Here is a 72,089-nt window from a genome sequence, read left to right as displayed (position 1 = left end):
GATAATCTGCAGCAGATAGATACTGGGCTGAGGTTCAGAAACGCTTGCTATTGATAGTGTTCATTTTTATTTTAGAGGATCAATGTATTTCATAAAAATGCTTTCTTGTGATATGTAATAACATAGTTCATAACTTTCTTCTAAATATTCAAAGGAATGCTCGCAGAGACCTGTACTTCACCCTTCAATAAGTTGTTTATAAATATTAACCAAAAAGTATCTGTGTTATCCCTAGGATGAAATCCTTAGCTTTTTCACACAAAGACCATTCTCAACTATTGATTTACCTTCATTTAAAACTCAAACATTTTTAAAATGATTACACAGTCTGTCATATAATATAATACCTCAAAAATTATTCCTAATCTAAAAACTCATTTTGGGGTGCCTTTAGGCAGTAGCAATCAAACATTTTATCACTTGGTAATAACATTAATCAAATTATCCACTCCTGATTCTACCTTCTCATGATGAAATGATGTATCAGCAATAAGCTGTATCAGAGAAACTAGAAGGTAAATAAGATTTACTGAACTGGGTACTGTTCATATTGCTATTCTGACCCTCCCTTTCTCTTTCAGGTTCCAAAAGAATGTTTCAAGTTGGCAGAAATTCTTTCTTACTGAATTTTAAAAATCACTTGACTGATAAGGCATTAAGTTCTCCATTCTCTCATACTTGTTTAAACAAAATAAGGAATAAAATCATCAGAGATTCAAAAACAATGATTCAAAGATTTGAAAAAGGTAACTAAATATTCTGATGAAACAGAATTTTAATGTTATTTTTGTCAACTTCTAAAAATAAAGAACACTATCCAAAACACATGATTAATTATACTTTCCACTAATCTGTAACTACTTTAAGATGTAAAAGAACCATTATTTTTTACTAGATCAGCTGTTCTTCATTTTTTCTTAAAAGTAGACCTAAGACTTGCAAAGTTTGCCATATCTCTAAAGAAGCTATGATTTATATAGTTATATATTTACATAGTTCTTTATATCTCTAAAGAAGCTATGATTTATATATGATTTCATATTTATTTTGTCAGTTGAATAGTAAGCATAGTTGAGTGAATAATCAATACTAGATATTTATGTAAGTATATGTCTGCATTAATTACCACACATTCTGATTTTTTTCCTCCTTTACAACTCCATTTGTTGCTGAAAAATTGTAAGATATTTTCACATCCTCTTTCCTTTCCTGCTTCCTATGAATCTTTTTCTTTTGCCTCTGAAATTTCTGGGTCTTACACAGTCAGGATGCAAGGCAAGAGAAGAACTGAAAGGATTTTGGGCCAGTTGAATTGCTTATAATGGAGATGACAAAGAGCTGCAAAGGGAAGTTATGGAAAAGAAAAAATTAAGGAGGGCAAACAAGGTAATGATCAATCCAGGCTGGCTTTAGGGATGTTTGAGACATTGGGGATGAGAGGTTAGGGTGATCTGCTCTACCATGTGTGGCAGAACTCTAGAATGATAGGTGAAAAAGAGGATTTAAAGAATTTTTGTTGAGAGTTCCTGATAAGGCACAACGGGTTAATGCTCCAGCTTGTCTCTGTGGAGGCGCCAGTTTGATCCCGGGCACAGTGAGTTAAAGATCCAGTGTTGCCATAGCTGTGGCATAGGTCACAGCTGCAGCTCAGACCATATGCTGCACCACAGAGTCAGAAAAGGAAGAGGAAAAGAAAAAAGATTAAGTCATTTTCTAAATTTTTCGAAGTGTTGTATTATGTTTTTTATTTGTTTGTTTTCCAGTTACATGCCATGTTCAAGTTGATTTCAGAGTGAGCGTAATAAGGTTCAGCTTTACATGGATGATAATTTAGGGCATGGGTTATTGTTCCACAAGATGGTAGATATTTAGTCTGTAATTTCAAAGAAAATTAGTCCTATTTTTCAATTTCTTCTAAGTTTTGTCATAAGCTATAATGCAATGATCCCAATGATTAAGAAGCTGATATATTTGGTAGCTTCTATTTGGTTACAAGTGCTGAATAGTTTACACAAGTTAAAACAGATTGTGGCATTATAAGACCACGATAAGGCATAACTAACATTTATTGAATGCTTATTCTGTGCTTGACTTTATTCTAAGCATCTAACCTGCATTAATTAATTTGATATGCTCACTACAACTCCATGATGTAGAACAAGTTTTTTTCTTATTTCTACAAAGAGGAAACTGAGGCAGGAGAAAGATAAATAGCATGCTCAAGGTCACACAATACCAGCTAGTGGACGGTGGTACTAGATTCGAAACCACATAGTCAGGTTCCAGAGCCTGCTCTCTTAACTTCTAGATTATACCATCTCTTTAATCAAGGCTTATTTTTAATCTGTAAACTATAAACATTATATTTCTGGTAACTGCCCAAATAGAAAACACATAACGGCATTTCATAATTAATAACAAAGCATAAATAAGGAAATCAATTTTCACAGTATGAATTTCAATACAGTCCTATTCTCAATAATATAAATAATATCTTTGTACTGTATTTTTTTTTTTTATGTTCTACCCAGTCTATCTACTTCTCTTGCTTTCTGGCTAGAACTGTCGTTATTGTAACTACTGATTAATGTGTGTGACTTCTTTGAGAAAAACAATAGAAAAGTCACTTTTTTCTACTTTTTTTCTCAAGTGAGGAAAAATACAGTGTGTCAATGTGTTTCAGACCTTTAAAGGGAAAATTTGACTAAGAACACCTAGTTTCTGCTCACATATGTTACAGAAGAATAGGGGCTATCTGCAGAGACTAATGATAGATTGAAAGATAATTATATACTACACATTGTAATTTATTCAATATATACCATATATTTGGCAAAACTAACAGATGTAAATCGTACTGTTGAATCTGGGTTGCTTCCTGAGGAGGTTATATCAGATTTCTCCATTGTCAGTGTAGGGGCATAATAGGGCTGATGGGTGTGAACCCTGGAGCCACAGATATATCAGTTAAAATTCATGGCCATCTTAAAAGGAATGCAGGTAACAGAAATGTAGAAATGGCCCCAGTAAAGCACTAAAAGCTCAATCTATGAGCATATATATCCAATGATCACCACGGAAGCAATTCCCGATGGGACAGATATGGAGCAATGTTACCTTCATCATGTAATAGGTAATTCCCCTGAGGATGACCTGTACTGAGCCTTTAACAGGATCATCTCTCTAGGTTGTTGAAATAAAATTGCCACTTCCATAGGAAATTGCCTAGAAAATGACTTTCTCATAGAACAACAATCTAAGTCACTTCAAAATATAGTACTTAAGTGGCAGTTTTGACAATGGCGAGAGCATCTCTAGCCTTCTAAGAGAGTGTTCCCAGAATCACCTAGACTAGGCTGATTTCCAAACCATCCTATTGTGTTGTTCCAAAGGACTCCTTCAATGTGGAATTTAAAACCTAACAACTATTCACTGTGCAAGGGAGTTCATCCACAAAGTTATTTAGTTGACTCTTAAAATATTTTGTAATTTTGTGTGCATGTATGATCTTTTTAGTGCAAAGAGATGAATGTTTATGGAAGACCCTTAGAAAAATCTCATGTGGGGAGCTTGAAATATCTGCCACCACCATCTAATGACTTTTTTTTTACCTCTGCATGGAAAGTAAGAGAGATCAAAGGACCATGGTTTTTGACTGTTGTTTTTACTCAAAGAAGTATCAAGATTAACAGCCCTTCCCTAAAAAAATAGACTGCTCTCTCTGCTGAGAAAGAGAATGTCTTGCAGTGTGTAAATCCTCAACTTATAGCAGTTTGGTTTATGTATCAGTCTTGTATTTTCTGTTGCTATGAAGGATAAGGATAACTTGCCCTCAATGCCCTAAATGAAGTCTGAGGACTAAGAGTGGGTCTAACCATGGGCCTGCAATTTCTTTTTCTTCTTCTTTTTTGTTTTTAAGACATGGGCCTACAATTTCTTCCCTGAGGAAGGTAATAAAAGAGGTTGGAACACATTTACCCTTTTGACACTAACCTAGTCCTACTGGTAGAAGCTATAGGTGTTCAACAAGTCCTTTGTCATTCACTCCATGTCTGGAGCTCTGTACCATCTGGAAAATTAAAGAATCCCACTTCAAGCAGAGGGCAGGAACAGTACAGGTGATATCTGGATATTGCTTGTCATTGTGGTTGTGATAGACTGAGGGACAATGAAATTTTTCATCAGAGGTTTATGTATTGAGGATTTATTATTTTCCTCTTCATGATATAACACTTTCAACAAGCAGACTAACCTCACATGGAAAATATCTCTATTTTTGACAAGCCCTAGAACTATACAGAAACCACCCAACTTTTGATTAAAATTTCCCAGTATTGATCCCATGTAAGTGCAGATCTGAAACAATGTGATAAACAAATAAAATTTTTTAAATTTTAAAAACAAATATAGAGGATGAAGGGGAAAAGTGCTGACCTAATAACATTGGAAGTATGAGGAGTTTGTAAGACTAAAGGCAGTAAAAAAAAAAAAACTGTACATAAGCACTTTACTCTAGTTGATAACTTTTTTTATCCACAGTGGTATAGGTTAACAATTCAAATACTGCTATTCATGTTATGTTGGAATTGAAAAATTAAGAAAATAGATGGTAGGCACCTCACTGGTGCAGTGAGAGTTTACAGATAAACAAGTAAAAGGCACTAGAATGACCCACATGGTAGTGGATTAAAGTTGGAGGCATCAGTATGGACTTATGTTTAGCTTCATATAGATACAGATGGTTACATATAGAAATATTTACAGCTATGGGTATGTTCACAGATCAGTATACACATAGGTATTTTCTTACTCTGTGATCTGAAAAGGCCTGGAAGCAGTGACACCTCAAAAATAAAGAGCACGGGAGTTCCCTGGTGGTGCAGTGGTTTAAAGATCACAACATTGTTACTTCTGTGGCCTGGGAACTTCCATATGCTGCAAGTGTGAAGTGTGGCCAAAAAAAAAAAGGTAAGAAGAACACAACCAGCTCTCAGATCTGGTTTATAAGAGCATTCTCCAGTAAAAATAACAAGAGATCACTGGATAAATGTCCAATTGTAGGATTGCTTAGGCAAAATACAACATAAACTGGATAATATTATAGTGTCAGAGAGTAAGGAAGTGCTAAAAATAAAACAAAACCCTGCAATGATGGGGGAGTGTCAAAGGGACATAGAAACCAACTAAAAGAGTTCCCAGTGACCAAAACTGGCATAATTTGAGCAACAAAGTAAATACCATTGGATTTATAACCCAGAATAAAATAAATGTCTATGAGTCCATTATAATATAAATTAATGAATAAATAAATAAGCGGGGGAGAACAGACAAATCTCATACAGAATTCCAAATAATTTCTGTAGATCTTCTGCCCTCAAGGAGAAGACCATGACTGCTACTCAAGTGTGAGGTGTGGATAGTGACAGTCTTCCAAAAATTACTGTATGGAAAGAGAGAAAGAAAAGAGTAACTTTATAGTGGAGAAACCTAACAGACTCTAGCTCAGCCAGAGAATCAAGGTCAACATCAGTAGTTTAAGACATATTGATGATATGTACCCTTGATACAATGCAATGAAAAGAGCACTTTAACTCTGTAGTCTTCCTCTTCCTCTCAAAACCACAATGCCAGTCTAATAATGAGACAAATATCAAAAAGAACCATAATTGAGGGACGTTTTGCAAAGTATCTAAACAATACTCTTCAGAACTCTGGTGGGTTCAGTTCCTGCTGTGATGCAACTGGTTCAGTGAGGTCTCTGCAGTGCCAGGGAAAAGGTTCGATCCCCAGCCCAGCACAGTATGTTAAAGGATCTGGCATTGCCATAGTTGCCATATAGGTTGCAACTGTGGCTCAGATCTGATCTCTGGCCCAGAAGCTGCATATGCCTTGGGGAGGCCAAAAAAAAAATAACAAACAAACCAAACAAAGCTGTCAGGGTCATGAAAACAAGTCCGAGAAAATGTCACAGCCAAGAAGAGCTTAAGAAAATGAGACAACTAAATATAATGTGGTATCCTGAATGAGACTCTAGAACAATAAAAGGCCATTTGATAAAAACAAAGAAAATCTGAATGAAGACTTTGTGTATATATATGTAGACTTTGGTCAATAGTATTATATCAATATTTGTTCATTAATTGTTATAAATGTACCAAAATTATGTAAGGTGTTCATAATAGAGGAAACTAGGTGAAGAGTATATGGCAATTCTCTCTACTATATTTGCAATATTTTGTAATTCTAAAACTCTTCTAAAAAATAGTTTATTAACACAGCATTTCCACTTCTGAAGATATCTGAAAAAACCAAAAACTAATTTGAAAAAATACGTTCACCCTAGCGTTCATAGAAGCATTATTTACAATTGCTAAGATATGGAAGCAACCTAAGCGTCCATCAACAGATGAATGGATAAAGAAAATATTGTATATAGGAGTTCCCTGGTAGTTCAGAAGGTTAAGAATCAGGCATTGTTACTGCTGTGGCTCAGGTTGCAACTGTGGTTAAAGAGGCTGAGGAGAATAAAAATCAAATCAAATATTATTGCATATTAGACCCACTACCTATAAACATAGTCCGTTTGATCTCTGGCCTTGGAACTTCCCCATTGCCATGGGCTCAGCCAAAAAAACAAAGAAGACATTGTGTGTGTGTGTGTGTATACAATGGAATTCTACTCTGCCACAAAAAAGAATGAAATTTTGCCATTCGCAACAACATGGATGGAGAGTATCATGCCATGTGAAATGTCAGACTGAAAAAGACAAATATTGTAGGATATCACTTATATGTGGAATCTAAAATAAAATAAACTAGTGAATATAACAAAAAAAGTATGACTGGGTCACTTTGCTGTACAGCAGAAATGGCACATTGTAAATCAGCTATAGTTTAATCTGAAAAGAAAGGAAAGGAAGGAAAGGAAGGAAGGAAGGAAGGAAGGAAGGAAGGAAGGAAGGAAGGAAGGAAGAAAGAAAGAAAGAAAGAAAGAAAGAAAGAAAGAAAGAAAGAGAGAAAGAGAGAAAGAAAGAAAGAAAGAAAGAAAGAAAGAGAGAAAGAGAGAAAGAAAGAGAAAAAAAGAGAGAAAGAGAGAAAGAGAGAAAGAGAGAAAGAAAGAGAAGACGAGGCAAGAAAGAAAGAGAGAAAGAAAGAAAAAGAAAGAAAGAAAGAAAGAAAGAAAGAAAGAAAGAAAGAAAGAAAGAATAAAAGAAAGAAAGAAAGAAAGAAAGAAAAAGAGACATAAACACACTCGCAGATATAGAGACCAAACTAGTGAATACCAATAGGAAGAGGGAAGGGAAGAAGGGGCAAGATAAGGGTAAGGTATTCTTACCTCTCAGATACAAACTATTACATATAAAATAAATAAGCTACAAGGATGTATTGTACAATACAGGAAATATAATCAGTATTTTTTAGTAACTGATATAAATGGAATATCACTTTTAAAAATTATGAATCACTACATTATATATATACCTATAACTTATGTAATGTGCATCAACTGTACTTTAAATTTTTTAATGAAAAAATAAAGTTTATTAGAAAAAAGAATACATCTCACTGTGTGTGCGTCTTTTAGAATTTATGGTCTTTTTGCAAGCACTGGCAGCCATCTCTGATTTAACATAGTTTTAAGTGTTCTTACCAAAATAACATAAAACTTTCAACAATTTTTTTCTTTTTTTTTTTCTTTTTAGGGCCGCAATTATGGCACATGGAAATTCCCAGGCCAGGGATGGAATAGGAACCACAGCTGCTGACCTGCACCACAGCCACGGCAACCCAGCATCCAAGCTGCGTTTGTGACCTATGGCACAGCTCAGGGCAATGCTAGATCCCTGACCCACTGTGCAAAGCCAGGGATCGACCTACATCCTCATGGATACTAGTCAGATTCATTTCCACTGAGCCATGATGGGAACTCCCAAGCTTTAAAACAATTTTTAAATATAATATGTGATTCTTTAATGATGAAAGAATCACATGCTCATTGTGACTGGCAAAGGGACACAGAGATATATGTGGTTATTTACCACACTGTTTCTCTGTTCGGCACTAACAGTCAAGTGCATACCCTTTAGCCCATTCTTCATGTCGTAAAATTATATACATTCATATAGGATTTTTTAAACAAATCATATATATATATTTCTCTGGAATTTGAATTTATCACTTCATGTCACATCACACATGAACATTTTTCCACATAAATGTATGATGTCAACTATATAATTTCACAAAATTCCATGTTATGGGAATAATAGCATTTATTCAACTGTAACTTTATGGATCCTATTCAGGTTGTTTCCCGTTTTTACCCTCTATAATTTAATAAATATCTCTTAGGGATATCCTGCTACACTCATGCTTTTATTTCTATAGATTCCCTGTGGTGTATGGGTATTGATAATTTATTTATTTCTAAATGTGTCATTCTTTCTTAATATCATTTCCCAAAGAGAAATATCTTCAACTCTCTTTTGATGAAGATAATATTGATTCCAAAGGCAATAACATTTAAATACTTTTTACAGAGCTGTGAAATAAGAACCATCCCCAAAGATCCATAGTATATCCACAATATTTATTGGGTATTGCTAATTTAAATAAATTTTCCAATTTTACTTTCCAAAAAGTAGGGAGTTAGCATTCCAACTAAAAATATATGATAATAACTTTTTCCCTATGCCCTTACCAAGCTAGATGTCTCTCTTTTAGAGTTTTACCAATTTAATGAATGAAAAATTCCCTCTCACTGCTTTAATTTCCATTTCCTTGACTGATAGGGAGACTGAGTATCTTTTCATATATTTGTTTATCATTTGGATTTCCTTTTAGTAGTTTTCACATTCATTGTGTGCATTCTTCTTTTCTATTGGATTGTTTGTGGTTTTTTTGGAGATATTTTTATATTAGGAGTATTACCTCTATGGCATATATAGCATGGGGTTAATTACATGACCACTGAAGAGCATTATTGTGAGAATTAAATGACTAAATATTTGTAAAGCACTTAGAACAGTGCCTGGTTCATGGCAAATGCTAGTTAAATATTAGTTGCTCTTGTAATTATCACTATTTCTCACCCCACCCCCGCCCCGCAAACATACTTTATCTTTTAAACTTATTTGGATAGCATTTGTTATAAAATATGGTTTTAATTTTGAGTGGAAAAATATGTCTACTTTTCTTTGTGTCAGACTTAGAAAGATCCTCCTGGCCACTTTATATAAATTTGTCCTATAATTTTTGTCTAATATTTTTATCATCTTTCATGTAGATTTTTTTTCTTTTTTTTTTTTTTTCGCTTTTTAAAACTACACATGCAGCATATGGATGTTCCCAGGCTACAGGTCGAATCAGAGCTGTAGCTGCTGGCCTACACCACAGCCACAGCAATGCCAGATCCGAGCCTGACCCATACCTCAGCTCATGGCAACGCTGGACCCCCAACCCACTGATCAAGGCCAGGGATTGAACCTGCATCCTCATGGACACTAGTCGGGCTCATTACTGCTGAGCCACAACAGGAACTCCCAACATTTAGAGCTTTACTCAATCTTGAATTTAGTTTTATTTTTATACATAGGATGAGAGGGAGGTCCTTTTTCTTCAGATGTATATAAACCATTATATTAACATAATTTACCAAATAATCCTTTACCCAATTAATTGATATACAACTATTATTTTAATTTTCCATATATCCTGTTTCTATTTCTGAATGTTTTATCTGTTACATATTCTGGTCATATCATCTCAACCCAATATCTTACTGATTTGATTACAGTGGCTTTATAGTTAGGTTTAATATCTAGACAACTAATTTCTTCATCATTGTTCTTTTTCATATTTTAGTTTACTCCTGGTTACTTATTCTTCCACTGGAGTTTTAAATAAAACTAGTCTTTTCATACAGAGAATTGCAGGGGAAAGAATGGTGCTTTCTGCATGCCTTTTTGGAGACCATGGGATACTCGAGTCTTATCACTCACAGCAACCATAATCACACACCTTATTATCTATCGTCTGTTCTTCTTTCCCTGTCCTGATCTCAGTGCTGCCATACTCTTACCTTCTAGCAGGTAAATGCTTTGCCACTAAGACCTTTTCTTAGGCTCTACTTTTGGAGGAAATGAACTAAGATGCTTTTCCTTTTTAAAAATAAGAATTAAAATATTTCACAACTTTGGAGCTTCTGCTGTGAAATACCAGGTTAAAGATCCAACTGCAGTGGCTCAGGTTGCTGGGGAGGTGCAGGTTTGATCCCCAGCCAGGCATAGTGGTTTAAGGATCCAGTGTTGCTGCAGCCAGAGCTGTGGCTTAGGTTGCAACTGTGGCTCAGATCCAATCCCTGACCTGGGATCCATATGCCATGGGCAGCTGAAAAGGAAAAAAAAAAAAAAATGCACAACTTTATCCCATTAGAACAGCTTTAGCTGATCTCCATGGGGTTAGTATAAAGTATATTCTTTTTCAATAAGTTCTATATAATTGGTGATTGGTAATTTGGGTTCCTTTATTGTCAAATGGATATTTTGGAGAATTTCATTGATTTAAAGGTAACTAAGTTTTTTACAATTATGATTAGGGAGTATGGTCTATAAAAATCTCAACTTTTAGAATATATTTTGTCATTTTTGATGAAGTATATGATCAATTTTTACAAATTTTCCATGCTTGTAAGAAAAGAATGTGTATGGAGTTCCCGTCTTGGCGCAGTGGTTAACGAATCCGACTAGGAACCATGAGGTCGCGGGTTCGATCCCTGCCCTTGCTCAGTGGGTTAACAATCCGGCGTTGCCGTGAGCTGTGGTGTAGGTTGCAGACGCTGCTCGGATCCCGAGTTGCTGTGGCTCTGGCGTAGGCCGGTGGCTACAGCTCCCGATTCGACCCCTAGCCTGGGAACCTCCATATGCCGCGGGAGCGGCCCAAGAAATAGCAACAACAACAACAAAAGACCAAAAAAAAAAAAAAGAAAAGAAAAGAATGTGTAGTCCCTGTTGAGCCTACCTTCCTATGTATAAATTTATTGATGTGAGATTTTTACTTATATTATTTAGGTAGTCTATATCCACCTTGTTCTATAAAATAACTCCTAACTTTAAAAAAGTCAAATTCTTATTATTTCTAGATTTTACTCTTTAAATTTCATTGATAATACTATTTACTGCATGCATTTTTGTTTGCTTTATCTCAACTCCAAGTCTAGCATTTCTTCCTAACTATAGGGCCTGGTAACAAACATTCTTGGCCCGCCTGGAAGCAAACCTAAGAGACAGTACAGAGGTAGTAGTTTTCCAGGCCTCTTTTTGGGCTCCTGTTTATAGTCTGACTCTAGTGGCTGGACATGCTTGGTTTCTTAGATTTTTTTCCTCTCAAAATCCCAACTTGTTCCTCTACCTCAGTGCCCAAAGAAGAACTTGCTAGTGAATTTTTCTCTGATCCACCAGTCCTTCACTTCTAGAACCCCCTTGCAGCCCACTTCTGTAGCTTTTCCCACAATTATTTAGGTCTAACCCCTAGGACAAATCTCTTAACATTTATAGGCTATTGAGTCACAAGCCCTATTCATGTGCTAAGTGTTTCCAATCAGCTTTTTAGTCCCCTACTCTTTATTTTCCCTAACTAAGCATCTGGGGAAAGCCCCAATAGGAAAAGAAATGAACAATGCTCCCCCCCATAGCAAACAAAGAGAAAAACTTCCTCCTTCCGCCTCATAAAATTTCCTCAGAGAAAAGAGACAATACTATAGACACAAAACAAGACAGGATTCTATTATAAACAAATATTCAGACAACAAAATAGTTCTGAAAATTAGAAATATAATAGTAAAAATGAAAAATTCATCCGAAGAACTGAAATATAATATTGACCCTAGCACCAAAAAGCACACCAAAAAAAAAAAAAATGAAAAAGAGTGAAGATTTTTTCAAAAGCAAAAGACTAATCCAGGGGATCCTGAAAACACAGGAGTTCAAGAAAGTGAGAAACGAGGAAGCAGAAAGGGAAAAATTAACAATGAAACATTTCAAGAAAAGTCCCCAGAATTGAAGAGTTTTTAGAGTAAAAGGGATCATATAGCCTCCAGCAGAGTGGGTGAAAAGCAACCCACATCAAGCTACATTACTTGAAATTACACAATACTGAAGAAAACAGACAATCCCAGCAATTTCTGAAGAATTAAATCTGGTAGCAGACAAAGGACTAAAAGTAAGGATGGGTTTATTTAGACTTCTGAAAACTTCAGTAGTGGAGAATTGTCTTTAAATTTTGAAGGAAAATTCTTTCCCATATGCAAGCACTTCCCTTCTCTTGTGGGTAAGAGAGAGAAGAAAGTAGAAAAAACAAGAACAGTAAGAAAGGAAGTGCCTGAACTAAAACATATGAATCCTGATCCAATCTTTCCAGAGAAGATTGGACAAGTAACTTGGATAAACTCCACATGTAAGAAATTGGCCCTTATCTGTCTTTGGAAATTTAAAAGGAGACCCACCTCTCAGAACCAGAGGCAGAACCACTCCAAGTATACTTGGCAGCAACTCTGAATTCTTGCTGGGCGCTTGTCAAGGGTGGCTGCTGTGGTAAGGATGGGGGTTCTCACTGCTGGAGTTTGAAAAACAGAAAGAACACTCTGGCCAGGGTTTAGAAGTTTAGATGGCACTAAGGAGTTCCAGGGTAGGGCTAAGTTAATGCAGAGAAAACACCAGGTCTTCACCGAGCTGAGGATCAAGAAAGAACAAGCTCATGGCCATAATTTTCAGTAACAGATACAGCCCAGAAATAAAATAAACCAGCTAGTGTACTCCTAGGGACCAGGCAGAAGCCAAGGAGTTCCTGTTTCTCCCAATTCTCTCAACGTCCTGAGGTCCCTCTCCCAAAAGATGCCATCTTGGGAGAAACTCAGAAGGGAAGCAGAATCCCAAATGAACCTGAGTAATGTGAGGTAAACTGAGTTACCCGAAGGGGAAAATTAAATTATTAGATTCTACTGCTTCAAGCTAATTTAAGCTAAAATTGGTTTCCATGCATTTCCCCCCACTATTTAGAAGACTTAAAGCTAGGTTTTCTTTGCACATCTGAGTTGTAGTGGAGACAATCTGCCTCCTCTCCATAGAGAAGTTTAGTTACAGAGTGAAGATTTTATCTCTGAGAAGACTGAAGCACAAAGAACTTAAATGTCCTTGCCAAGGCTGATGAAAAGAAGGGCAAGGAGTTTCCTGGTGGCTCAGTGGATTAAGGATCTGGCAGGTTGTCATTGCTGTGGCTCAGGTTTGATCCCTGGCCTGAGAACTTCTGCATGCTGTGGCATGACCAAAAAAGAAGAACAATTTTAACTATACTTGACCTTAGGACAGAGCTGGCCTTCCTTGCCAAACATAAGAATCTAATTCCTCAGCAAAGACTCTCATCCCTACATCTGACTCTCTTGTCACCACCTTTGTTTTCCCACATCAGTTTCTAGTTAATGATGCAGTTCTTTATTCTTCTCAGGCTCATTGTCTCTGATGTTTACTATAGATACAGGTAGCTTAAAACACACACACACACACACATACACACACACAGTTACAGCTGCTTTAAAAAAAATCCCAAGTTATTTTACAGCAGAAAACAAGTCAAGGAGGAACACGATGTCGCCAATAGACTCTGAAGAGATGTCTTGGGCAAAAAGGGAATGTAGGAAGGAGAAAATTCCAAGCCATAATCTCACTTTGAGAATCTTAGTAATATTGGTACTGCTTTCTCAGTTTAGGGTTTATAATTACAGTAAAACTCTGGTGAAAATATAAATGAAGAATATTATCATCTGACAAAAGAAGATTTTTAACAAGAATCCCTCAGACTTTTGACAACAGCTTGAATGTCAGTGTATAAAGACTCTGGCCATAAGGCATTTACCCCACCCACCCCTTCACTTCCTTTCACAATTTGAGGTGCTTCTGGGTACCAAAACCTAATTATTTTAACCATTACTCTTCCTGTGTGTTTCAAAATAACTTGATTCCTACTCAGTGATAATTCTTGAACAAAACTGTGGGGTCTTGTTATAATACTTTGTAATATGTAACATTTTAGATACATTCTTTGCTGTCATTCTCATGAAAATCTGTGTGATAGATGATACGGATGAGATACTGTGGTTCAAAGAATTAAAGTGATTTCTCCAAGGTCATGCAACCGGAACATGAGGAGCAGGGATTCACAACCAAGTCTTCCAACTGAAAATCTCTTTCCGCATGTGTTCCTTCACAAATTTATCTAATTTACAACAGGGCAGTGACTCCCTAACCTTAACTCTGCCCTAGCAAATTATTCATACTGTTTCTTTATCATCAGAAAACAGTTTGTCAAAAATCACTGTCAAAAATTCTTAATCTAGTGAACTGTACTGCCCTCCTAAATTTAACTCTATACCAAATTATGCATAGACAGAGCCCTTGGCCTTCAGGCCTGAGATTCTGAAATTTTCTGTAGTGCCTGACAGACCTTTCGGATCCATCACATTTAGTCACATCAATCGTATCATCTTGAAAAACCCATAGTAAAGAAAATACTATATCGTGATTGACATGAACAGATGTGACATCGGAAAATTAAGTTTCAGTTTAAGGACCCAAGGAGAAAAACACCTGATGCTCTGCAAGGTTCACTAAACTAAGACTCCATTGCTAACAATATAAAGACAATTTATAGGCTTGATTTTTCCCAAGTGGGAGAGAGGAGAAATACAATATATGTAAATAATACAATGTGTGTTTATCCACCGTGTGTGGGCAGAAAATTTCCTCTGAGCATTGAAATCTAATATTTCCCATTGCATTCCAGAGCCAAGTCTAACTTAGCAATGCTAATCCACAGGGAAAAACATTATGTGTTTTAGGAAATAAATTATTTATTATTATTATTATACATATGGATGAGAGCATTTCAAAATAATTCAATATATTACTTTCAGAAAAATAAAGAATTTTAATAGATTTGAAATGTAAATGATATTTTATTGGAACTATTTTTACAGCATTTTAAATGGTAAATTCTTAAAACATATTTACATTGTTACCAAAGGTTGTGACCATTCTTTCAAGGCCATCTTTTTGTTGAGTTTTGTTTTACAACTTAAACCTATGTAAAACAAAGATCAAAATACACACATACACACACACACATCTATATATATATACATATATATATATATTTTAAATCTACCAAATGTTTTTCTTGGAGTTTTTTTTTTTTAATATGTATTGAGAGATATGATATTTGTATATTTAAGTATCTTGGGGGAGAGAATAATAATTTATAATCAATCCATTGCTTTTAAAGCATGTCTTTACTCTCCCTTTTTGTTTCTCTTTGCCATCTCTGTTATTCTTTCTATCTTGCCTTCCTTCCTCTTTTCTTATTTCTCAGCTCTTTCTTTAGAAAGTGAATGAACCCTCAGGATTCTTTGACTCTCAGATGAGTTTCTTGTGAAGCTTTTTCCACAGACAAAGCTGTTCCTACAGAGGGCTCCATGTCCAGGTAATTCTGTGACCTTGGCCACATGACTGAATTCCCTCACCTGAGGCTTCTTATTTTTAGACTTGAGATCATTGCAGTTAGTATATATCTCATGGAGTAATTTGTGAGAATTAAATCAGTCAATTCTAAAGTGTTTACCTCTTTGGTAGTAGTAGTAATTAATAGTTGTACATAGTCCATGGGTTAGTTTCTTTTCTTCATTAAAGGACTGATAGTTTAACCTTTTGGTCGAAGCTACAATTTTATCTCCCTATTTTGAGTCTTATTTCTCTTCATTAATGCCCAGGAAAGGAGATGAAGATGACAGCTGCATGCTTCTTCTTCCTTTGTCCCTTCTCTAATTTAAATATATATTACAAAGCACTCAGTATGGTGCCATATCCTATGAGAACTAAGGAAGAACAAAGTAACTTCTAGGGAGGTGACAACTGAGGGAAGGAATGGAGAGGCATTTTAGGGGACAAAACATTGTGTATGGCCTCCCAGACTCTTCATAGCAACCTCATCCAAACTGTCAAGCCCCTTGCCTCTCTCCTTGAGAGACACCTACTTCAGCCACATGGGAAACTTTCCATGCCCTAAACTTCCCAATCTCTGTGCTGTTACTCATTCTATTAAAACCAAATCCTCTCTACTCATTCACAATTCTACTCACTCTTGGAGTTCCCATCGTGGCTCAGTGGTTAACGAATCCAACTAGGAACCATGAGGTTGCGGGTTTGATCCCTAGCCTTGCGAGTAGGTTAAGGATCCAGCGTTGCCGTGAGCTGTGGTGTAGGTTGCAGACGCGGCTCGGATCCTGTGTTGCTGTGGCTCTGGGGTAGGATGGTGGCTACAGCTCTGATTAGACCCCTGGCCTGGGAACCTCCATATGCCACAGAAGCGGCCCTAGAAAAGCCCCCCCCCAAAAAAAGACAAAATTCTACTCACTCTTCAGATATTACCTCCTCTGGGAACCTTTCCCTGGTTCTGCCAGGTGAGATTAATTACCATTTCTCTCTGGCTCCACAGCTTGCTTATAACACCAGGATAGCCCCAGTGTTTAATTGACAATCTCCCCTACAAAACTTCCTAAAGATGGGATCTTTTATTATTTATCCCTAGCAAGAAAATTCAGTTAATTTTTAAAGAAGATTAAAAATAAGGATCTATGTAGTAATCACCCTACAGTCACATTGTTCTTAACATTTATTTAAATACTATCTTATGGATGTTGAGTGCTTAAGGTATTTCTTCCAGCTTGCCTGCATAGCAGCCAATGTATAAGATTCCCTCACATAATCACAGTTACTAACAAGAAGCAGAGTGGTTCAGAGAAGGCACTAAAATGGGAGAATGGAAACCCAATTTTGCTCCAGCTTTGCTACTCACTAAATGTATCATCCTGAGAAAGTCATGTCTTTGGGCCACAATAAACTCATTTGTAAAATAAAAGCTAGATGATTTCTAAAGTTCTTTCCAGCTATAATATTCTACTCATTCTGCAAATAGCAATCCTCAGCCCTTACCCTTATATTGCTTTCACCCAAGGATTTAAACTGATAATACTGAGTTTAAATAAAAGTTTAAAATGAGATGAGTGGTGAATTCAAAACAACTGGGAAAGAATTATCTGTGATTGAGGTGCTGTGCCATTCTTTTCTGAGAAGTTTGGGATAGACACCAATGTTGACATGTGGTCTTGGCAGCTCTGAGTGCACCATCAATGATTGCCTTAGATAAGGTTCCCTAGAAGAAGAGTCAGAGATGGAGATTTCTGTTTAAATGATTTGTTGGAAGAAGGTTCTCAGGAGAAGGTTGGGGGAGGGGTAAAGGAAGAGGAATAGGCAGAGAAAATGAAGCTCAGAAGGGATGTAGTCTCAGTTGAAAAAGAGCTTTAGTTTGATCCCATGGAAAAGCTCTCAAATAGGAATTACACCATGGATTTGTCTTTCTCAACCAGTCATTGACCAAGCTTACAGAGGAATAGCCTCTAAGGTAGATAAAGTGGCTCCTGGCTGACTCTTGACCAAGGGTAGTTCTCTGTAAAGAGAAAGGGGAAGATTTGATTTGTTAGTAGTTAGCACCCAGAGCCCCTGTGGGATGCATGCTTCAGATGAAAAAAGGCGTCTAGGCAAGTACCAACACCATCCTCTGATTAAAATTCCTTTACTTCCCAGCACAGAAGCAAGTACTCAAAAAAGAAATGTTTCCGTGTTTGGGAAAAAAAAGTTAATACTAGAATATTCCAAGTTCTGAGTGTAGCCATGCATTTACTCATCCATTTCTGCATATAATCAAGTAATAAACTTCTCCTTTAGTCTAGAAATCTTGGAGTCATTCTTTGAGGTCATTCTCTTCAAGAGAATCCTGCTTATGGTGACCCATTCCAGTAAACAATGCAACTATATTCAAATTGGATGCCCTTGAATATGACAGGCTAATGGTTTTAACAAAAGAGTTCATTACTGGATGGGAAGGATTTTTATACTATCCTTTTTGCAAAGAGCCTCTGGAGAACTGAATGGATAGCTTAGCCTGAGCTGTGTATACTAGAGGATGGATCTGAGCCCACCAGGAGCACCAGCTAATGAGCTGCTGCTGTCAATACTCAAGACCCACATCTATTGCTCTTGGCAGTATAAGAGACTCTATATGGCATTACAGAACATGTGGAGTTTGAATTCATGTGCCCTGTAAGTTGTACAATATATATTTTTTCTTAATTAAACATCTTTTAGGTTATTTGTGGCCAGTATGCTAGCAAGTAAGGTCACTGCTGCCAGCCTGCTGGGATATGCAGAATGTTGACTGCATATTCTCAATGTAAGCTAGGTCTTGTGGGTCTGTCTTTAACAAATAAGGAAGCATATTTAATCACTTACTTCCTGAAGAGGGTGATGGCAAAGAATGACTGCAAGATTTCAAGCATAAGGGAGAAGAGTACTAGCAAGTGGGACAGAAAATATTGGAAGAGAAAGCTTGCAAGACAAGCATCTGAATTGGCACAAAAAGCTTAGCCCTATCCCATCCATGTGGGTATCTCTAAAGAGTTCTCCCCTTGTGGAAAGCTTTGCTTTTTGAGCATGACACTTCCTTCTTGCCTAACATCAAACACTTGGATTCAGTTCTTACTCTTTTCTCCCCAAATGCAAAGTTTCAAGCTGTTTCTTGCTTCCCTCACCACTTTATCTGATGTTTTGACATATGTTGTCCTTTACCCATACTGCATTTATGGACTGGGACTAACCTCATTTCTTCATACATGTCCTTGAATTGAGGAACCTCAGATCAAGAAGAGCCTCACAGATTCCCTGGTCACCAGTCCCCAGTCCCCAGGCCTCAAGTCTTCAGGAGATTTTGGATCTCTAAGACAGTGGTTCTCAATCAGGGACAGTTTTGTCCCCTGGGGACATTTGGCAATGTCTACAGACATTTTTGATTGTCACAGTTGGGAGGAGAGTGCTGCTGGGGTCTAGTAGATAGAGGCCAGAGATGCTGCTAAACATCGCAAAATGCACAGGAGAGCCCCCAGGAATAAAGAATCATCTGGTCTAAAATGTCAGTAGTGCTGAAGATCAAATCTAGGATACTTAGCATGTTAGCGTCCCTCACCTCAAGACTCCACAACTTGGCTCTTGTCTTTACTGGGGGCGCAAAATCATCTCCTCCAGATAAAAAGAAGACATCAGTTTTTATTAATAAAGGGCTCCCAAGTTTCACGCTCAGGCTACTTCCTGCTGTCAATGCATGAAGTGGCCAAGGAGTTGCTTAGTGGACTTGCTGCCGCTCTCCATGGTCTGATCCCTCCCTCTAGTGGTAAGCATTGCAAATGTAGCCAGAAAGACAGAATTCCCCATTCACTGGCCTCAATACATCAAAGTGTTATTGCAATTGGAGTACAGTGTTTATCAGACTATCCCTCAACTTCCAAGAACAAGCATATTTTTAAAAATAATAGAACTTTTAAAAAATACATGAAATCATCTTAAAAGAAATTTTATTTATTCAGTTACAATGTTAAAACTATGCATGTTATGAGATAAAAATGAAAACCTACTGCTATCAAGTATAATTCTTCTGTGTCCCTTTGGCACTTTAGAAAACACCTCTGGGATTCAGAGCATGAATTTGAATTTGAGCTCAGATATTTACGAACTGTGTGATCTTGGTCAAGTAACTTTTCAAAGCTTCAATTCCTTTATTTATTTATTTATTTTTTTAAGTGCTTTCTTCTGTATAATAGTACCTGCCCTACAGCATTTAATGAGGAGTAAGTGGACTGTTGTGGGTGAATCACTGAGAAGGGTGTTTGGGATTCAATAAATGTCAGATATATGAGCATCAAGTTATCCAGACGCTAAGCTCTGCATTTAGACAAGCAGCATTTGTCAGTGTCTCGCTTTGCAATGGGTGAGGAAAGTGCGCAGGGCCTCTCCTTTGGTCTGTTCAAAAGCTAGCCCAGGCCATTGCAGCACAAAGTGACCAGCTTGTGACAGTCTACAGCATGTTGTCCCACCGTTACTATTTCAACCTGGAAACCTCTGCCTACCTCTTCCTTGTGCAAGTTGCCACAGCGGTTTCCTTGGGGATTCCGATACACTGCCTTCCCAAATAATGTCCTCATGATTTAAGTTTCAGGGTGTAGCAGTGATAAACTCCTGCCAGAAGACCCTTTGGTCAGAAGACTTTGTTACCTTTTACTTAATCTAGCAGATGGAATGACAATTATTCACAAATAAATGTGTAGAGAATAAATTAACTCAGAATATATTTAATGTTTATATAATGCATTTAATGTTAAGAATACATTTGAAGACAAATAACAGGATAGAGTAATTCCAAAATTTTTCAGAAAAACCATTTACATAATAAATGATTTTTATGATGGCAATTGAATGCTACTATATATAAGCATAACCTCTTCACTCACAATGGCTTTTACATAATTGCTGACATTCATGTAGCTCTTCACTTACTTAAAGCAAAGAATAATTAACATATTCTAGTCACTGCAAAAACCTGTTCACTGACCTATGATAATGTAAAAGTTTCCCTACCTTTCCAATAGTGGGAAATTTCTTTAGGTTTTGTTTTGTTTTGTTTTTTAAAGGCTGTACCTGTGGCTTATGGAAGGCTAGAGTTTGAATCAAATCAGAGCTGCAGCTACCAGCCTATGCCACAGCCACAGCCACAGTCACACCAGATCTGAGCCTCATCTGTGACCTACACAGCAGCTCACGGCAATGCTAGATCCTTAACCCCTGAGGAAGGCCTGGGATCAAACCTACATCCTATGGATACTAGTTGGGGTTGTAACCTACTGAGCCAAAGAGGGAACTCCTGTAGTTATTTTTTTAATCTTCCAACAGTTCATAGGCCGTTGGATGAATGAACAAATGAATCACTTTGTCAATCAACAGATTTTATTTATGGCTCCTATAAAAGAACCATACTCTCATGGAGCAAATAGAGCTGACAACTGATTTCATAAGAGGCACACTGAATGGGACAGTGTACCTGAAAGCAGCTTAGAATGGTGTTTAGAACCTCATAAGGATTTAAGTAAAGCTATTAGAATTTCAATGTAAATGTAACAGCACCTCTCAGTTGCTTATTGTAACATATGTAAAAATATGGAAATTATAGACACAATAGTATTCAGAATAAAAATTCATGAAATAAAATAAGCATTTCAAAAGTATTAGTTTTATGAATAAGTGAATTCTGACAGTCCTTAGAGCTAATTATTATTTTAGTAGATTTTTCCTAAGTTTTTTTTCTGCACAGTTTTTACAGAGGTGATGTCATACCCTATATATTATCTTATAGTCTCTGTTGTGGCTATTATAAAATGTCCTTTCTTATAAGGACTAAAAACCATTTGAAAATATAATTTTAATGGCTCACCAAAACATTTTATACTCCTTAATTTACAACTCCCTTGTTGTAGGGCAATAGGGTTGTTTAAGTTTTTTTGTTTTCTGTTTTTAGCATTATAATTAAAGCTGTAATCAACACTGATGTAAATCTGCATCTATTATTTCTTAACAGTGATGCACAGGAATGTTATTAAAAGGTGAAACTGTGTAGTAAATATCTATCGATTTTTCCTGACTGGCCTTCATTTCCCCTTCTTTTGGTGGCAGCACCTCACTTTGAATCACCCTGTATCCCAGGAGACTCCATCCCTCCTCACTGCAGGACTGAATGGGAGACCTAACACAGGCACCAAGACTCAGTCCCCATTTTTCTAAGAACTACTATGGAAGAGTCATTCCCTTTCATTAGGGATTGCTAACCCGGTCTGATATAAGCCCAATTTTCTAGTGACCACCAGAGAGAGCCTGCCTTGGTATGAAGATAACTCAGAGGAAAGACAGTAGTTAGAGGTGAAAAGGAGCAGATTCCTAAAAATGTAATTTCATAGCAGATTCTATCCTGAAACTCAGATATAATAATTTCTTTTTTGACTTAAGTAGGTGTAAAGTGGGAGTTTCAACAACTTGGCAATCCTCAGAGACCAGACTAATTAAAAGAGTGTAGCATATTTAAGGTGGATGCCTTATTGCTACCTTCAAGAAATTGTAATTTAGGAGTTCCCGTCGTGGCTCAGTGGTTAACGAATCTGACTAGGAACCATGAGGTTGCAGGTTCGATCCCTGGCCTTGCTCAGTGGGTTAACAATCCGGCGTTGCCGTGAGCTGTGTGTGGTGTGGGTTGCAGACGCGGCTCGGATCCCATGTTGCTGTGGCTCTGGCGTAGGCCAGTGGCTACAGCTCCGATTCGACCCCTAGCTTGGGAACCTCCATGTGCCGTGGGAGCGGCCCAAGAAATGGCAAAAAAAAAAAGAAAGAAATTGTAATTTATATACACCATATCATTTAATGAGGGTATTATCATAGCCTATCAGGGTGTAATTGCTATTTTTCTTTTTATTTATTTTTAATTTTTATTTTTTGTGGCCACACCCATAGCATGCCGAAGTACCTGGCCAGGAATCAAATCCGTGCCACAGCAGTGACAACACTGGATCCTTAACCCATTGAGCCACCAGGGAATTCTTCATATTGCTATTTTTAAATCTTTACTAATTTTATAGGGAAAATGCTATTTTATTTTAATCTATATTTCTTAAACTAGTGATGGTTGTTTTTTAAATGTGTTAACCATTTTGATTTGTTTGTTAATATGCTGTAGCCATGTATCCATTATAGTTATTGATGATGTTTTATACAACATGAATTATTTTCATACATGGTTTTCATTTTCCATATGTGTTCAATTTTTATTTATTTATTTATTTATTTGGACCACACCTTCAGCATATGAAGTTCCCAGGCTAGGGGTCAGATTGGAGCTGTAGCTGCAAGCCTACGCCACAGCCACAGCAGGGTGGGATCGGAGCCGTGTCTGCGACGTACACCATAGCTCATGGCAACTCTGGATCTCCAACCCACTGAGCAAGGCCAGGGATCGAACCCATGTCTCCATGGATACTATTCGGGTTTGTTACTGCTGTGCCACTATGGGAACTCCATGTGTTAAAAGTTTTGACTTTTACATATTGAGATCTATTTTTTTTCCACTGGGAAATTTCTCCAATTCAAACTTGAGGCACAGAGAGCTGATAAGAAAAACAGGCACGTTCAAGTTATATTCTTATGTAACATACTTAGTAGAAAATATGTTTTAGTTTATAGAACAATAGCATGGCATCTCTTGCCTGGCTCTTTAATAATAGTCTGAGTGCTATTTTTAATAAACATTGATATTGTTTATATTTAAAATCATCTAAACATTTTCCATTCTCCTTCCCAATTCCCTTTTATAAAGGAATACTTATAACATTGTCTTTAAGATTACAGCAACAAGAGCTCCTGCTGTGGTGCAGTGTGTTAATAATCCAGTTGCAGTGGCTCAGGTCCCTGCAGAGCTGCGGGTTTGATCCCCAGCCCAGTGCAACAGTTTAAAGGATCCAGCATTGCTGCAGCTGTGGCTCAGATTCAACCCTTAGCCCAGGAACTTCCATATGGCATGGGTGTGGTGGCAGTAAAAACAAAAAAATACAACAACAAAGATTATAAAATCTCCTCTAAACGTCAAAGGCAGTGAGTGCCATCACTTAACTGAACTCTCTTAGCTTATTTTATCAAAACTATAGCAACAGGTTCTTCAAATACACAAACTTGTCTAGTATGTATATGCCACACTGCTCAAGAAGAGAGATAAAACCATCTAATAGAAATTATTATGGTCTTTGTAGAAGTGAGTGAAGTGACTTTTTACCAAATTTTTGTGCCCTTCTCATAAAAGCAGCAGCTTGGTGATTGACTATTATTATCTTTTGGCATAAAATTTGATACAAATTCTATGATGCCAATATGACACTGCAAACTATTGAAAAGAGCCATTATTTCTCTTCCTTGCTGAGTGCTTGAGTGTGAACAGTACACTTCATGTTTCATTAGGGAAGAACAAGATCCCAGAGGTGCCTCACAGAATTGTCAATTTATTTTCTTGGTGAAATGATTGTATTTCAAAGTGAAAACCACAAGAATATTGAGTTGGTTTTCGGTCTTTATCTTCCTCTGGGATCTAAGCCTTTGTGGTCAGAAATTCCATAGTACTCAACACTGTACCTTCACTGCACTTCAGTGCCTGGGTCCCAGCAGGCCTCAGTGATTACTTATTATAATAAATGGATAAAGGAATGAGCAAATGAATAAGGACAGCTCTTTCTTGGTTTTGCAGGGGAAATAGCATGTTTATTATAATGAAGTATATAGTTCTGTGTCATGTTTATATCAGTACTAATTGATAATAAAATTATAATAAATCAACTTTTACTGAGTTCTTACTTATGTGCCAGGCACTACATTGAACACTTTATCTGCATGATTTTATTTCTTACAATTCCAATGTGGATACTATTATCATCCTCATTTTACTGTGTTTGCAGTTCAGTTTTACAGTTTTACATGACTACAACATGTTACTGATTGAAGGGATTTACAAGGCTCCATAGATCCTACAGCATCTGCAGGCTCTGAATCTGCAGAATTAACCAATTGTGTATGGAAAATATTTGGAAAAGAAAAAATTTCAGAAAGTTCCAAATAGCAAAACTTGAATTTGCCTTGCACTGGCAACTACTTACATAGCATTTACATTGTATTAGGTATTATTAATAATCTACAGATGATTTAAAGTATCTGGGAGGGGAGTTCTCTTATGGTACAGCAGGGTAAGGACCCAGTGTTGTCACTGGAGCATTTCAGATTCACTCCCTGGCCTGAGAATTTCCACATGCCACAGGCATAGACCTAAAAAAAAAAAAGAAAAAAGCCTATGGGAGGATATATATAGATTATGTGCAAATACTATATCATTTGACATAAGTTTCTTGAGTATCAGTGAATTGTGGTATCTGCTTGAAGTCCTGGAACCAGTTCCCCAGGGATACTGAGGGACGTCTGTACTTAGGTAATACTTTTATTAAAGACAAAGAATATGATATAGCAAAATAAAAAGAGTGAAAAGAAAAAGCACTAAAGGTGTGTGAAACCTCAGTCACAGCTCCCGAGAGTCTGTCGTGTTCACAAAATGAATATATATCTCATCTTAGAACTGAATTGCCAAGATTTCTCTGATAAGTCTTGGTTTTAGGAGAGCTGCCCAAAAGTTTCCAATGGGCTCTTTTATGCTCTTCTGGGTAGAAAAGCCAAGCCCAAAAGTTTAACTGGTAATGCCAGGTGCGATTCATCAACAAAGAAGCCAGCTGCCTCCAGGGAAGTTTTGAACTTAAAACAGAATATTATAAATCATTAGTTAGCTGACTGACCTTTTCTTGGCTAAGATAAGGTGCGGGACTTCCAGATGTCCCTGGAGATAAACACAGAGCGGTTCTTGTCCAGCTCTAAAATAATTTTATCCTACACAAATTCCAATAATATAATTGCTTGCTAAAACAAAAATAAATAAATAAAAAATGTCAAGGAAAAATAATAGAATTCAAAATCTCAACAACTTAACATTTATAATTCCTAAGGTATAATTAAGTTACCTGACATGGAAGACCAGATAAATGGAACACACTGCCAATAGAAAAGAATTCAATTCAGAGCACTGCTAAGATGATACAAGGACACAAGTGTCAGTACTAGAAGTTCGAAGTTTTAAAGTAGCCATTTTAACTTACCTCAATGAAGTAAAACTAAGTATGTTCACAACTGGATAATATAGGAAATTTCAGCAGAAAATGAAAATGGTAAAAGAAAAACCAAATGGAAATTCTAGAACCAAAATATATGTTAAAAAAATATAATCAGTAGATGGACTTAGCAGAATGGAGATGACAGAAGAAAAAGCAAATGACTTTGAAGATAGATCTAAAGAAATTATCCAATATGAAGAGAAAAAATAACAGAGAGCCTTAGAGAACTGTTAGATGGTAGAAAATGGTTCTATATGCATAACGGTTTAGAAAGGATATGAGAATAAGACTGTAAAAGAAAAAAATTAATTAAAGCTATAAAGGACAAAATTTCTCAAATTTGATGACAGACAGAAATTTTCAGTTATAATAGCCACACTGGTGAAAACCAAAGACAATGAATCTTGAGAGGAGCAAGATAAAGTTGACATTTTACATTTAAGAGAATAATAATCCAGTTAAACAGCTCACTTCTTGGAAATTATAAGGACAGAAAAGAGTAGAACATTATGCATGAAAATGCTTAAAGAAAAAAAATCACCCCCAAATTCTATAACCAGTAAAAAAATATCCTTGAAAGGCAAAATAAAGAATAAAAATCTATAGAATAAAACTAATGGCACCTCAATCAAAGTCTTAAGAGTTTTTTTGTTTGTTTTGTTTGTTTGTTTGTTTGTTTTCCTTTTTAGGGCCACACCTGTGGCATAAGGAGGTTCCCAGGCTAGGGGTCTAATTGGAGCTGTAGCTGCCAGCCGACGCCAGAGCCACAGCAACACCAGATCCAAGCCACGTCTGTGACCTACACCACAGCTTACGGCAATGCCAGGTCCTTAACCCACTGAGCGAGGCCAGGGATCGAACCCGCCACCTCGTGGTTCCTAGTCAGATTTGTTTCCTCTGTGCAATGACGGGAACTCCAAGAGTTTTTTTTATTCTTGTTTATCTTTTACTTTGCATGTTTGTGAAAACTGAGAAGATGATTTTAAAAGCCATATGGAAATGTAGAGCCACGTAAAGCTAACATATCCTTAAAGAAGACTAAAACTGGGGTACTTATCCATACATTAAGACCTATCATAAAAGTATAGTAATTAAGAGAATATGTTATTGGTACAAAGATAAACTGACCAATGGAACAAAATATAGAGTTCAGAAATAGACCCAGATATATATGGTCACGTGATTTACAACCATGATAATAACTGAAGTTCAATGGGAAAAGGATGGTCTTTTTAATAAATGATATAAAATAAACTAAATGTCTAAATCAATAAAAATGTATTTGACTTCTAATTTATACCACACACAAAATCAAGCTCACAGGTATTGCACAGCTAAATGTGAAAGATAAAACAGTAAAATCTTTAAAAGGAAACATGAGAGAATATTGTCAGTATTTTTGTAAGAGTAGGCAAAGATTTCTCTAAAAGATTCTAAAGTTGTTAATTATAAAGAAAAATTAATAATTTAAACTATATTACATCTACAAATTTCTCTTTATCAAAAGAAACCATTAACCAAGTAAAAAGGAAACTCAGAGGGAAAAAAGCTATTCACAATATACTTACCTGACAAAGAACTCATAGAATAAATAAAGAACTCCTACAAAATGACAGACAACTCTAAAGATCTGTATTAGAATGTTCAGAAGATTTGTATTTGTAAAATCCCCAAAGTGGAAATTACCCAAAAGCCCATTAGTATTAGAAAAGATAGATAAATTGTGATATATTCACTCAAGGGGATATTATACATCAATAATAATGATCTATGACTGACTGCAACAATATGGATGAAAGCGAAAGAAGCCAGACACACAAGAAAGTACATTCTTTAAGATTCAATTAAAAAGAGGAGAAAAACAGGAAACACTGGATAGTGGTTACCCTTGTAGGGGAAGTGGTAATGTAAGGAAAGAGCTTCAAGGAAAGCTATGGGGGTGCTGTTGATGTAATTTTCAATTTCTTGATATGATTGGTTGATATGATGGGTTGGTTGCACAGGGTACTTGATTTGCAAAAATTTTTCAAACTACACATTTAAGATATTTTCCCTTTTTTTTTAAGGTTGTTATACATCAAAAGTTGGTATAAAAGAAAAGAGAGACAGAGGGAGTTATCCAAAGTGAAAATGACTAGCAAGTCAGTTACAAAGGAGGTATTTCAACTTCTAGCCTAGAGTCCAGTCCTTTCACTCAAAGGCTGGGGACAGAGGGACTAGACAAAATGGCAGTTGTCAGAAAGACCATTTGGCCTGTGCCTCCTATTCAGGAAGAGTCTCAAATGTGGAGTTTTGATATCATTTCCAAATACACATAGTTAGGAGATAAACTGACAGTTTGAAAAGAAGAGTATGTTCATCAAAAACTTTTAAGCATTATCAGCTCATTCTACCTAATAAACTATTAGGCAATTTTATATTAATAGATCCTTTAATATATGACATGGATAGCAAAAGCTATATATCTTTGTGGGAGTGTATATTAACATTGTTAACTGGCTCATTTAAATATTAAAGTATACGAAGTGTATTATAATCCAGCTTTGGCATGTCTTTAAGGATATTGGAAGCCCCTCCAAATGAATCTGACTTAGAATTATCTGTACATGAAACCACAAAGATACTAAAGAAATAATAGGTTTTCCATAACTGCTTCTTGAACTTGAATCAAAAATTGCATTGCCTATTAAGGTCTAAAATAAAGATTGATCTTATGTTGTATCTGGTTTAGTAGTCAATTCACTGAAAATGTCTGTTAAAGATGGCTATATTTTAGAATTTAGTCTAAACACACAATATACTGTCTTTTTATGGATGGGTATAATCAAAAGGTTTGATTCACAACTCTGTAATCTTTTCCCCCAATGAGTAAATTGTTTCATAAAAAGCTAAGAAAGTTACTGAAACTTTTTAAATTGACGTATAGTTGAGTTACAATGTTTCAGTTAACTGAATCACTTTGCTGTACTCCTAAAACATTGTAAATATATGTAAAAGAAATATATATATGTATATACACACATGCTTTTTCAGATTCTTTTCCATATAGGTTATTGCAAATGTTTTTTTTTTGGGGGGGGGTGGAGGGGAGCATACCTGCAGCATATGGAAGTTCCCAGGCTTTGGGAACTATCGGAGCTACAGATGCCAGCCTACACCACAGCCACAGCAACTGGGGATCCGAGCCATGTCTACAAACTACACCGCAGCTCATGGCAATGCGAGATCCTTAACCCACCAAGCAGGGTCAGGGATCAAACCTGCATCCTCATGGCTACTAGTTGGGTTTGTTTCTGCTGAACTGCAACAGGAACTCTGGTTATTACAAGATATTGAATACAGTTCCCTGTGCTATATATTCCCTATCCTAGTTTATATGTAGTGGTGTGGATCCATTAATCCCAAATTCTCAATTTATTCCTCCCTTTCTCCTTTGGCAACCATAAATTTGTGCTCTATGTCTAGGAGTCTGTTTCTGTTTTGTAAATAAATTCATCTGCATCATTTTTTAGATTCTATATGTAAGTGAGATCATATGATATTTTTCTCTGTCTGATTTACCTCACTTATTATGAGGTTCATCCATGTTGCTGCAAATGGTATTATTTAATCCTTTTTTATGCCTGCATAATTTTCCATTATATATCCACTTGTCAAGAGTATATAAGTTTGATTTGCATTCATGTTAATTTATGTCAGTAGCAGGCCTGAAACATGCCATTTTTAGGGGTAAATACATAACTTCTTAATTCAAATGTAAAATTTTTAAAATATCTCTCTAGGTTTTCAAAGTGCTCCAGTTCTTGTGGTATCTCCTTTCAACTTATGGCTTTTGCTTCCATCCCTTAACACCAGGAATCCAGGAACTAATTCCATTTCCCAGTGTATTAAATCACACTACATATGAATTCCATAGTTTCTCTTTTTTATGATGTCTATAATTTACTTTTAAAAGCTTCAGCAAAGATGCAGTGCTATAAATCTGTGTGTTGGTTAGCTGAAGTTAGAAGTAAAGTCTGGATACTTAAGAATTCATGGTTTGCCATGGGTGGCAAACATATTTCAAAAAGACTACCTCAGGAGTTCCTGTTGTGGCTCAGCGGATTGAGAACCTTACTAGTATCCATGAGAATGTGAGTTTGACCCCTGGTCTTGCTCAGTGGGTTAAGGAACTGGATGAGGCTCTGATCTGACCCCTAGCCTGGGAACTGTCCCATATACTGCAGGTGTGGCCCTGAAAAAAAAAAAAAAAAAAAAAAGGTTACTCAGAGAGATGTACAAGTCTACAAGTGCTTCTGTATCTTTATCTTTGAAACATACCAGATATTTGCTAATTAGCATCCTGAATGTTAAATATGGATTTTTACTGATGAAATTAATGATTTGTTAATGAGCATAATAAATGGTAGAAATAGGCTCTCCTTAGTGAAATGAGTGGTATTCAATTTATGTAGAATGGCTATAATTTAGAGACTTTTGTGTGAAAAGAATTTAAGAAACTAGTTACTTGACCCCCAAATGGTCCTGTATCCAGTCATTTGTTGAAAGGATATCTGAGAGTGTCTATTACAATTAAGTACTGTTTCTGAAAAATTGTCACTTATGCTTTAAAAGAAATTTTCATGCAAGGTGATGGTCTCGGCATCTGAAAAGAACAGAGTTGGGACTTCATAGAAAATATAAAGTAAGTTGTATGAAATGTTTAGGGCCTGCTTACTGATAAGTGTTTATTAAATATGCATCTAAATGCAAAACCAGATTTGGTCTTTAGTTTGAGATAGTACTAGTATGTATCATGGCATTGGGGGCTGAGGTTGAGGGGGAAGTAGCTTTAATACACTCAGTCTTTTGTGATGGCCACTAATATGTGCCAAAAAGAGTTAAAGGTCAGTTAGCTCAAATTTAGGTCAGTTTTGCTTATTCCCATAAGAATCTATATCCTGTCTTTTAAAACCCTCTTGGTAAGTCACAATGGTACAGTAATTTTGGTTAATTTTTCTTTTACCCTTTCCAAGGATATAGTTTCATCTCCATTTCCACATTCTTAAAAACTCGAGTGTCTTAATCCAAAGGTGAAACTTAATGACAGAAAATGTAGCCTCCATAGGGAATGAGTGAATCAGTTGGTTTTGGTCTAAAAGAGTACTGGATGTCCTTAAGCTATACTTCACTGGAAGATAATATTCTGACTTTATATTGAGCTAAACTTGGCCTCTAGTGTTTTGTTGTAGGCGATGATGTGATTCTCCAAGAATTTAAAAAGTCACCTAAATCTTCCAAACATATTGTCTACTATGACAGTTTTGGACTTTGTTTACATATCAGTAACCACCTGACACTCACGTACTACTCATCTCCAGTAGCAAATAATTAATTATTAAAAAAAACTGGGGGCCCTTTTAAGGATCAACTGGTGTTTTTTCCTTTTAGGGCCATACCTGAGGCATAAGGAAGTTCCTAGGCTAGGGGTCAAATCAAAGCTGCTGCTGCCGGCCTACACCACAGCCACAGCAACTCGGAGCCAAGCTGCGTCTGCGACCTACACCACAGTTCATGGCAATGCAAGATCCTTAACCCTCTGAGGGAGACCAGGGATTCAACCAGCATCCTAATGGATACTAGTCAGGTTTGTAGCTGCTGAGCTACAAAGGGAACTGGGGTTTTTTAATTGCATCATATTTAGAACTATGCGGGCTATACTATTTTAATATAAAATGTTATAGTTACTATGATGTGTGACTTATTAGAGATAATTGTGTTGTTTTATGCTGTCCTAAATGAACATACTATTAAATTTGGTGATACCCACCATAAAGGAGAGATATTGTACAAAGCTGTCCATAGGTACCTTTTCCTGTGCACCAAGCAGACTTAGACATACAACAGAAAGGCATTTTAACGACTTTGGTAAGTGGTGCTATAACCAAGCATATAAATATTTCATTTGGGAATTTTTATCTCAGCTTCTGAAGCAATGCTATGTCTTCTTTTTCTTTGGCATTAATTTAACGAATATGTATGTTCATACATTTTATTATAACTATACGTTGGTTCATGTTCTTAATTGTTTGCAAACTTTTTGCACATGAAGAAATCACCTGCACTTATAAAATGTTTCTATATTCTCCAAATTTCCAGTGCATCTACTACAATGCCAAACAATGGTGAATGGTTATGCTGATGAGATAACTGCTTTACTGAATTATTTTTAACTAATTTTTATTTTATTGTCCTAAAATATTGTTTATTTTATTCATCCCAAAATATAATATTTTCTTATTTATTAGATGATATTCAGCTGACTTAAATTGTTAAAGCAAACAGCCGATTGTCAATTCATGCAAATGCTGTATTGTTTGTCCTTATATAATTGAAACTAATATATGCACAAAATCAAGACTTTCAGATCCAAAATCTCCAAGCTTTGCTTCTGGTATTTTTTTTAAAGTGGCACACCCATTAATTGGTTGCTTAAAAATAGCAAAGAAGGAGCTCCCGTTGTGGCTCGGTGGTTAACGAATCCCACTGGGAACTATGAGGTTGTAGGTTCGATCCCTGGCCTTGCTCAGTGGGTTAAGGATCCAGCATTGCTGTGAGCTGTGGTGTAAGTCACAGATGCAGCTTTGATCCAGCGTTGCTGTGGCCCTGGCATAGGCTGCCAGCTACAGCTCTGATTAGACCCCTAGCCTGGGAAGCTCCATATGCCACAGGTGTGATCCCAGAAAAGGACAAAAAGACAATAAATAAATAAATACATAAATAAATAAATACATAAATAAAGCAAAGAAAACTCAAAGCCTAATGCTGAATAAAGTTTAACCCAATACTGTTTTTTTGTCTTTGCTTTATAACTAAAAAATCCTTGCTAGCATAGTTCCTGAGACAAAATATTTAATGAATGAATGAATGTAAACATTCACAAATGATCATAATAATTAACCTTGCTCACTAAAAAGGTGAAAAAAAATTTAAAATGAAAGTATTAAATTTATCTGTTACTTCCTCTGATGCTGATTTTCACTCTGTACAGAAGGTGGAGCCAAAGACATATTTATCTACTGGCTGCGATTCTTTCCTATTAAACAAAAGAAAACAACAACAACACAATTCTTCCTTCGACGAATACTTTGTGTGTAGCCTCACAGTAAGATTCACTTGGAAATAGGTGTAGGCTAGAGAATAAGTTCAAATTTTTAAACAGGTTGAAACAACCTTTTATCCTGAAACGTCTCTCAAAGATGATAGAATGATAAACACATGGCTAACCTGTTTCAGTTAAGTGAATATTCTAGAGTTCTGAAGTAAATTGTTAAGACTCCAGAAATATATTGAAAAAGGATTCTAGCACAAGTTGGTTATATCTTGGGAACTCTGCACTGTTCCAAAGGAAACATGGCTGACCAACAGTCACTTTAGGAAGACATTTTCTGGCTGGTTTTACCAAATCGGGTAGAGTATTTATGAATTTGCATACTCTTGAGGTGCAAATTAACTTTTCCTCCTTCCTCATGGTCCAATAAATATTAGATAAAATGGAAATTTGGTGCCTGGAAAGAATTATTCTGATTTTAATGAAAGGAAATCCATAGCACAATGCTATCTTATTCCCATACGAAATCATCCTCGACCTTCCAGTCTTTGACCATTCTTTTATTCTTCTACAGCTGCTTTTGGATTCCTGACAAGGTCTTGCAAACTTCAACTCTGACCGACTTGTTCTAATCTGAGTATTTGCTGATAACCTCATCTACTTTATTTGAGAAGTTACCTTCAAACTCTAGCTTTCTAGAGCACATACCCTTGGAGTTCCCACTGTGGCTCAATGGGATAGGAGGCATCTTGAGAGCACTGGGACGCAGGTTTGATCCTGGGCCTGGCACAGTGGGTTAAGGATCCAGCGTTGCCGCAGCTGTAGTTTAGGTCACAACTGTGGCTCAGATTTGATCCTTGGCCTGGGGACTCCATAAACCACAGGACAGCCTAAATAAATAAATAAAATAATGAACATGTTCCTTTAAACAAACAAACAAATTAAAAAAGCACATACTTTCCACTTTAAAACTTTTTTTTCTTTGTGGTCTTCATTAACTCTTGTTTTAAAGGAGTAACTGCTCTTTTTTTTTCCAAGTTAAGACTCCCTCAAGTACAATGATATTTTCCTTACAAATAAACCCATTTCTCTTTTGCAGATTCTACTTTGCTCCTTTTTCATTCTTTTTCTTCACCTGTATTAAATTAGGAAATCCACTGAGGCTATGTATGGGCTGTCTTTTTGGCACACTGACTACATCCTATCTCTTAGTTATCTCATCAGTACCTGTGGTTTCAAATATCAGTACTATGAGTATAATCCCAAATCTTACAACAGTTTTCCACTGAACTCCACAGCTCATGTTCTGCCAGTCAGATATCTTTATCAAGATGTTTCAGTTCTTCATACCAAATATTCCAAATTGAAATAATTAAATCTCCTTTAGCAAATCAGTTCCTCCTCTGGACTTCCTTTTTTGTAACATTTTTCCAATCAAAACTCCAGAATCAGTCTCCACACTCCTCGCCCTTGTCCTCCCCATTCAAGCTGTCATCAAGTTCTGGTAATTCTACCTTCTTGTCCTTTCTTACTCCTAGTACCCTAGTTCAGACCCTTATAACTCACTCCTCTGTCTTTACAATATTCTCCTTTTTAATCTTCAGTCTACAGCCATCAACTATTTTTTAATGTTTTGTGTAAGATAAAGAAAGTCCTTAAAAATTAATCCATGTATCTATTAAAATTTCCAAAAATGCTATTTTGAAACAAAGGTGAAAAAGTTTAAATGCAGTTGGTTTTCATATTAAGAAATACTTCTCACTATTCTGAAAAATATCCTCTTCTTCTCTGTGCCAATAATGTGTGTTTCTCAGTGCACAGAGCAACATGGATAAAACAGAGTCTAAAGCCTGGCTCACGGTGGCATCTAACGAAACTGCAGATAACAGAACCCTCAGTGACTGTCCCTTATCCCTCAAAGAGTGGTGTTGCCTAGCACATCAGGCCACATCCATTTCTTCTGCATGGATGAGGCCTGGCAATCAGAGAAGGTACAGTTCTGAAAAGCCAGTGTTTATATTCATGAAATGGCATCGGCATTTTTGAGACTATGAGAAAAACACATTTAAAAAGTCTGTCCCACAAGTTTTGCAAAACATCCCAATGAAAATAAGCTTCAGATAAATAGGATACCTTATTTTAAAAAATACTAAAAATATGTTATTGGTCAAAACGTAACTTACCAGCACTGCTAGAGTATGAAGTAAAAGAGTTGCTGGTAGACATTTGGAGAAGTTACAAGGTGTCCTTGAATAATAACTGTTGTCAATGTTCCAGCAGGGAAGCCATTCACAGTGACCCAGCTCCTCTTGAGCACTATTACTCATAGTGCCATTATTGCCAATCTTGGTGCCATTATTCCAAAAGAAGAGAAGATCACAAAGAATATCTTCATCTTTTATGAATGATTTTGAGGAAATCATTTTAGAAATAAAAGATATGGTACATTCCATATGTTAAGAGAACTTGTTATTTAATTATTGGCTAACATTATGAATAATCCCTTTGGCCTAGAAAATAAATCAAGTGATTTCCATGAATAACTTAATTTGGTATCAAGAAGTTCCTTAGTCTCTTTCAAATTGGTCACATAGGCAACAGACTAAAAAGAAAAGATGCCAGAATGCTGAGATAACAACATCCTTCTATACACCTAACAGAACAGAATTGGAAATTTAACACGATTTTTTCATTTAAAAAAATCCTGTTATAGAATAGCCAGTTGCAACTTTTCTTTAATGCAACTAATTCTGAATTAGCATTTTAGAAAATTTTTTAAATAAAATGGATGATTTCAGTAATAATTGTGCTTGATAAATAATTATACAAAAATAAAATATTTATGTAATTTTATTTATTTATTTATTTTTTTACTTTTTAGGGTCGCACCCCTGGCATATGGAGGTTCCAAGCCTCATCTGTGATCTACACTGCAGCTAACAGGCAATGCCAGATCCCCGACCCGCTAAGCGAGGCCAGGGATGGAACCTGCACCTACATCCTTGTGGATACTAGTCAGATTTGTTCCTGCTGAGCCACAATGGGAACTCCCAAATAATTATGCAAATTGAATGAAGCGCAGACTTTTTTTAAAAAAAAATAGGGAGAAAAGGAAAGCAGGTGTTCTTAAAAAGAATAAATCATATTTTCATGAATGTGTTCTGAATCAAAGGAAGTAATTTTTACTTAGGACAAAACCATAGACTCATTTGAAGGAAAGGACACTATAAATACAAGAGCAAAAGAGTATTTATGGATTGCTGAGCTTGAAGACTTGAAAGTTAGAGTACAACTTCTATTTCTTTTTTCCTCTTCCTTAACATAAAGAAAAATGTACCCTAAGAAATAGAATAGCCAGCAAATGAAAGAGCAAAATTGTGTCTTAAAACTACAACCTTTCAAAAAGTGCCTTATTAGTCATTTCAATGAAATGAAATTTAGGCAAAGGTATCTATCAGAAAATACTTCCTATCCTACTTGTTTTTTTTTTTTTTCTCCTAGTATTTGTATTAGTAAGGAGTATCACCGCTGGATGAGTTTGCTTTATTTCCAGAGAATAATGCCCAAGAGAGTTCCCTGCCCAACCCCAGGAGCATCACTGAAGCCAGTTTATGAGGAACTCTCCTACCACAGCCCTCTAGTGTAGCCTCTGAACAGACCTCAAAGGACCCCGCCACTCTGAGACTGAGGACACATGACTCAGGCTGTTATAAACCCCAGTGCAGACTGTTGAAGAGGGAGGGCCCTGGAAGTGGTGGAAAAGCACATAAAAACTATACCCAGATCTCTGTGGTCAGCAGCAGAAAACTCTCCAGTGGGTTTTAAGGAGAGAGATGGTCTCAAGGAAAGCTGAGAGTTTTGGGCCTTAACATTTGAGTTTTCCATAAAAAATATCCTGACATTTCACTACAAAAGAGAGTTCATTTTTGGCATGAATGGGGCTAGGATATTATAAATTTTCAGCTCCGCAGAGATTTGGTAGAGGTCAGATAGGAAGATTTAACAGTCAAAAAGTATTATAATACAGTTATGAATATATATATATATATATATTTTTTTTTGCAAAACTGTGGGAAAGAATGAAATTTAAAGCAGTCAAGGAGTTGAGAGGTGGATTTGGGATGGGCATACCATCCTAAAATGTTCGTTTTTCAAATTTCTCAATCCCATCTCCATTTCCTTTGTTTATTGTCCCTTTAAACTAAGAGGGGAGGAATTAGCTCATCAAATAACTCACTCACACCCACCTTTACACACACCTTGGCCAATAGGAAGTTTGCCCTGGCTGTACACTTTTCCATCACTTTAATTTAGTGTAATATATACATATATTAGAGGAAATAAAATCTTAGAAAAGGTAGTAATAATATAAAATACATTACTTTTTATTATCCCTGGACTTTGGGTGAAAAAAGCACTAACTAAAACCCGTAATTGTTACTGTAAGGAGTAACTACAAGTAATGGCATTCAGGTCTCTAATGCCATTTCATGCCTCTCGTCAGCAGTTTTAAAGTAGGACTTCATCTGGACCTGGCTACTCCTCTGCCTCTTCGCCCGCCCCACCCCTCTCGGCTGCCGGCCTCCTCGCCACTCTCCCGCCCGCCTTTCCTCTTCCCCACCCCTTTCTCCTAGCCCCTCCTCCTTGTTGAGTCAGTGGCTTGAAACTTTTAAAAGCTCAGTGCTCCAAGTAAGAAAAAAGCTTTTACGAGGTATCAGCACTTTTCTTTCATTAGGGGGAAGGAGTGAGGAAAGTACCAAACAGCAGCAGACTTTTAAACTTTAAATAGACAGGTCTGAGTGCCTGAACTTGCTTTTTCATTTTACTTCATCCTCTGAGGCGTGCCTACTTCACTTCTTTTAAGGGAAAGAGTAAGTTTTCAAAAAGGACTTTACCTATTTCTTTCTTTTTCTACAATTAAAACTTTGCTAAAGTTTTTTAAAGTGTTAAATGTAGCTTTGATATGATATAAAGGGAATGATGAACTTGAAATGTCTGTAGTTTTAAAGTTAAAATGGAACTTACGGTATTTATTTTTTGACTGTTAAAAAGTTATCTTTTAATAATGCAACAGGTAGATAAGATTCATACCTTTCTGGATATTTGGTTGGTTCCTCATTTTAGAGTAGAATTTCACTTTTTTTGGTAATTAGTAATAGTCTAGACGCTTTGTAACCTTTGGGGTGGGGTGGGGTTTGGGGGCCTAGGTTGGGGGTTTGACTGGCTACAACGAAAAAATCAAAGTGCAAAGATGCCTAGAGTGCTTGCTATAGAATTCTACGCTTTGTGCTTTTTCATATGGAAATCTTGATTGATTTTCTCTAGCCTTGAAAAGCAGACTTCTTAACAAAGTGCTTTGTTAAGACCTTGCGGTTACTTGACTTCCACGTGGTCTCTTCGTAGAATTTCCCGCGGTAAACAAAAAGGTGTAAAAATACGGGTTGTAATTCTGAGGTTCTTAAAGCAACAGTAAAGAGTTAACTTTGTGTTAGCCGCCACTAGGGAAAAATCTTGAGACCCTCAGGGAAGCCACCTTTGACTCGACCACGTTGGCAATTCAGGAGGTGAAATCTCTTGAATGCCTGCCTGCTGGTTACTTACAAAGCGTTAAGTTAGGGCAAGAACAGACGTTTAGAAAAGAGTGCATATCAGGGTGCATTTCCAAAACGGTCTCCTAAGACAGGGGCTCCTAGAGAGAATATGAAACGAAATTTCTTAAGACAGCGCCTTAGAGGGAGCTACCGCCCCCCCCAACCCCGACACACACACACACACACACACACACACACACACACACGCGCGCGCGCGCGCGCACACACACACACACACACACACACAAACACGCCGCCACCACCTTCTGCTTGTCCGAACCTGCAACACACTAAAGAGCTCTGGGGCAACTTTTTTGAGTTTGAGCCGCCAGGGTGTTGTCAGGAGGCAAAGATAAAGACGATTTGTCATTTTTAAAGGTTCAATTTCTTACAGGCTCTTGTGAGTAACCCACATTCTTTTAGCCTGAAATGCAGCCATGCATTTTCGTGCCCGGTAAGGATTTTGTCTGTTCTAATTCCAGGGACTGAAGTAATTAGTTTAAATTCTTGCTGTTACCCTACAGTTTGAAGTATTTGCACCAGAGAATGCTCAAAAGCACATAAAAATGAAAGCTTTGGGGAAGGAGGACGGGGGCCTGGGGCCGGGCGGGCGCGGGGTGCCTCCTGCCATTTTAGCATCCGCCTGGCTCGCCCCGGCTCCTGGGCTGCCCCGGCCTCCAGGTTTTGGCAAGGTTTGCGGATATTTCCCTCAAATGCTTAAAAGTTAAACTCAGCGCAGGTCCGAGTTCCGCCACTGGAAGGGAAGGGGAGGGAGCGGGGGAGGTGGGTTTGGAGGAGATGGACATCATGCCGAATGGTAAAAGAATAGCAAATGATTAATTGAATTAAATGTGTCAATCTAATTTCCCTTTTCTCTCACCGCCATCCGCAGTGCCCTTTTTTCTTTTTCTTTTTCTCCAAACCTGTTGAATCCTAGTGTGTAAGCCATGACGAGGAAACCTGAGTACCTTGGGAATTAATGTGTCTAAATGACACTTGTAACTCTTGAGTAAGTTCTCGAAATTTCCTAAGAATCCGGGGGTGGGGGGCGGGTAGGGGAGCGCAGAGGAAGCCACGTAATGAAATGAGTAAAGACCTCATGACATGTCCAGGAGTAAATCAGTACAGAATTTGGAAATTCAACTTTTGAGTTCCTAGCAGCGGATCGACCACGGTATCCTATCGATTAGCCCTCCAGATGTTTACAGAGCATCTCCCATAAAGTTTATCAAAAGCCCTCCTTGAGCAACCTCATCCTTATCCTAAGGTTGCCTGTGTTTCTCTCCCAGAGTACAAAGAGGAGCACTATAAACGTGGAAAAATAGACATTGTTGCATTTGGAGGTGGGTTTAATTTCTTTTGCCTTCCAAACCAAGTTAGTAATAACAAGATGCTTAATCTTACCCTCTGAAAATTAGGCACACTTGAATTTAGTCTAAAATGAAGAGGCAATTTGAAGAGTAGATTATGAAAATTTTTCCTAAAGCCTAACTTTTGAACAAGGATTCTTGAAAATAAAATCCTGTAGTAACAGAGATTTAATTAAATTAGCCCTGTCCCTAAAATAGAAATAAGCCACTTAGGTAGAAAATACTTCAGGGAAAGAGTAATTCTTCTAGGTAGGCCGAGTTGCCAGAACGATGGCAATGGTAGAAAAACATTTTGTCGTGGCAAGATGTTTGTGTTGCGCTTTGTAGTTCTCCAAGTCAGGGTGTGGTTGTCACCCGTCCTTTGCTTGGAAAATGCTTTGATAATGCTTTAATTCTACTCTCTTCACTGTTTAAACATGTTCCCATTTTTCTACTACCTTTTATAGTTGATCACCACAGCTGCCCCAAACATTCAATTCTTCACCCTTTACAGTATAATTCCTACATTGCTGGCCCTTCCCAGGAAACAAAGTTCCAAGCAAGCATCCGAAAGGGTGTGTTTTCAGATACTGAGAGTTGTTTTGTTACTGAGATGTTTTCAATTCCTGAGTAGAGAAGGATGGAAAACTCATGATATGGTGCATTCCTTCATTTCTCTGATGATATCCAGAGGTGTAGCTTGGTTTGAGCCTCAGAGCCTCTGTACATGATACCCGAGGGAAGGGAATGATAGGAAAGTCACCAGTGATTAATACCTTCTACTCCACCTTTCCTGTTCTGACTTCCCTTTGAGCTTCTCAGTTGTTGGAATAGATTGTGGAAGCGTATGCACATACAGTTCAGATTTGGGGAGAAAAGTTATTTATTAATTATTAATTACAGTGTTTACCATTAATGTCAATATTCAGTGGAGATAAGTCAAGTTAAAAAAAAGTCCCCAGAGTTTCTCCTCCATGGGAGGCTTTTTTTTTTTTCTCGCTTCAGATAACTACCTAAATTCTCCACTTTGCCTGTCTAGGTTCACCATTTGGCTATGTATGTACATACTGTCTTTTGCCAAAGTTAAAACCCAAACCATGGTGGGCCGTTGATGTGTGTGTGTGTGTGTGTTTCCTTAACACTAAACTTAAAATTTTCTGTAATCTTCACATCCAAATATTCCTAGCTTTCTAAATAATTTCTTTAAAAGTGGGTGTTATGGAATATTTCACAGTGATATAGAAAACAGTGTTTATTAGCAATTTCAGTGAGGGAGATGCATTCTGTAGGATAGGACTTTTTCCATGATTTAGAGATACCTCCAATTAGAAACACAAAACAGGCAGACCCTCTTCATGGCCTTTTCTCCCTATTAACTGATAAAGGGTAAATTTTTCCTTCCCACAAATCTCTTTGAGATTGCCAGAATAATAATATTGTACTCATTGCAAGGGCTCCTTGAAAACTAATTTTGGTTGCTATTACCAAAATGCTAATCATTTCTTAATAGCTATTTTGCTAAAGAAAGGATGCCAACGTTAGAGAATAAATGGTCTATATCTTTATCTCAAGACCATTTAAAGAGTAATAGCTAAACTTTACTGAGCTTTTACCAAGAGCTTCATGTGCATGAATTATTCAATTCTCATTAAGGAAAATCAACTTCTTAATCAATACACTTGTGAGGGCTCTGAGGGTGTGTTTATATGAGGATAAAACAACTAGGCTGTTCAATAGAAATAGTCAATTTGGAGGTGAGGTGTGAGAAAGCACCCAGAAGTGATAGAAATAGCATTGAAGTCCCATCAGATCACAGTCAACCCAGCTTTTAGTCTGCAGCATCTGACTTAGGCTCTTTCCTCTAGCACCCCTAAAGTGACCATGAGAAATTCCTATTAGTTGGGGAGGTGAGTGATAGCTGTTGAACTAGGGAGGGGACTTTGTATTTGGTAGGTGTCATCTTCTCTTTGGATGGAGTCCCTCACTCCTCAACTCCCATCTCACCTTATTGTTTCGTGGAGGCTGATGCGGGTTGACTCTGTGATAGAAAAGAGTGAGAGGCAAGGAAAGAAAGGCTTGTTAGTGTTTTCTTTCCCCCCATAAAAATCAATGCCACACAACAAATACCTGCGGGAATGAAGCAGTATCATTCTTTACAAAGGAATCTAAGGCTAATCAGGGTGCTGTGGGGCAGGGTATTAAATAGAATAGATGTTTACATGGAATACGTTTGATATACTATAGAGTTAAGCTAATTGCCCAGGTATAAGTGTTTTCTTTCCCCCCATAAAAATCAATGCCACACAACAAATACCTGCGGGAATGAAGCAGTATCATTCTTTACAAAGGAATCTAAGGCTAATCAGGGTGCTGTGGGGCAGGGTATTAAATAGAATAGATGTTTACATGGAATACGTTTGATATACTATAGAGTTAAGCTAACTGCCCAGGTATAAGGAAGAAAGTTTGTGTATATTATCTGATGAAGTGGGAATATACATTTTCTGTGGTACCTGGTTCAAATTGCTTAACTGCCTACCCACACTCAAACTATATGGAGATACTATATTAACTGGGGTTGATATCAGCTGGTACTGTTCCCTTCAGAGCCCTAGTCTTACCCCAAGATTTATCATTCTTGAGATAAACACAAGTATTAACACATTATTTCTTCCATTGCAAGACGCTATGGTGTTCTTTACTCTCAGCGATTGTGGTCTCGTCAGAATTAGAATATGGCAGAACTGTGATATGACAACACAAGTTTGTTGTTGTTTTAAAATAAAACAGCGTAATAGTAAGATTGAATAAAGATCTATGATAGCTGATGCAGTTCTGCAAAATTCCAAAATCACTGTTACCTTGTCTAATAAATTCAATATGCTCTTTGTTAAATAGGCTTTCCTTAATTCAGTCATATCATCTGCTCAGGAATCCTTTAAAGCATGTTGTTTCAACAGACAGTTCTCTGTTTCAGCAATTATCACTTGACAATGTATGTCTAATACAAGACACTGACAATCCCACTTTTTTTTCTGTGAAAGTCCCTTTTTTTTTTTTTGTCATTTTGTCTTTTTACGGCTGCACCCATGGCATATGGAGGTTCCCAGGCTAGGAGTCTAATTGGAGCTGTAGCCATCAGCCTACACCAGAGCCACAGCAACGCCAGATCTGAGCTGCATCTACAACCTACACCACAGCTCATGGCAACACTGGATCCTTAACCCACTGAGCGAGGCCAGGGATTGAACCCACAACCTCATGGTTACTAATCGAATTCTTTAACCTCTGAGCCACCACAGGAACTTATGAAAGTCCCTTTTTAATTAATTTTAAAGTTCTGAAGTTTGGGATATGTAACTATAATGAAGAGCATCCCAGTGAGGTAGTAAACAACAAAACTGGTGAAACCTGGTGCCTTTTTTGTACAAATCCAATTTAATTAATTCAATAGATATTTATGCGTTATCTCTTACTGTTTTAAACCTTGGTGATACAGAGGTGGACAAAAGAAACTCCCTCAGTCATAGAGCTCACATTCTAGTTGAGGGAAGCAGATAGTGATAAATCCTTGTCATGAAGGCAGACAGACAATAAACAGGTATATATATAATATGTCGAGTAGAGCTAAGGGCCATTAAAAAACAAAAAAAAAGGACAAGGAATATAACAAATGATGTGCTTAGAGTACAGGCTGATGAGGTGAGATCAGAGCGAACTACAGGGGTGGAGCAGAGCTGATCAGGGCAGATCAGCTTGTTAGTTTCTTTCAAGATTGACCACTTGAAGAGAGTAGATTGGCAAGCAGAGTAACTAGGCTCTTGTAACCTAAAGACAGGTGATGATGGCTGAGATCAGACTAAGAGCAGGAGTGGTGAGACTCATAGTCTGTTTGGGGGGAAGATAAAGCCTATAGTATTTGCTGATATATTGAATGTGGGTTATGTTAATTATGTATGGGTATAAATATTACAAAAGAACATCTGGCTGTTGTAACTATAGAGGAATGGTCACAACTGAGCCTGCTCAGAGACATTTACTGTAAGGGAGAGGTGTTCTTACAAAAATTAAAGAAAAACTTGAGGATTTACAGATTAGTTTTGAGGCTTATAATTTTTCGGTTTTAGGATGTTAGAAACACATACATGGCACTTCCCTTTCCCTTAAAAAAAAAAATCCATTAAATTATTTTATCAGGAAACAATCTTATTTGCCTTTTTTTTTTTTGTCTTTTTGCCTTTTCTAGGGCCGCTGCTGCGGCATATGGAGGTTCCCAGGATAGGGGTCGAATTGGAGCTGTAGCCACTGGCCTACACCAAAGCCACAGCAACGCCAGATCCTTAACCCACTGAGGGAGGCCAGGGATTGAACCCGCAACCTCATGGTTCCTAGTCAGATTTGTTAACCACTGAGCCACAATGGGAACTCCCTATTTATCTTTTTTAATTACCCAGTCAGCTGTTTATAGTGTCTCTTCTTGGGAGAATCTTTAAAATTGAAAGTAAAGTGTTTTGCAATTCTGCTAATAATTATGGGAACATTAGCAACACAGGGACTTGACTGTACCTTTGGCATGGTGATTTGTTTATAAGGATCTGGAAAGGAGGACAGTCAAAAGGAATTTAAAATTGAAGGTTTCTTTCCGTTTTGAATAAAGCATTTGCGTCCTTGTGCTTCTTGGGGAGCAGCCAGGGGAGATGGAGGGATAAGGGGTGGTGAAGAGTGAGCTCAGTTTCCAGGAGCTCAGAGAGCCACTGCTCCTCACACTGACACCCCTGCCCCCAGCCCCATCCCCTTGGTGTTTTTAGATACTTTGTCCCTTTTTGCTCTCCTGACATTTTCACACTCCTAAACATTGTGAATAAGAAAGAGAGCACCAAAAAGTATCCAGAAACCTTTGCCTCTTGGCCTAAAACTTTACTTCCGTATCACCCGGTGCATTTGTTTAAAAAAAGAAGAGAGAAAAAAGTGATTTCCCAGCCATTCTTCTCTCTCTCCCTACAACCCCATCATATTCATTCAAATTGGTGAGTGCCAGAAATGCATGTTTTTAGCAAATACTGTGAAGGGGTGGTGATGCTGTTCAGGAAACACTGAAAAGTTTCCAGAGCGTCCTTGGGCAGGTCACACTTGGAGTGCCTGTGCTTTTTAGCCTGTAGTCTAGAGGGCCGTGAAGAGCAGTGGAAAATGTGATCTAACATGGTCATGGGGAACACAAGAAGGACAGTTCAGCTGTTGTCAGGCATTTGCTCCTAATGAGAACTTTGTGCAGCCCTTTAACCTAGAACTTAATCTACGTATAAAGTTCCACCTTGGGAACCTAGAGGTGAAGGCATGAATATACAGGGTATATGCTCAGCTGTCGTGATTTTCTCATGTATCCGCTAAGGAATATTACCTATTTAACCTGGTGTATGTGAATGAAGTATATAGTCTGTAAATCAATGCTAGGGATTCTGTAGCATGAAATTATGACCTTTCCCTGTAAATGGGCATGCATTTCTCAACTCTGACTTGGAAAAATGAAAACATTAATGGGGATGGGGGGACAACCACTTGATAGAACTTCTGGTTCACAACAGTGAACAACTACCAAACAAGGTAACTATTTTTGTTACTTTTCCTTGAGAATCATAAGGAGAAGTATAAACCATCACATTAAACATTATCTGATGGTCTCTGTGATAGTGCTAATAACAGGTATCTGCATGTTAAAGGATACTTGATGTCCAATTGGATAATTAATCTTATTCAGATGAAAGACTAACTCATTAATGCAAATAACAACTGCATGGGTGCTTATTTAAAGAAAAGACAACTTTGCTGCTACCTAGAGAACTGCTCAGTGACCTAAATTCACAATCTGTGGCACTGTAGTGTATTTTTGTAGAATCTCAGAATTATATGAAAGTCAAGTTTTATTTTCTATAGAATTAAAGAAGCTTAGCAATTAATTGCCACAAGAATCTACATGATTATATTTTACTTTGAATAGTAATGACATACCAAAATGACAACTTCTCAATGTGGCTGAAACACATTGTTTTTCTTGGGCTCGATCATTGCATGAATGTGATGAAATGTGTACAGTTTATGATTTTATATTTAATCGTTTTTGTTTCCCCCCCCCCCAACAATTAGAGTATTGAGCAAAAGCAGATGACACTAGAAAAATATTGTGATTCTCTACAACAGAATTAGGGCCAATTTACACATCATCACATAGAAACTGTCTATTGATAGAGTTCCAGAAATTCTGTTATGTTTGTTTGACCCTCATGAACTGTACTTCTTCATTCCCAGTGTAGTATTCTCTGCTAAATTGTAGGGTTTTTTTTTTTTTTTCTTCATATTCTCTCACCTTCAAGCTGTCCATCAAAGCTAAATTACTCCCTCTTACTTCAGGCCTTCCCCTGGCTATTGACCTCTCTTTGTCAATCCTACAAGCCTTTGTTCTTGTCTCACTGTTCTTTCCATACATCAATTTCACTGTCACTTCACAATCTAAAATAGCCCTTCCTAGAGGAGAAGCTCCCTTTTTTATTACCACTAGCAGAAGGGTGTTACTTCCTGTAACCTGCCCAGCTACCTCCAACTCTTACCCCCCGCCCCCCACCCGGCATTCTTTGTCACCAGCCTCTGGGCTGCCATCAAAGATCCCCACTGAGTGTGAATTTAGATAGCTGGTGCTGTTTCACTTTATGGGTCAGCCTCTCTTCTTTGTTCCATCCAGGAAATTCCAGGCCAGATTTCCAGTTCATTTTTTCTGGCTTCTATGGGCCAGGAGGTAGAGGCATTAGAGAGAAATGTAGTATTGCTTGGTAGGGAAGAAGATGCCCCTGGATTTCATTTCCTTCCTGCAAGGAGATGGCTCGTAGTTTAATACTAGATGAGAAAACTTCTTTATATTCAGACAACAAACATATTTCTAAGAAGCCTGTATAATCTTACTTTTAGTTACACTATTTAAAATCCATTAGTAAGCTCCTGGAAAGTCTTGGCTTTACTTGGTTTTAATAATTAATTAATCTTTGGCCACGTCATCCTATTCTGAACCCTCTAATTACTCTCTGCTGAAAATTAGACTATTCTTATGGCCGCCACATGTAATGTTATTCCTTTCTTCCCAGATTTCAGTCTCTGCTAAGATTGTATATATCAAAGCATGGAAGCATTTCTTGCTTTAACTCAGCTTTACTATAATTTCAAGACCAGTGCATTGGAAAGCCTTGTTCTTGGGATTGAAAGTCTTTCTCTGGCTCTACTATAACTGAATATTTCCTGTATACTTAAGACCTCAATTTCCATCAGTTAAATGGACTATTGGCAATTAGAGGTATAAATTGAACTAGAGAAATAATTTGTGGGATTCCTGTTATCGCTGTAGACATGAGGCTATTTCTCATCCCTGATGGGGAAGTCCTAGGCTTAATGTATCTAGATATTGATAGGAAGTTAGAGTGTGTAGGCTGAGGGCCCAAAGCCCAACAAAGGAACTTGAAAGTATACAGCAATCAAGTGATGAAAAACAATTATTTTTACTGGAGATAACACTTTAAAGTCGTTTTTTCATTTCTCAGGCTATAATTGGTTTTGAGGCCTATTGAACTCTTTCTTGAAATGTGATGTGCATTTAGTCTTTGTTTTTGAAGGTAGCTTCCTGCATAGAGTGACACAAAGTGTATCAGAATGGTGTGTTTCAGTACAACATATTTTCCTCTGGGCAGAAGACAGCCTTTGGAACCCTATAAATCACTGCTTAAGAAGAAAGAGTGGTGTAAATGATCACAAGATCGAGTATGCACAAAGGACCCAAGAAATGCCAAGGAGGAACATTTCAGGGTACAAATAAGAATAAAGTGCACTAAAGTGCTCTGTGTGGTAGGATGGAGGTTTAAAAAAGGTTGCATACCTGCGCATGGGTATGGGTGTTCTTACCTAGTTCTTAAGTACCCATGTGTTTTCAACACCACACATCAGCATTTTGCTTAGGTGTGCATGCAGGCACAGGCTTACCAGGGAAGAACTGTCCTCACTTATCAGATGTATAAAATAAGCAGAGGCAATTAGCACAGACAGCTTCTCAAATCACGTGGTGAGACAGTGGTTGAGCAAGTCATACATCCTGGCCAGGTTGAGATTGCAATTTACTTCACATCTGCTATTTCTAAGATTTAGTATATCTCAAAATTTGAGACCTCTTTTCAGGGGAAAATGGAAGAGTTTGCACTTGTGGGGTTTTTATTGAGAAAGATAGGAGACCTTTTACAATATTTTGACTCGGCTCAGAAAAACTACATATTAAACTCATAATTTGTAGTCTGTGGTCATTTAGTTGTCTTTTTGTTTCTTTGCAGGTAGTGTCCGGGCAACATGGGTGACTGGAGTGCCTTAGGCAAACTCCTTGACAAGGTTCAAGCCTATTCCACCGCTGGAGGGAAGGTGTGGCTGTCAGTCCTTTTCATTTTCCGAATCCTGCTCTTGGGCACAGCTGTTGAGTCAGCCTGGGGTGATGAGCAGTCTGCCTTTCGTTGTAACACTCAGCAACCCGGTTGTGAAAATGTCTGCTATGACAAATCCTTCCCCATCTCTCACGTGCGTTTCTGGGTCCTGCAGATCATATTTGTGTCTGTTCCTACACTCTTGTACCTGGCTCATGTGTTCTACGTGATGCGAAAGGAGGAGAAACTGAACAAGAAAGAGGAGGAACTCAAAGTTGCCCAAACTGACGGTGTCAACGTGGAGATGCACTTAAAGCAGATAGAAATAAAGAAGTTTAAGTACGGCATTGAGGAGCACGGCAAGGTGAAAATGCGAGGGGGCTTGCTGCGAACCTACATCATCAGTATCCTCTTCAAGTCTGTCTTCGAGGTGGCCTTCTTGCTGATCCAATGGTACATCTATGGATTCAGCCTGAGTGCTGTTTACACTTGCAAAAGAGATCCCTGCCCACACCAGGTGGACTGTTTCCTCTCTCGTCCCACGGAGAAAACCATCTTCATCATCTTCATGCTGGTCGTATCCTTGGTGTCTCTCGCCTTGAACATCATCGAACTCTTCTATGTCTTCTTCAAGGGTGTTAAGGATCGTGTGAAGGGAAAGAGTGATCCTTACCACGCCACCACCGGTCCACTGAGCCCCTCCAAAGACTGTGGATCTCCAAAATACGCTTATTTCAATGGCTGCTCCTCACCAACTGCTCCGCTCTCACCCATGTCCCCTCCCGGATACAAGCTGGTTACCGGAGACAGAAACAATTCTTCCTGCCGCAATTACAACAAACAAGCAAGTGAGCAAAACTGGGCTAATTACAGTGCCGAGCAGAATCGAATGGGGCAGGCAGGAAGCACCATCTCTAACTCCCATGCACAGCCTTTTGATTTCCCCGATGACAACCAGAATTCTAAAAAACTCGATGCTGGCCATGAACTCCAGCCTCTAGCCATTGTGGACCAGCGGCCTTCCAGCAGAGCCAGCAGTCGCGCCAGCAGCCGACCTCGGCCTGATGACCTGGAGATCTAGAGCCAATCTTGAGAACATCAAGATTCCACTCAGTTGTGGAGAAGAAAAAGGTGCTATAGAAAGTGCACCTTAGGTGTTCATTTTTTTTCCAGTGGAGGTGGTACTCAACAGCCTTGTCACAAGGCTTAGAAAACACAAAGACATTAGAATACCTGGTTCATAGGGGGTGTTAGGGATAGGTGGGTGGAGAGGGAGGGGATGAGGGAGGTACAGGTTGGTATTTAATGTAGTTGACTTAAAGAACTTAAGTTCTAAATAAGAGTTGCATTAGGTGATCCATAGGTAAGGGCTTTTTCTCCCCCCCCCCCCATACCCTTAAGAATAGCTCTGTGTATGTGAAAGAGTGGGTGATATTTTTGGCTAAATACTTTTTTTATTTTACCAAGAAACTGAAATAACTTTGGCCAGGAGAAAATACTTCCTGAACATTTTATTTCTCTTTTTCAAGAAAAACAGAGGATTTTCCTTGTGTCCCTGCTAAAACATTCCATTGTTAAAATTTGCACTTTGAAGGTAAGCTTTTTAGGCCTGACCCTCCAGGTGTCAATGGACTTGTGCTACTATATTTTTTAATCTTGATATCAGTTAAAAGGTCAGACAAGGCCCACAGAAAAAGATGTTCCATGCATTTGCAAATCTCAGCCGGTTACACAAACCTTCTTTTTTACATCCACTTGCTTATATTATTACCATCACTTTACGTCATTCCTCAACTACTATCACATCCATTTAATGATTTCTGTAAACATTTTTTAAACAGTTAGGATGTCACTTAACATTTTTTGAGTTAGAGTCAGGGAAGCAAGCCATGCTCAATATTTAACAATCACTTGTATGTATATGTTTGTGGAAGAGTGTGTTTTATTTGTCATGTATTGGTACAAGCAGATGCAGTATAAACTCACAAACACAGATTTGAAAATAATGCACACAGTGTTCAAATTTGAACTTTTCTCATGGATTTCATGGTATGGGCCAACATGGTGTTTACATTATATAATTCCTGCTGTGCAAGTAAAGCACACTTTTTTTTCCCTAAAAATTTTTTTCCCCATGTATCCTATTATGGATACTAGTTTTGTTAATTATGATTCTTTTTTTCTCTTTTCTTTTTTTTTTTTAGAATATAGCAGTTAATGCTATTGCTGAAATGAATGATTTTTTTTCTGAAATATAATCATTGATGCTTGAATGATAGAATTTTAGTACTGTAAACAGGCTTTAGGAATTAATGTGAGAGATTTAGAAGAAATGCTTAGAATGGACTATTGAGTGTGCCTAAATGAATTCTGCAGTAACTGGTATTCTTGGTTTTGTCCTACTTAATATACATTAATTCAGAAATTGTATTCTGTTATGAGTTTGACAGTCTTTTGGAGCAACCAACAACTTTGATGTTTGCACTAAGATTTTATTTGGAATGCAAGAGAGGTTGAAAGAGCTTTCAGTAGTACACATGTAACTAATTTATTTGAAATCTGTCCTAAAGAAATCTACCAGTTTGTTCAAATGCCTTTTTAAAATTCATCACAGATAATTAGTGAAAACGCAGAGTATCATACTTTTCTTCTTGCATGTCAACAACATAAACAGTTTTGTACAATGAGAAATACTAATTTGTTTGACATTCCATATTAAACTACTGTCATGTTCAGCTTCATTGCATGTAATGTAGACTAGTCCATCAGATCATGTGTTTCTGGAGAGTGTTCTTTATTCAATAAAGTTTTAATTTAGTATAAAGAGAGCCTCTATATTCTGTGTGATTTTTAAAACTCTTACTGCATCTATTCACAATTATCAAAATATTTCTATTGGTTATAAGAATTTGGGCAAATAAGATTGACAAGATTGCAAAATCTTAAAAGGATAGTATTAGCTAGGTTCAGTGCAGTTTTGATTAACATTTTTGGATATTTATTCAACTGAGAAGAAGACAAAGTATATAAGTGTTAAATTTTGAATATAAGATTAATGAGCTGTGTGATAGAGTCTAAAGTAATATTGAGTAATTTAGTAGCCCTATACATGACAGAAGTAAGCAAAAAAAAAGGATAAAGATGCTAAAATTTTAAAGCTGTAGAGCCTCCTGGATATAAAAGAAGAGCAAAGCCAGTTTGAGTATTATTATGCTCTGTGACAAAAGAGTGAAATTGATCTATGATTCTGTTATTCCAAGACATTTTGAAAACAGAGAAGAAAATTTTTTGTGTGTGTGTGTCTTTTTGCCTTCTCTAGGGCTGCTCCTGTGGCATATGGAGGTTCCCAGGCCAGGGGTCTAATCAGAGCTGTAGCCACTGGCCTAAACCAGAGTCATAGCAACTGGGGATCCAAGCCGCATCTGCAACCTATACCACAGCTCATGGCAACACCGGATCCTTAACCCACTGAGCAAGGCCAGGGATCAAACCCACAACCTCATGGTTCCTAGTTGGATTCATTAACCACTGAGCCACAACAGGAACTCCAAACACAGAAAAGAAAATTTTAAAAGTTCTTAACACCCAAGGAAAACTGAACCATTTGGAGAGACAAGAACAATTCTGGGTAATTGGTAGTATTGCTGAAGTTTTAAACATAAAATATATTAATAATTCAAATTTCAAGAAAGTTTGTTAACTTAGAAAACTTTATCACAAAGCAAGCTAATAGATTACTGAAGCATAGAATTATTACTAATTTAGAAGAACCCTAGTTCAGTTTAGTCACATCTTTGTTTTGGGGGTTTGTCTTTGCTGTTTAATGAATAAAGATTATGAGATGTGCCTACAGCAAAGGATAATCTAATAACCAGTTTCCAAATCAATATAACTGGTAGTATCAACATTTCATCAAGTATTTTCATTTGCCTGCCTGATAATCCAAAGGGAGAAGCAAGTTTTCTCTGCATGTGTGTGTTTGCATTTACAATGGGGAATAGAGAAACTGATGGTTTATTTGAATGTGTCTGTGTATTCTACTACACAAGCAGGGTTCATAAGGTATGGATGGACAAATCTACTGAATATAGATTTCTGATGTATATATGTGGAGGTGGGAGGGCAAGTACATCTTTCAAAAAGAGTCCATCTTAAAACATTTCTCACTTTAAAGCTTGTCACTATTAAAAAAAAATTACTTAAAGCATGTTATAAACATACAGGTTTAAACTACAAAGTTATTGAAAATAGAAAATCAAACCTCCTACTTCTCCCTATTCTCCAACATAAGCCTAGTCAGAGAAGTTTTAACTCCCAAAGGAAATCACTGTTTCAAACAAGAACCATCTATCAGGCACTTTGTTAAAGAGTAGAGATTCTTAGAATGACCCCAAGTCACCCATATCCCATGACTCTTGCAATAGAAATCCTTCCAGAAGTTTTAAAAATGATACTCCACTCATTCTGTTTTGTTCCTTTTAACTGGTTGCCTGTTTTCCACAACTAAAAATTGTGTTTAAAAAATTATGTATAAAAAACCCTGCCATTTCATTTCACAGATATTTATTAGATACTCTTTTTTTTGCATAAAATTTATGTTTAAAAATTGGAAAAATTTGAATCTTCTAGAAGAAGTAGAATTTTCTGTTGTGGAAATGTTCTACTCTGTTCGCAGTGGTAGCCGCTAGCCCTCTGTGGCCATGAGAACACTTGAAATGTGGCTAGTGAGTCTAAAGAAATTATTTTAATTTTAATAACCACATGTGGCCAATGCCTATCACATTGGACAGTGCAGTTCTAGAGTCTGCTGGGAAAAAAAAAATTAATGCAGGGTGGAAATGGGGGAGAGGATGGTCATGTTAGAAACAGGAAAGAGAAACTTCAAGTTCCTTTTTATAGTCTTATAACAGTGTTTCTTACTCTGTAAACAATAGGAAACGTATTTTAAGCAAAGCCTCTGCTTTGATGTGAAATTCCCTAGTCTTGTTAGATAATCATATATTTTATATTACCATCATTTTACTTCAGAATTTTATACACAAACTTATGCTGCCTATTTTTAAAATTTGTAGGATCATCTGAGTCTTTTAAATTTTGGGAAGAAATCCTGTGCCCTTTTTTGGTTCAGTGCCTTAGCACCCTAGCTCCTGTGGGTCTTTATGAAACTTCTAGGCCACAAGCTGTTCTTTTACCTTATTTTGAGAAACTTGCTGAACCTCAACCTGCCCAGGGTGCTGGTTCTCTGCCCACACACTGCCTCTCCTAAAAAATTCCAAACTTCAAATTCCAACATGCCAAAACATCTGTGCTTTGTATCTGGAGGGAGAGCCAAATAATGAAGTTTGGGGGCTTATTAAAGTCTTAAAGTGAGTTCTTTTTATAAACAGTACGCCAATAGTGTAGAAACATGTTTATAATCTTTACTGGCTCCAAGATTCTGTTTTTACCTTTTCTTGGTTGGGCCAATATAGCTGAGCCCTTGGCATGTCAGAATTTGCAGCTGGCAATTTTCAGAACTCAAGAGCAGACGTGGAACAAATACCATAGAAACGTTGCTTCAAGGATAATAGAGTAAGAAGAGTACACGTCAAGAAAAAAGCTAATTTGGGGAAAAAATTTTACATTTGTTTTCTGGTCTTCAAAGTGTTGAAATTGTAAGTCAGCTTATTTCTTCTGGTCTCCGGATGTTTCTCTCAAATGACTAAATGCTTATTTGGGCTGTGACGCGTAGAGTAATTTCAATGCCCACACGCTTTCCTGTTGAATATAAAAACTGTCTCAAGAGGCACCCACTTAAGAAAGCAAACCGTAGGCTCAAGTCTTATTTAATGCAATGAGCCATCTGTCCCTAGGAGATATGGAATGAGATGAAGCCTGGTGGGGCATTTGTGCTGGAAACTCTTGTTAGCCAGCTACTTCTGACAAAACTGTTCATCAGAATTAGCATAGACAGTAAGAGAGTTTCTAGTTGCTATGGTAGCAGAAACCAAACCGCAAGGGCTATTTTATTTTAAAAGTAAAAGGAGAGAGGCGTAAGACTGCCTTTTGCTTTGAAAAATGTGGGTCAGAGTTATATATTTCACATATTCAGGTATATTATTAATTCTGAACCCAGTTAACTAATTTAGAAACCCTCCCTGAAAAAATTTAAACTAATCTTAAGCCTAAACTGTGAGAAAATAATGAAAATTCAGGTTAACTCAAAGAATTCTGGAAGATAATGGGTAAAATGCTGAGATTCCTTAAAACACTACTTGAGGAGTTCCCACTGTGGCTCAGAGGTAATAAACCTGACTAGGCCCTGAGGATGCGGGTTTGATCCCTGGCCCCGCTCAGTGGGTTGAGCTGTGGCATAGTGCTCAGTGCTGTGAGATGTGGCATAGGCCACTGGCTGTAGCTCAAATTTGATCCCTAGCCAGGGAACTTCCATATGCTGCACAAACTGCCCTTAAAACAAACAAACAAACAAGAAAACTACTTGAAGCCTCAACTCCACCCAGAGTGCCAGAATATGAATTGGTCATTGCTTTTGAAGATTTTGATGTAACTGTGACTCAAGTTCAAGTTTTTCTCAACTGAGAGCAACTGGAATTAAATTTTCCTTTAGAATTCGCTAGCATATTAATTTCTAGTCTTTTAAGCTACTGACTATATAAAGACATACTGAAAGATAGACACAACCAGAGAGCCAGTTAAAGAAAATGTTTATCCTGGGACAATTTTCCATATTTTGGCCACGCTTGTCAGTGACTTTTTTCCTTGGGCAGGTAGTTTTAACATATTTGGGGAAACCAGTTTACATTCATGAGTTTCAAATTTCAGTGAGATTAAAATAATTTGGAAGTTAAATGTAAATACATCCAGCATCCTATCATTTATAATTGAAGGTAAATGAAAACTGTAACAGAGATATTCCTATTATATTACTTCTGTATACTCAAATATCATAATTTATAATTTTGTAATTCATAATTTTAAAAATAAAAATGACAACATACAATAAATTATAATGTGATTGAGGTAATTTCTTTCAGTCTAGAACTTTTAATCAAGTTTCTTCTCTTTTTTCATATTCTTTGTTTTTTTGGTCTAATCTTTCACCAAAATTTTCTGATTTGTGATAGCTTAATATACATATGCATTATTTTTAGCTCAGTTGTTATTCATCACTGGTTTCAATTACAGAATTTTTTTCCACCCTGAATCTACAATTGAAGTTAAAAAGATTTCAATGGTATAAAATCTCTTTCCTTCCTTTTCTAAAACATATTTAGAACAATTTTATTGTTTGGATTTTGTTTGTTGATTTGTGGTATCAAAGACTTTCTTTTGACATCTATACCTATACCTTGCTCCCCTAAATGTTTACCTTTTAACAAACAAGTGCCAAGTTAAACAGTTCAATAATAACTCTTGAATAACCTAACAGATGTTTAACATTTTAAATTAGAGAGTACTGTTATAACCATCAAAAAAATTTGTTTAATTTTCATCTTTGCTCTGGTTCTCACTTGTCTGGAGGACTTGCAGCACTTTATAATTAAAGAGTGTGAGAGCCTAGGTGGTGGTTATCTAAAACTCCAAAGGTGGCAAATGTGGGAACCAGGGTGCCAGTTTTTCAGTCAGCATTATAGCCAAGCTGGGCCTCTAAACTGATGATTCTACGTGATAATTAGCTATTATGTGTGCGAGGAAAAAAAAGCAAAAGAAGCTGTAAGGTATACAAGTAACATCAAAATATGTTCATATACAGGTACTCTAATCTTGTAAGATAAAGTAGTTCTAATAGAAAAAAGCGTAGTTGTCTAGTTAACTAAAGAATTTATGGAGTTCTCATCGTGGCTCAGCAGTTAACAAACCTAACTAGTATCTATGAGGATGCGGGTTGGGTTCTATTCCTGACCTCAATCAGTGGGTTAAGGATCTGGCATTGCCCTGAGATGTGGTGTAGGCCACAGACGCAGCTTGGATCCAGAGTTGCTTTGGCTGTGGTGTAGGTGGCAGTTGCATCTCCGATTCGACCCCCAGCTTAGGAATTTCCATACGTGGCCTTAAAAAGACCAAAAAAAAGAGAAAGAATTTATAGCCTTTTTTTTTTTTTTGGTTTACAACAGCATGTTAACTTTGAAAATAAATTATTAAAACAAACAAACAAAAAATCACTTTAAATTTGATACGGATCAGTTTACCATACTGTTAACCCTGTGGTTTGTGATGACAAAGATAACTGATTGGTCAGGTAGACACGGTTTTGTTTTTCATTTAAAAAATATTTTTAACAATCCTCTCAATTTGTGGTTAAACGCAAGATGATTTTTGAAAAGCAGGCACTGTTTTTAAAGGCCACATTAAATTAAAGTTGCAAATGTTTTCAAGATTTAGAAACATGAATGTCTTAAGAGTTTCCAAACATCCCAGGACTTCTGGGGAATTTCCAACATTTGTGGGACATAAATGCAGTTGCCTCTTAAAAAAAGTTCACAAAACTTGGATAATCAATAAAAATGTGCTCTGTGGTGAAATATATAAAGTAAAAATGAGGTACGTAAATTAAATGAGAAATTCGTGACTAAAGAGTATCTGAAAAAATTCTTGCCATGTTAAATAAGATTTGGTCTTGTGTTCATCCTTATCTGCTACACATTTTTAAAAGGTGGTGCTTTAAAAAAAATTTGTGCCCTTTCTTGTTATTTTTAGCATCTCCTCAAACCATAAATACAACCAGATGTCAGGATAAAGCTGTATTGATGGTTTGGATATGGAGTGCTTACTTTTATTTTTAGCATTCCGTTCCATTTATAGCAAGTAACATGTATTTTTCATCAATGATCAGATTTTGTATATTTTTAGTTGTTTATGGGCTAGAGATTTGAAGAATAGAGACTTTTCCTCTCACTCTTCAGTGCCCATAATTGTTTGTGTGTGTGCGTGTGTTTTAGGGCTGCACCCACAGCATATGGAAGTTCCCAGGCTAGGGGGCAAATGGGAGCTGCAGGTGCCAGCCTACACCACAGCCACAGCAAAACAGGGTCTTAGCTGCTTCTGAGACCTATGCCACAGTTCACAGCAATGCTGGATCCTTAACCCACTGAACGAGGCCAGGGATTGGAACCTGCATCTTCATGGATACCAGTCAGGTTCGTTATTGCTGAACACAACAGGAACTCTCAGTGCCCATAATTTTAAGTATGATTTTTTTGAGAGTCTGTCTAGGAATACTTTTTTTAAAAAAAAATTATATTTATTTCTAGGAATTTTTGAAGCTTGCAGAAGCACAGGTAAGCTGAAACTGACTACTGGGGAAGTATTTGCCATTTATTCATGGTGTGACCTTGAGCAAGATATCTAACCTCTGAGCCTCCGTCCCCAAACTATAAAAAAAAAGATAGATGTTCCTGCCCACAAAGTTGCTGTGATGATTGAATGAGATGTGAGTGAAGTGCATAGGACAGTCCTTGATAAATAGGTGATGTTAACTAATGGCTACAATTCCTCTCAAGGGAAATGAACAAAGGGAAATGTAGTACTGCTAGGAAAAAAAAACAACAAGAAACCAGTACAAATTCTGAGTGTCAAAATAGTACCTCTGTGTTTTCTACTTCTGTAAAAACTGTAATAAGTAAAACAATGATAAGACAATTTGTAATCACAAGACCATTAAAAAACAAGTTTAGTGTCTCACACCCCATTCTGTGATGTACATGAAGACTAGAAAGAATATTATAAATATGAAAAGCATACAAGATGAGAATACTTTCAATAAATTCAGTTCCTGCAGTACACAGGGACGCATAGTCACCTTCAGAACTCTGAGAATTTGATGAATAAATATTAACCTTATAAAGAATAAGGGTCAGAATGTGTCCCCACCCTAAAACAGCCAGAAGGAGTATTATTAACACATAAAAGAAAAGAATAGAGAAGGGAGACAGAATGAATTTCCAGTTTAGAAATGACTTCCTTTGTCTTTATGGAAATAATGATCCTTCAGTCTGCCTCGAAGACATGACATCAGCTGGATCTGACTTTTTTGTAGTCTCATAGCTCTTCAGAGCCCTCTGAGCCACAGCTGTTCCAAGCCTTTTCCCAGTATCTCCAAAGCTCTCAGTTTCCTCCCACCTGTGGTCCTTAACAAAGGGTTCCCTCTGCCTGAGTCACATTCCTCCTTTTCTTTGTTAACTTAAAACAAATAGACTACCAGTGTTCTCCAGCAAAAATTGGTTTACTTGGGATCAGCAGAGGAGTCCAGCTTGAGGTCTGCCACCTCAGTGAGCCACAGGCAAATCCACACCGCAAGGAAGAGAGGATGTTTTTCTAGAGGGAAAGAGGAAGTTAGGAGGGCTGTAGTAAACAAAGAGTCTGAGTTGCAGACCTGAAAGAGGAGAAGTCTTTCTTCCTGCTGGGCTCTGTTCTTAGAGCAATCTGTGAGTGGCTTCTGGTCTCCTGACTCCATGTAACTGAGGTCTCTGTTTACATCTTTCACTTTGCTTATTCCTAATCATTCTTCAGTTCTCAGCTGAAATCTTGCCTCCTTCTGGGACCTCTCTCTGATTTCCTGGGGCTCCCTGTTCCGTCTCCCATGGCACCTTGCTCTCTTCTTTATAACATGGTCTCAATGGTTTAGCGTTTGACTTTCCTCGTATAGATCTTCCTTGGCTTAAGACAGGGTTACACTGGATATGATAAACTCATTGTAAGTTGAAAATATCATAAGTAAAACATGTATACCTAACTTATCAAAAATTGTAGCATAGACTTGCCTACCTTAAACATGCCCAGGACACATACATTAGCCTACAGTGGGCAAAATCATCTCACAAAAAGCCAATCGAAGATAAAGCGTTGATTATCTCATGAAATTTATTGAATAACGTATTGAAAGTGGGAAAAAAGAATGGTCGTAGAGATAACTGGATAAGTAAGTTGGAGTAAGTGTATAGATTGTTTACCCCCCATCACATGGCTGACTGGGGGCTGCCCAGCATCACAAGGGAGGATTGTACTGCATATCTCTGGCTCAGAAAAAAAACAAAATTCAGATTTTGATGTATGGTTTCTACTGAATGGGTATTGTAAGGTTAAAAAATCATAACTCTAACAATTGTGGAGTTGCCGTTGTGGCTCAGCAGGTTAAGAAGGTGACATAGTGTTGGTGAGGGTAAGGGTTCAAACCCTAGCCTTGCTCAGTGGATTAAGGATTCTGTTGTTGCTGTGAGCTGTGCTTTAGGCTGGCAGCTGCAGCTCCGATTTGACCCCTAGCCTGGGAACTTCAAATGCCTCAAGTGAGCCCCTAAAAAAGCAAAAATTAAATAATAATAATGGTAATAGTAATAACTCTAGCCATTGTAAACTGGGGACTCGCTATGAAAACAGAAATCTTTTTTCCCCCGTCTCTTTCCTCTGCTGTATTGTCGGTGCCTAGCCTTTGGTCTGGAAAATTTATACTATATTGAGTGCTAATTAATGAATGAATTGTTGCAGATTCAGTTCTCTAGTTCTATGTCAGCTGTATCTCCATCAGGGATATAGACACACACATGGACACTAGCCATTCACATTAAATTCTTCCTCCTTTTTCTATGCTTATCAAATTACCTCCTCAGTATATTCATCTACACTTTTCTGCAAACAAACCTGAGAGGTAGTTATCTTCACTTTACTGTGGTTATATGCACACTGAGGTTAAATAATTTGAAGGAAGTCAGTAGCAGTAAGTGGCCTAGTCACTTTCTGCAATCATGTCTGCATCCTTGCCCACTCTGCTCTCCCAAATACCCTTGTTGGAGAGGGGGACTTGGCTGATCAGGGAATGTGAGGCTCTGGTCCAGTATTTACATCTATTTCTAATTATAAATGTATGCAGCGGTTTCCTACTTTTCACATCTGCCTCATATTTGAAGAAAACATTAGGCCTCCATTCCAGAAATAGACCAGCTCTTAGTAAATTGACATTTGAGCTGCCAAAACTGAGAACCATAGTCTGGCCTACGTTGATTTCTCTAAGATATTGCTGTTGTGTGGCACCACCTGTGGACAGCCAAAACCAACTCGAGAGAATGGCTCTACATCCATCTGGTAACATCGATTGCAAATTCTCCTTCCTTTTTTTCTTCCTTTTTTGCTCTGTTGCTGCTCCTGCGACCGTTGATTCTTCCTCTTCCTCCTCCTCTTCTTCCTCCTCTCCTTCCCCTTTAGTTATAAAACCAACATCTTCCCATCACAAAACATGCAAAGGCAGAAGTTGTAAAAATGTGAAAGCCCTTGCAACCCACTCCCTAAAGATAATAGAGTTATACACAGATATACATATTGCTTATGAATTATTTTATTTATTCCTTACAGTAAACTTCCATGTGAAAATGTATGGACCTACCTTATTTTTAATATCTATATACTATTCCACAGGATGAATATATTCTGTACTATATTTAATTATTCTTCTGTTGTTGGACATTTTAGTTTTTTCCCAGTATATTTTACTAAGGGAAGATCAAGAGCTCTGCCAGAGACCTCTAATTCATCTGTGCTCAGCAGTTTCTTTTCACTTTCTGCCTAGCTAACTGCTTGATACAGAGATCTGTAATTAAAGGACAAGATAAATTTGAATATGACACACTATTTAACTATGAAGATCAAGGAACAGCTCAGACTACCCGAACTTCTATGTCATTCTTTCCTAATAACTAGTTGTTTACACAGCAAGCGGAACACATAAATTTTCCAAATGACATTTAACAAAATAATAAAAGTAATGAATATTTATTAGAGAAAATTTGAAAGGAAGTTAAGTTAACAAAACACAAGAAAGAAGAAAAAAAATTAACCTCAACATCCAAAAGAGTGACTAATTATAAATGTATGCAGTTGTTTCCTACAAAATCAAAACAGAGATTTTGTTTTATTTTGAATCTATAAATAGGTTTGCTTTTATTTTGAAAATATTAGTGATACTTTTCATATTAAAGTCTACGTCCTTCAATTTTTTTAGACTTAACCTTAAAATGTGAACATTTTTTGATTAGTAGAATCTATTTTTTTTCTTTCTCAGCCTCACCTGCAGCATATGGAAATTCCTAGGCTAGGGATCAAATTTGAGACAGAGTTTCAACCTTAATCCACTGCACTGGCTGGGGACTGAACTGGCATCTCCACAGAGACATGATGGATTATTAACCCACTATGCCATTAGCAGAATCTTTTTAAATGTTACTGAGCACTTGAGCTATTTTTTATCTAATCATTCTTCTTTTGTTGAACATTTAGTTTGTTTCAATTTTTTACTATAATAAGGAACATTTAATGAACGAATTAATTTTGGTGGGCTTCTATGGTATTATTTATTCATTAATGAATCATTGCAGTACTGTTTTTTAGATTTTTATTTTTCTAATTTAGTTGATTTGCAATGTTCTGTCAATTTCTGCTGTACAGCAAAGTGACCCAGTCTCATATACACACACACACACATATTCTTTCTCTCTCATTATCCTCCATCATTTTCCATCATAAGTGACTAGATATATTTCCCTGTGCTATACAGCAGGATCTCATTGCTTATCCATTCCAAATGCAATAGTTTGCATCCGCTAACCCCAAACTTCCAGCCCATCCCACTCCCTCCCCCTACCCCCTTGGAAACCACAAGTCTGTTCAAATTAATTTTTTAATAAGATTCATTTCTTTAGGATTCTAAGACTTAGAGTCAAAGATTTGTATATTTTAAGACTTTTGAACTGAGTATATTTGATACATTTTTATTGCTATTTTGAAGGGTAAAAACTCATTTTTATCCCAATTTATATTACATTAATTGTGATAAGAATAGTATATATCTATACAGATATGCATATGGTATTTTTTTCTCATATGAAATCGCTATTTGTAACATTTACCTTTTGTTCTTTTTGTGGTCTTAGTATTTTTAAAAGCTTTTTTTATGTTAAAAAGTTTAACCACTCATCTTTTCTTTTTTCTTTTTTTTTTTTTTTGTTTTTGTCATCTTTTCTTAATAGGCTATTTTTCTAGCTTATAATGTGATTTTTTTTTTGTCTTTTGTCTTTGTTGTTGTTGTTGTTGTTGTTGTTGCTATTTCTTGGGCCTCTCTCGTGGCATATGGAGGTTCCCAGGCTAGGGGTCTAATCGGAGCTGTAGCCACCGGCCTATGCCAGAGCCACCGCGAGCCGCGTCTGCAACCTACACCACAGCTCACGGCAACACCGGATCGTTAACCCACTGAGCAAGGGCAGGGACCGAACCCGCAACCTCATGGTTCCTAGTCGGATTCGTTAACCACTGCGCCACGACGGGAACTCCTATACTGTGATTTTAACCTTTAAAAAATTTGTATGTTTTAGGTATGAAATTTCTTAGACTTTGTGCAGCAAAAATTTTGATCTTTAGTCTCAGGATTAGAAAACCCTATCTTTCTTCAACCATGATTTTATTTTAGCTATTCATTTTATGCATTTATTTTTATTTTACATTTGAGTTTTTACTACTTTTGTATCTGTTGTTTTTTTTTTCTGAATAGCTGACCCAATGCCTCTATGCCATTTTCTATTTACTTATGTATTTATGTAGTTATTTATTTGCTTATTTATTTATTTCTAGGTGTTTTGTTTTGTTTTGTTTTGTTTTGTTTTTTTTGTTTGGCCACACTCATGGCATGTGAAAGTTCTGGGCCAGGGATCAAATCCAAGCCATAGCAGCAACCCAAGCCACTGAAGGGATAATGCCAGATCTTTTATCCACTGTACCACAAGGGAACTCCAGCCATTTTCTCTTTGAAAAGCATCCTTTATTAAGATGAAAACTGTGGTTAGTCCCATGATAAAGTATTTTGCATATAAAGACAACAAATAAAAAATGAGTAACACATTTACCAAGTTCTCAGGCACTAAGAACAAGGGAAAGTGTGAGGTCAGAGTGTATACAAAGGAGATCCCTGCCTGGGCAGGTGAGGAGGAGGTTTTGCAGGGTGGTGAGTAACTCCTATAAAAAGGTCAACTGTGGGATGGAAACAGTCAACTCTGACACTGTGCTCAGACAGAGCCTCTGCTCTCAGCTTCGGGAGCTGAGCCAGAGGCTGCAACCTTCACACCATGTTCCACAGAGACATTTTGGGAACCCTCCCGAGAAAGCATGAGGAACTAGTAGTTTGTGGCTCTCTTCTCTCTCTTCCTCCAACAAAAAACTCTGCCTTTTTTTTCCTGTGTCAATGTGAGATTTATTTGAAAAAATGATTCCAGTGTTTTTTTTTTTTTTTTTTCGTTGTCATTTTAGGGCTTCACTTCATATGGAAGTTCCCAGGCTAGGGGTGGAATCAGAGCTGTAGCTGCTGGCCTACACCACAGCCACAGCAACGACAGTCTGAGACGCATCTGCAGCCTACATGGCAGCTCATGTGAAGACTGGATCCTTAACCCACTGAGAGAGGCCAGAATCCAACCCACGTCTTCATGGATACTAGTCAGGTTCATTACTGTTGAACCACAACAGGAACTCCCAATTCCAGTGTTGTGTTTTGTTTTGTTTTGCATTTTTAGGGCTGCACCCTTGGCATATGTGTTGGCAGGCTAGGGGTCTAATCGGAGTTGCAGCTGCCGGACTATGTCACAGCAACATGGGATCCGAACCGCCTTTGTGACCTACACCACAGCTCATGGCAATGCTGGATCCTTAACCCACTGAGCAAGGCCAGGGATCAAACCCACAACCTCATGGTTCCTACTGGATTCGTTTCCACTGCACCACAATGGGAACTCCTCCGGTGCCTTTTTTTTAAATTTTTTGTTTGAGAAATTTTCAAAACTACTTGAAAGTAGCAAAAATAATGTAGTGAATTCCCATACTTTACTATTGATTACTTTTTCTTTCTTATTTCATTTCTCTCCCCTCTGCTCTCATTTTCTTTTAAATCTTGAATAATTTTTTTAAAACAATTTTAAAACATTCCCAGACATCTGGTCATTTCACCTGTAAATAATCTAGTATATTTCTTTGCCCGAGAAAGACACCTTCTTTTTCAAAATATAATTACTATACCTTTATCATATGTAACAAAATTAACAATAATTTCTCAATATCAACCACTCAGTCCATAGGTCAGAGGTGTCTTTTTACAATTGATTTTTTTGCATTTGAGATCAAAGTCCATAAATTGTATTTTGTAGTTTCTCTTAAGTCTCTAATGGTTTCCTCCCAACTTTCCATGATACTGAATTTTTCAGCCAACACAATTTTTTGAATTGTCCATCTGTTTCTGATTGATTTGATACTTCCCATATTATAATTTACATGTAATAGAGTCAGTTCTGGTCCATCAAATCTGTTTTATTGAACTGTTTCTGGTGTTGTGTTATAACGGCATCATTAAAATTATTTTAATTTCAGAATAGGTTTTATTATCTAGAAGGACATGTTAGAGCTCAATCTACTATATTAAAATCTATTTTTATTAAATGTTCTTATCTCTTTATTCTTCCAGATGTTACCTTAGATCTTTAAACTTTCTGAAAACAAGGAACATTTTTCTAACACCAAAGGTTTGGGTTACAGGCTCTTTGTAGGTATAAAAGACTTACATAAACCAATAATTTATGGAGTTATCTATTATTTTCAATTTTTCTCCACATCAATAATTTCTGAAAACAAATCTAGAAACCAAATATACTTGATACCTTCATTTAGTTCAAACAGTAATGTTGAGGAAATAAATTATTTTCTAGTAAGCCAAGTGGACATAATGCAAAAGAAAGGACATGTCACAAAGAAGAATCGGGCTTGCTGTGGTTTGAGTAACAGATGAACACACTTTTTTCTGCTGGCTTCTGAATTGACTCCAGGGGAAAAGTGAGAAGATGGGAAGTTAGAGATAATAATGTTCATGAAATCAAGGTAAGAGTTCAGGAACAGTGTATTGATTTGGTAAGCTTGATCAGAAGGAGCAGAGTACAAAGGAAAGGCAAGGAGTTAAGCTTTCTTTCATGTTCTAAAAATTTCTTTCCTTTGCGATTCAGTCCCATGGCAGAGAGAATTTTAGATGACCAATTATTTTCATTTTATGCTCTATTTTGACATTCTAAGTTCACAATTTGTTGTTATGTGTACATACCATGAGGATGAAATCTCAAACTTTTGTAACTTGTTTAACTCGTAAAATGAGGTGTGTTAGATTTTGACATCTATGGCTGTTTAGGGATGAGTGGCTGATTTCTCAACTCATGGTAAGACACCGTGTATTAAGGTGAAAGGGCAAATAAAAACAAATTAGCTAGATTTTCTGAGGATAGTGAAATGTGGGATGCCAAATTGTGGGCCTCAAAAACTACTGACCCTCTTCTTCCAGGCAAACATCCCATGTGTAGGCCAGCCAAATAACCAAGACCAAACAGGGGTCATCAGATCATCAGATAATTTCTGGAAGTTGTTTTTGCAGCAAAGAATGACAATTCACTGGATTGGGTCATAAAGGAAAGCTAGCACCTCTCATTTTAGTCAGTTGCTGATAAAGGCTTGTGTTTTCTCATGTTTTAATTTGCCAGGTACTGGCATTTCTCAGATCACAAATCAAGTATGTGGATTTCTTCCTCCTGGCAGGACTGATTGTATACTGCCCTCTGGGGATACTTGTTGACCCAGAACTAACAAACTACTTGGGAATGGTACCTCCTGACATTTGGTAGGAGAGGGGAATTACATGTCCTCTCTTTTCTTCTCCTTATTTTATGTTTCGTATTCTCTTTTAAACTATGTCATTGATTTTTACTTGGACATGATTCTATTCTTCACCTGAACTATTAATCCTCAATTTAAGAAATGTCCCTGAATGTCTGGTGGATTGAGGTACAGGCCCAGACAGAGGTCACATTGTAAAAAGAACCAAGGAACCTCTGGAAAAGATATTATCCTGAGTGCCAACACAGCCCTGAAAACGTCAGGCTCTCTCCCAACTCACATTGTCTGCAGCATATTTCTTCACCCAACACTTTTCCATCTTTCAAAACTCATCTCGGTCTCATATCTTTACTAGAAAGCCCCTCCAGTCTAGGTTAAGTACCTGTACCCTGTGCTTCTCTAGTCATATATTTCTTTCCATCATAGCATTTATTACACTATATTGCAATGGTCTATTTTTGTTCTCTACCTTTTCTACTAGACTATCAACTGATTGATGGCAGGAAGTGGGTTTATATTCCCTGCTGGATGACCAGTCCTCCCCGTTGGGTGTTGCATACATAGTAACTTCTCAGGACAAATGAATAGAGTTTGGTTTAAGGACATTATCTCAAGAAGAAAAAAAAGGGACAGTGATTCTGAGTGAAGCAATGTATCTGCTGTTCAGACAACATTTTGACCCAGTTTTGACCCAGGGTTGGGGAATAAGAACTGCAAGGAGTGTTTTTACCAAGTCTTGTAAGGTATTAGGAGCTCATGGCAGCTTTGCTTTAAGATATGCATAACAAATATAAAACACTCTTTTCAGTCTCCTGATTTCCGGTAGCAGCCAGGACAGCTTCTAAGTATTAGCATCCTGGGCATCTGGTGATCAAAATGATCAAAACAGAAGAAATGGCAAATGTTGCCATCACCATAGTACCTGACAGTTCTGTTTCTGAGCACAGGGGAGACAAATTTTTTACTTTCTATTCATTGCCTTTGTTCTTTATTTTATTTTATTTTTTCTTTTTAGGGCCACACCTGTGGTATATGGCAGTTCCCAGGCTAGGGGTGGAATCAGAGCTGCAGCTTCCAGCCTATACCACAGCCACAGCAATACCAGATCTGAGCCACATCTGCAACCTACACCATAGCTCACCAGAACGTGGGATCCTTAAGCCACTGAATGAGGCTATGGATGGAAGCCTCATCCTCATGGATACTAGTCAGGTTTTTTTCCACTGAGCCATGCTGGGAACTCTTGTTCTTTGTTTCTTTTCTATCTTCCATTATTTTTCTGCCTTCTCTAGTACCAATTGAGCCCTTTATATGATTCCATTTTCTCTCTTCTCTTAAGATAACAATTATACTTAAAAATTTGCAGTGGTTGCCCTAGAGTTCTCAATATATATTTACAACAAATCTAAGAACATCTTCAAATATCACCATAATGCCTCATAAATGTTGCAATTGCCTTATAACAGAGTTTTGTCAATCCCCCCACTCTTATAACACTGATGCCATTCATCTCACTTATCAAAAAACTGTGGTCGTCCAATACATTGTTACTATTATTACTCTGAATAAACAGTTATCCATTATCTCAACTAAGAACAAAAAATATTGGAGTTCCTACTGTGGCTCAGTGGGTTAAAGACCTAACATGTGTCTGTGAAGAGGTGGGTTAGATCCATGGCCTCACTCATTGGATCTGGCATTGCCTCAAGCTGTGGTATAGGTCACAAATGTGGCTTGAATCTGGTGTTGCTGGGGCTGTGGCATAGGCTGGCAGCTGCAGCTCCTATTCAATTCCTAGCTGGGAACTTCCCTATACTGTAGGTGTGGCCATAAAAAGAAAAAAAAAAAAGGAAAAAAAATTTATTTTACTTTTACTTATTCCTTTTCTGGCACTCTTCCTCTCTTTCTGTATTGCCTCGCATATGGTGCAGGCTGAATGATAATAACCCACAATTATAACAGAGTTTTGAAGGTGACAGGGAAAAGAAAGGTGAAAGGTGGTTTCAGTCCACTAATTCCCTCACTTTTCACATCAGAGAATAAATACATAAAGAAACAAGCCTCCATGATTTAAAGTTATAATGGAACCAATAGGAGAACTAAAAACAGAACATATGTATGATTGTGGACTCCACAGAATGAAGTTAAGGTGTTGGGGTCTTTCTCTAAGTTTTGTTGGAATGTGTTTCTAGGTACATATATGACAATATTAATTATATTAATTATTATTTAACAAAATAGATAGCTTCTAGAAAATTATATTCAGGAAATATTTATGTAGGAAAGATTTAGCTACAAACATTTCATGTCAGTGTTGGTTATTATGCTGAAATATCACTAACCTGAATAAGAAGATTTGAGAAATGGCTAAATAATTCTACAATGAAATCCCACTCAGCCATTAAAATAGTATAACTATAATGATATGACAAAACATTTACACTATACCAAGAGAAAAAAGCAAGTTAAAAATAAATTTGTTAGAGTTCCCTGGTGGCCTAGTGATTAAGGATTCAGTGTTGTCACTGCTGTGGCTCGGTTTTGATCCCTGGCCTAGGAAGTTCTGCATGTTACAGGGATGGAAAAAAAAATTTCAATTTGTCTAATTTCTTTTAAAAATATAAATTGTTTAAAAAGTACGAAATATTTATATTCTACTGGTAGTATTATTGTTTTTTTAAATAGTGTTTTTTCTCAAAAATTTTTTTCAAATGATAATATATTAATCCTGTAATAAGAAATAGTTACTTTTACATTACAACTTTTTATTTGGAAATAATTAAAATTTCAGAAAAGTTGCAAGTTTATGAATTTCAATAGAACTCTTATCCCAATTTACCAATTATTTAACAATTGCCATGTTTATCATTTTATCTGTGCATGTATATATACACACACAAACATTTATATGGTGTGTTTGTGTATTTTTTCTGAACCATGTAATAGTAGATTAACATCATGCCCCCTTACCACTGTACTATCATTGTGCATTTCCTAAAAATGAGAATATTTCCTACATAGCAACAGTATCACTTTGTGTAAGGGAGGATTTGCCATCAGCATAACTTATCATTGATAATGTTACACTTGAATCACTTGGTTAATATAGTGTCTACCAGGTCTCTCCACTGTAAATTTATTACTTTTCCGTTTCCATACTCTGTTGCTTGGAAATGAGTCATTAAATCCAGCCCATAATCAATGAGAGAGGAGGTTAACCTCCATCTCCTAGAGAAGATATCTATATATTTGTAATTCTTCTATGAGAAGCATTTGTCTGCTCCTTCATTTATTCATTCAGTTATTCATATGTATCACTATGAACTCCTAAATGTTTATTTTATATTTTGGGTTAAAATCCAACAGTCTGGTATTTATTGTGTTGCCTAAATTGTTCTAGCTTTGGCCAATGGGAGATCATTTGGATTGGCTCCTGTATACTTTTCACATGCCTCTATCCTTTTGTCTTTTGAGCATTTACTTATTTTCTTATACTGATGAAGCTCCAGGCTCTTCTTACATTTCCCTGGCCCCAGTCCTAGAAAAGCCATTCCTTTTTTTTTTAACATTTCTTGGGCCACTTCCACGGCATATGGAGGTTGCCAGGCTAGGGGTCCAATCGGAGCTGTAGCCACCATCCTACGCCAGAGCCACAGCAACACAGGATCCGAGCCTCATCTGCAACTTACACCACAGCTCACAGCAACGCTGGATCCTTAACCCACTGAGCAAGGCCAGGGATCGAACCTGCAACCTCATGGTTCCTAGTTGGATTCGTTAACCACTGAGCCATGACGGGAACTCCAAAAAGCCATTCCTCTTTTTATTGAGTATGATATTAGAAACCAGGTGTCCTGGGTGCTACTGGCATATCATTGCTTCTAGTGAGCAGTGCTGGAGAATATATGAATATATATTAATCAGTGTATTCACAATCTATAATTATCTATCTTTCTACTATATATTTATTTGTAATACTAGACATGAATTCATACTGATGTCTCAATTCTAACCTAGTAGTACATGGCTTATTCTAGACTTCCCCACTTGATTATAAGTTTTACCTCTGGCAGAGAGAAGAAAGTTGGATCCTATAATCTAACATTAATTTTCCCATTTGTTCATCCATCAAACAGATGTAAAGCACTTTCAGAATTGTTAAACTATACTCCAGTGAGGAACAAATTTGCAAACTAGAGTACAATGTTTATGCAGTTCTTTTGTCTCCCTTACAGTTTCTGTTCAAAACATTGTTTCCCAAATTTGCGTAGGTCATCTACTTTTCCTGCACCTACTTCGGAGAGGTTATGTACTACATTTGTAATACAGTTAAATTCATTTGTTACAGTATGAATTTGATAATAAAATTGTCCCAGATTTGGTCTTCAAGATGACTTCTGTGTCCTTAAGCATCTCTCTCATTTTCTGAGCACTTCCTTACTTTTTGGGACCACAGATGTTCAAAGCTCATTTAACTCTGCCTATACCAGGCCCAGAATCAGACGTTTCTTCAAGGTGTCCTGGGGATATCATTGCTTTAGGCTCTTTTAGTGGAGAGATTTAAGAAAGATGTACATTACCTACCAGTGTACATGTGCCGTGTGTGTGTGTGTGTGTGTGTGTGTGTGTGTGTGTGTGTAATAGTTACATTTGAATTTAAAAACATAAGGGGAGGAGTTCCCTGGCAGGTCAGTTGGTTAAGGATCCAGTGCTGTCACTGCCGTGGCTTGGATCACTACTGTGGTGAGGCCTGGGAATGAATGTCTACATGCTGGAGGAGTAGCCAAAAAATAAATAAATTATTTTTTTTAAATCATAAAGAAAAAATAATAGAAATTAGCTGTTAGTGTACTTGAAAATATAACACTGTCTCCTTCACAAACATTTTCTTTATTGTTTTCTAGGTAAACATATTTTCCCTCCAGAACTAAGATTCAGAATAAATTATCACATTTTTCCTTCTAATCCTTTTGATTTTTTAAGTTGATATTTCTGAAACAGTATTGCTATATACCATTTTTTCTTCCTTAAAAGTAAAAGTTTTTACAACTTGTGTGGGAAAATACATTCAATTATAAAGAAATATACTTAAAAGCAAAATTAACACATATAATTTAGGGAATTTTATACACTAAATCATAAAATGTGATACTTTATATCTATTGAAATTTTAACTTAAGGGAAGAATATTACCCCAAATATATATTCCAATTTTATAAGTTGGGGTTTTTCAGATAATTTTTGTACCCTACATTAAGTTCAAATGGCCTCATCAATAAACCTCTGAAACATATCTTATTTGCAAATGACAAATGGAAAGTTTGGGAGGGGGGAAAAATATTCTCACTCTAGGTTTTTATCTCATAGCCATTTGGAAGAGGCAGTCTGTTTGGTTGTGCTGATCTTGAAAACCCAGTAAAATTCTGGACCTACAGTCTGGGGTAAACTTTTCCACTGTCATTTTGAATACTGAAGACATTTTTAATATAATAAAGCTATCATCTCACTGCAGAGTAAATATTTAAACCCTGCTTCTATTTAATAGCTTATATGATTAGATTCTTGAAGAAGTATAATTAAATTTCAACTAAACCTTGTAACATAGAACTAATCACTGAAAAGCTTAGTTTTTTTGGTCATGAAAATTTAGGGTGGACCTAATATGGAAACTTGTACAAATATCTGGTAATTCCTCAATTCCCCAGGTAATTTGAATAAGGTGAATATTTGGGATAGATATGGTTAGTTAGTTTGGTTAGTTATGATTAAAGATTTAATGATAGAACAACACTGCAGCTGGATTTGCATAGACAACTTTATGAGGTAGGTGAGTTAATTTAAGAGATCATTTTTATGTTTGTAAGATGTTCTAAGCATTTTTACTGTAATTATAATGTATCTTATTTGAAGAGGAGAAGATTTCTTAAGTCACTTAGAAATTTGCAGCTTTCAGTGACTGTGAAGCTAGGAGATCCTAGCCTGGATGATGTTGGATCTCATAGTTTTCCCAGCCCTTCAACCCTCCCACGAAGCCCCTCAATAAAATGAATTGATTCCCCCCACTTCAAAAAAAAAAAAAAAAAAAAAAAAAAAACCGGGAGTTCCTGGTAGGGCTCAGTGGGTTAAGAACTCGACTAGTATCCATGAGGATGCAGGTTTGATCCCTAGCCTCACTCAGTAGGTTGAGGATCTGGCATTGCTACAAGCTGTGGTATA

General features: G+C 37.1%; 1 protein-coding gene across 1 annotated transcript; it reads left to right on the top strand.

Annotated features, from left to right (window-relative positions):
- Positions 1–37,501: 37,501 nt before the first annotated feature.
- GJA1 (gap junction protein alpha 1) lies at positions 37,502–51,021 on the top strand. Its single transcript, XM_047759547.1, has 2 exons — positions 37,502–37,687; positions 48,114–51,021. The coding sequence occupies exon 2, from the start codon at positions 48,130–48,132 to the stop codon at positions 49,276–49,278; it is 1,149 nt and encodes a 382-aa protein (XP_047615503.1). The 5' UTR covers positions 37,502–37,687; positions 48,114–48,129; the 3' UTR covers positions 49,279–51,021.
- Positions 51,022–72,089: the final 21,068 nt, after the last annotated feature.

This window comes from Phacochoerus africanus, chromosome 2, assembly GCF_016906955.1.
Source record: "Phacochoerus africanus isolate WHEZ1 chromosome 2, ROS_Pafr_v1, whole genome shotgun sequence".
NCBI classification, from domain to species: Eukaryota; Metazoa; Chordata; class Mammalia; order Artiodactyla; family Suidae; genus Phacochoerus; species Phacochoerus africanus.
This window is presented reverse-complemented; position numbering and strand designations above follow the sequence as displayed.

What these genes read in the sequence shown, in the direction of transcription:
- GJA1 (XM_047759547.1), top strand. Translation starts at nt 48,130, where the DNA reads ATGGGTGACTGGAGTGCCTTAGGCAAACTCCTTGACAAGGTTCAAGCC.